At 45.5% G+C, this 55,355-nt stretch overlaps 2 protein-coding genes across 5 annotated transcripts; one reads left to right on the forward strand and one right to left on the reverse strand.

Moving 5' to 3' along the window:
• The first annotated feature begins 3,977 nt into the window (after window positions 1-3,977).
• GDAP1L1 (ganglioside induced differentiation associated protein 1 like 1) lies at window positions 3,978-25,798 on the forward strand. Of its 2 annotated transcripts, none has more exons than XM_032767432.2 (4): window positions 3,978-4,147; window positions 15,802-15,899; window positions 16,706-16,820; window positions 25,435-25,798. In XM_032767432.2, the coding sequence occupies exons 1-4, from the start codon at window positions 4,060-4,062 to the stop codon at window positions 25,776-25,778; spliced, it is 645 nt and encodes a 214-aa protein (XP_032623323.2). In that variant the 5' UTR covers window positions 3,978-4,059; the 3' UTR covers window positions 25,779-25,798. The 2 variants fall into 2 exon arrangements, with proteins under 2 accessions (XP_032623323.2, XP_074928386.1); XM_075072285.1 differs by having other exon boundaries at window positions 4,039-4,124.
• On the reverse strand, window positions 25,775-43,674 carry FITM2 (fat storage inducing transmembrane protein 2). 3 transcript variants are annotated; one of them, XR_004371886.2, is made up of 4 exons: window positions 43,382-43,639; window positions 41,595-41,732; window positions 26,161-26,269; window positions 25,775-25,844 (listed from the first exon to the last, which is right to left on the reverse strand). XR_004371886.2 is itself a non-coding variant. In XM_032767338.2 (3 exons), exons 1-3 carry the CDS (start codon window positions 43,552-43,554, stop codon window positions 26,233-26,235), a joined length of 348 nt encoding a protein of 115 aa, XP_032623229.1. In that variant the 5' UTR covers window positions 43,555-43,639; the 3' UTR covers window positions 25,951-26,232. The 3 variants fall into 3 exon arrangements, 2 of the variants coding, with proteins under 2 accessions (XP_032623229.1, XP_032623228.1); XM_032767338.2 differs by lacking the exon at window positions 25,775-25,844 and having other exon boundaries at window positions 25,951-26,269; XM_032767337.2 differs by lacking the exons at window positions 25,775-25,844; window positions 26,161-26,269 and having other exon boundaries at window positions 37,385-41,732; window positions 43,382-43,674.
• Window positions 43,675-55,355: the final 11,681 nt, after the last annotated feature.

Raw genomic sequence — 55,355 nt, forward strand, 5'->3', positions numbered from 1 at the left:
GATAACGAGGAGACAAGGGGGAAGAGCTTGTTTTCCCGTTGAGATAGGGAGACCCAGGGGTTCTGGGTCTTGGGGGTCCCCCAGGGAAAGGTTGGGGTGACTCGGGGTAACTAGGAACCCTAAATAGTCCTAGTTGGTGGCAGCGAGATAAAATCCAAGCTGGGTATAAGCTTGGGGGGAGGTTCAGGTAGACACTCAGATGTTGAGCTCTAAGTCCAGATTTGAGACAGACGTTTATCACAGATGTCACACGGTCTGACGTGAAGCTTTCATAGCCTGCCAAAAGCAGCTTGCTCTGGTGTCCTGGCCAGTGGCACTGGGCTTTGACGTTCCTCTCCCTGGAATGTGCCTGGGAAGGGCTTTCCTGGGGCTGAGCTGGTGAGTGACTGCAGTTGGAGGACAGGTTGGTATATTGCCAGTAGGGAGGAAATGAAAGGGGATGGAAGCTGTTAAGGAGGAGAGATGTTTATATTTGGTGTTACGTGAATGTAGTGCCAGTGAGCAGCACACTATTGCCAGCCCTGGGGAGTGAATCCCTTTATTTATCCAGAGCAAATGCAGCCTGGTTAGTGGCAGAGCGAGCTCCCCCACACTGCCCTGCCCTGGTGTTTCATCCCACGGGTTCACAGAGAGAGGGCCCAGCCCTGAGGCAATGACTCACCAGTGCTTTCCTGAGTTCCCTTCATTTGTCAGAGCAGAGCTGGCCAGTTTAGGGCTGTCAGACTGGGATGAGTAAGCTGGGAGACTTCAAAGGCTTAGGAGGGAGGTTTTAACTCTGTCATCATGACACTCATCCTAAAGCCTGTCACCTTAGGAATGGAGAGACTTTAAAAACCATCTTAAAATAGATTCCAAAAACAAGGGAGTCTTGGCAGATCAGTGGCTGTCCTCCTCTCCTCGGCTCCAGCAATCCCTTCTCACGCTGCTCAGAGAAAGCATTCAGCAAAAGCAGGAAGGTTCCCCACTCAATCAGAGGCCTTCTTTTAGGCGTAGTTGAACAGGCTGGTCTTGCTGAATACCCAAAGTTTCAACAAATACATCTTAAACAAAGCAAAGGACCACTTGTCACCAACCCTCCTAGCTTCCCAGAGGTTCCTGCTTATGGACCAGGCCAGGACCCAGATTTGGTTCAGTCTGAAAGACTCTTCTCAGGCACTTGGCTCAGTGGCCTATATTCTGTTTTATTAATGCAACCCCACTGATTTCTAATTCCCAGTGAGCTCACCCTTACAGATATGACTTTACCTTGTCTCCATTAGGGTTGCACACATCTAAGTGAGGGCAGAAGATGCACATGTGATAGCATCCTGTCACCAGCAGAAGGCATTGACCTAGCCAGCGACATGGAACAGCTCCTAGAGTGATAGATAATTACAGATCTGCCATGGTGCTGGGGCAGGGGGTGGGAAGGGGAAAAAGGTGCTCTGACCCTGGTTAGCAGTTCTATTAGCCATATTAACAAGCTCTGGAATCATGTCCAGCCTATTCTGGCTTTGCCTGCAATGCCAGTCTTTAGAGGCTGATGCTGGTGAGGCAAATCACTCACCCCATAAAAATGTTTCAGTCCTGGAAGGGCTCTTTATACTAAGGATAAATATCTGCAAGGCTTCATTTTGTCGCAGGCTCGAAGCAGAGCCTAGCTCTATTAGTTACCAGCCATACCCTGTGAGGTCACATATAACATGGCATCAGCAGCAATCGGGCCAATATGTGGAGTTAGTTCAGCAACCAACAGGCAGAACAGGTGCCATTCTGGTGAGCTAATGCCTCCAACACCAGCTGAAGGGAGTAGGTCCACAGCCAGAGCTGTTGCATTTCAGTGTGGTTACTGAGTAGCCTTGCTTGAAGGGCTGGCTATTCTGAATGCATTGGGTTCCAGCCCGGGAAACCTTGGCATGAACTGCTACGATGCTGGCTGGGAGCCACGTGGAAGCACGCGCTCTAGGGATTCTGTATTAGTGTTATTTCCTTCCATTGTGGTTGTTCTCAAATGAAAAATCCCCGTTTGTGGCTGGGATCCAGTCTCTTGTACTTGGTCCAAGGACAGCATGAAGGTGAACGGCAAACTAGCAGCCCCATGAGGGACTTCGGCTCAACTACATCATATTTAGAAGCTCTGAAAATCTCTCAGTCTGAAAAATTCACTGGGAAAGGGTTTAATGTGATAGAATCCCCAAACCTATCAATGGAGACGCCTTGCTTGGTCCCATCCAGTTCATCCCTGGGGGCCAGGAATGTTCCCTATCGTGCATTTACTAGTACTTTATAGAGTCTAGATTTATATTATCCTAGGGAATAGCCAGCTCACTTATCTCTCAGGACAAGCCCTTCCCATTGCTGCTGATAGCACTTACTTACCCACCTCAGAGGGAGGTGATGAGGTTTAATTAGGTTTTAAACAGGGCTTGAGATGCAGAGCACTATATACCAGCTAACAGGTCTGATATGCTTTTCAGTGTGAGGATGTACCATGGCTATTGCTATAACCCAAATCTTGGGGCTCATGCTCAAACACCCATAGAAGTCAGTGAGAGTTTGCCAGCGTTCAGGCCGAGTAAAACCGGAATGAGGACCTCCTGGTTTGACTCTGTGCTTGGTGCAAGGAAATGGAAATCATGGGACCTGTGGAACATTTCAACCAGTCACAGCTGAGAAGAAATCAGATGTTCTCCAGGAATTGTTTAAATCCTCAGTGATCTTTTGGGGCCACATTTTCACTGGGTTTCCAGGAAGCACCTGCAAGATCCCCTGACACATACAAAACCCTGTATTGGTGGTACAAAGCCATTCAGATACCACAACCAGCTTTTGGCTAGAAAAGGCAGGCACAGTCAGCTTTCAGACATCGTGAGCCTCTTTTCTTAGAAACCCCTCAGCCAAGGGATGTTGGCAAAGCTGCATGTGCCACAGTGTGCCTAATGTGTGTTCATAATTATGGAGACTGCTTGAAGTTGATCAGAAGGGTCTGTTTGCACGTGATTTGCATGTGCACTCACAGTAATTACATGCATATATTAGACATGCCATTGTAAACAACCCCAGCGGGCTGTGGCTTTGAAAATCAGGCCACTAATTCACACTTTTTAGCAAGGAGAGAAGGAGCTGAATGTTGTCAGTTAGGAAGAGAGAGCACACACACAAATGTGAATGTGTCAGTGAGTGTGGGCGGATGACACGCTGCATAACGTAGCCAGGGCTGACCTTACAGTAGTTAATATTAGAGCAGAACTATGAAGATGCAAAGTGCCATCTAAGTACTAAGTATTGCTGTTATTATTGAGTGTTATGATTGTGGGTGCTTGGCAGTGCCCGAGTCAGCACCCAGGAATTAGCATACAGCTAAAGCACATGTGGTGGGTCTGGTCTATAGGGAATTGCTGGGTCTGTATCTGTGCACTGATTGGCCAAGAGACTGCACTTTGGAATAAAGAGCATCACAAAATAGTTCTGTTGCCCTAGAACTCCATACACAGGGGATTTGGAAAATCCCATCAATTCCAGGTACAAGTTTGGTGCCAGTTTGCTTTCCTGGGAACAGAACTCAGCACCTGATGTTTAGAGACGCAGAGACTTTGCAACCACCAGTGAAGTCAATGAGAGCTGCAGATACTCACTAACTGTAAGACCCAGGCCCTGAACATTTACACTCATTGGGTGCAGGGGAGGGCCTACTGTACATGATCAACCTAATCAACCAGTGCATAAGAGGGACCAGTCCAAACAAATCCAGGAAGGCTTAGCTCCGGGGTTAATTTCACTTGAGCCCCAGGAAAGTGTTTCAATGAATGGTTTGATTCCATCTCTAATCAGAACTAGCACATGCTAAACACAAACCAGTGTCGCAAAACAGGAAGTAATGAGCCACTCTAAATCAATCTTTGATCATCCCAGTGGCCTAGGGACAATCAAGTCACATGGGAACAAGTCGGTGTATTGTAGCTGTAACCAATGCCAACTTTTTGTTCTGTTTCAGAAAATGTTACCCAGCTGATCCCCGATGCCGGGAGCATTCTTCACACAAGAGTGGTGCAGTACAGAGAGCTCCTGGACTCACTGCCCATGGACGCCTACACTCACGGCTGTATCCTCCATCCCGAGCTCACCACTGACTCCATGATTCCAAAGTACGCTACAGCTGAAATCCGCAGTAAGTTGCCTTTTTAGCAGGACTGCCTACTGCCAGTGAACAGTGGGATATTTATTTATTTCTATCTTGGCCCTATGCAAACTCCACCCCGACAGGTGCTGTTGAAAAACATTTAAAAACACAAGGGCGTAGGAGATGCAGAGTAAATCAACCAAAGCAGCAGCACTTCTTTCCCCTGTGCTACTGCGCATCATTTGGTCATGTGACTACATTTCACCTTCAGTGACTTCAGCCCTCCATCGAGGCCTGCTCAAACAGATGGGCTCAGCAGTGTGCCCAGGAGACAGAGCAGAACTCTTACTTGAAGAACAGGAGACAGTCTAGTGGCTTACTGACCCAAAACACTGGAAGCAAATGTCAGGTGTCACTCAGACTCCTGTATGCTCTTTACTTCAGCTGCCTTCTCCCGGAGCTTTACTCCAGATGTTTATTCCCTCTGGTTCAAAGCCATTCTGCATGAGTTCCAAGTCACTCACATTTTACACTGTGCCCCTCGCCAGGGTGGAAAATATATCTCGTGAAACAATGGAAATCCTGCCACTTTGAAAATCTCAGTCTCCTTTTCCCATGATGAATCAACCCTTGACCATTCCCCAGAGCTTACAGCTAGAGCTGGTAGAAACCTTTTGGACAGAATGTTTTTCCATTGGAAAATGCCATTTAGTTGAACCTGCTACTTTCCAGGGGATCATGTCAACATTTTGTTTCGATAATGTTGGAACATTCTATTTTGGCATTTTTGAAATGGAACATTGTGATTTTTCATTTCACGAAATGGAAATTCCGGTTCCCGCACAACTCTATTCACAATCAACTGCTGAGTAGTGAGGAGCATCTCTGATTCCCTGTGAGACAGTGAGAAAATGGAAGGTAGCCAGCACTTTCCAGGATGAGACCATTAGATCCTCCAGACATAGTATCACCCTTGCTTCCTTCTGGGCCCCCTTCTCAAGGACAATAATCTTCCTGCAGGGTGCTGCCTAGGGCACTGCTCACAGGATCCCGGATGGGGCTTATCATTCTCTCCAAGATGATGGTCTCTTTCCTGTAGGATATTTATACCCTGTGACCAGAGAGCAGATGGGGATTGTGAACCTACTGCAATAGGAGCTGCAGGACTGCTCTCATGACCAGGCACTGAGCATGCAACGGAGTGCACTGTCAGCATCAAGAAGAGCTGCTGTCAAAGCCCTGTCATCATAATAGACATAGACATAAAAACCCAAAGGGCCAGGGCCAGCCCTTGTGCAAGCAGGTGCTAGTCAGTTGGGCTTCAGGGGAGTTGCATTATTTTAAGCCAGAACTGAACCTGACCCAGGGTGGCTAACATCCAGGCACTACGTTCTGCCAGTTACCCATGACTAAGATGCTCAGCCAGTGAGTAGCCTCTTTACGGTTTTCAATGGCATTGAAATTCACTTGAGATAATTAGGGCTTGATGGTTCTGATTCCAAACAACCAAGGTAGCAGATTTTCTGGAAAGGAGACAGAGAAATCGACTGCAGCCTTTGGCACAGAGGGTAGGAGTCCATCTAGTTGCAGTTCAGAGGGATCAGCCTCCACGCATCCGGGACCAACATTACTGGGCCCTTTGCAGATGTTTTATTCATACATGCGGGTGGAGGACATGCTGTGCCCTTCATTATTTTATAAAGCATATTGCATTTGGATGCATTAGCTGTTATTGCTGAGGGGGCGGAGCTAGAAGAGATTGTTACCCCACAGTTTTCAGCCCAGAGACTGTGTTAAACAGGGCACGCGCTGCACATGCTTAGAGCCTGGGTTTCCGTGATTGTTGAGTGCATTCCAGTCTAACATGTGCTGTCCATTCATGAGGACTAAGAAAGCCAGTGGGGTAGTGCGTTTTGGCAAGTACAGACTTTGGAGTCCTGGCCCCCTTCACACCGTGGAGGGGGATCCACACCAGTACTAAACAGGCCAGCATGGGTGCAGAGCTGTGGGTGGAAGAGGCCTGTGGGGACCCAGTGGCCCACAAGGCCCGGGTAGGTGGAATAGAAGCCATGGGTATGTGAATGAGGGGTGAAGGGTGTATTAACCCTGTGGCCTGCCTGTGGGTTGGGGGATGGACTCTACCCCAAAGACTGCCTATTGCCTCCCATGAAGTCCAAGAACTTTTGCTTTGAGCAGGAGGGGGAATATCATAACGGACCACATCAAGTGTCCAAATCACAACCTCTCTTTCCTCCCTCTCCTTATCTCTTTTACTTTCTCCCTGCTGCGCTGCTTTTTCTCATGTGCGCGCTCTCCTGTGCTCCTTCTTCCTCTCCTTCCCCCCACCTCCAGTGGGCTATTTCATTATTATTTTCAATAATTTAAAGGTCATACGGGGAAGATTGCCAGGGATTTAATTACAGACACTGGAAGAAGTGACGTAAGACTGTGTACTTGACCTTCAAGCATTCATGAAACATTGACGATACTTAATATAACTCAGCTGCAAGGACTACTCTTAAAGCCTGGTCCTCCTCTGAAAGTGCCTTTTCAGAATGACACTGGAGGGCCCCACCATTATTGTCTCTCAAGGACTCTGGATCAGAATGGCTGATGGACCACAGTTTACAAATACAAAGATTTTTTACCTTTGACAAGCCCATCCTAGGATCTGGAATTAAGCTGGGCTCAGGTATCACAGACAATTAGACATCTGCTGTTGTTGACCATGTCCTTCTCTGCCAGATTTTCTTCAGGGTCTTTGCTGTTTGTGTCCCATCCCCATCTAGCTGGGATTCTCTCTCATATGGGCTCCCCATCTCCATCTTCTCATATGCGCCTTTGCATCTCCACCCTGCCTTTTTCTTGTGCCACAGGCACCTTGAAGTCTTCTCCCTTCTGCCCTCACTGAAGTTCTTTTGTGATCTGACCTAGACTCCCCTCCTACTCTCAGTCCCGAGGCTTCACACCCAAGATATGCCCTAAGCACATAAAGGGAGTATTAGAAAGTGCAATTTGCTCATGCAGATATCCCATTGGCACACGTAGGGCCAAATTGTACTCTCAGTGGAGCCAGTTTAAATCCAGAATAAGGTTAATCAAGTCTAAGATGAGAAACCAAGTTGATGAGAATTATACCAGGAAGAGTCAAGCACAGAACAAACTGGTGCTTACGATATACTGTTGAGAAACACAAGAACATTTCTTACCTTGTTAGTGAAGTGAAAGGTAAAGGAGGAATTCTAGAGGATATAAAGAACCAAAAAATATTAATGCAGTGAAACAGGTCTAACCACAGTGCTAAACACAGGGGGTCAACTCCTAGCCCCACTGAAGTCAATGGGAGAGATCATTTCCCCTACATTCTCAACAACACTGAACTCAGTTTTGGCTTTCCACCTTGATGGAACAATAATTCAGGCCCTCTGCACTAACAATTCCATCAGTGCAGAGAAGGTTGTATAGCAATCAACATGGGGAGACGAGGAGACAGGCCCCCTTCATTCTATTCTTGCCTTTGTCACAAACACCTTTTGTTACTCTGGGAAGGTTCCTTGACGCCTCAGTGTCGGTCTATCTGGGCTACTTATCAGGCCCCATCACTGTAGTGTCTGTGCGCCTCAGGTTAATCTCCACCTCCTTTTCTATCTCATTCCCTTCTCAAGTCTTCCTATTGGTCAGTGCCTATGGTGGGCTCTTCCTTGACATCGGTAGGTTTCTTATGTTGAGATGGTTGTACCCCATCACATGTATGTGTTTCTATGTGCACCCATACACTATTGCTTTCTAATGGGTGGAAGCAGATCTGCTCATGTGGATAGCAGTCCCTTCTACTGGTTAAATTAGTGCCACTACTGTAATTTAATGAGTACCACCTTGTGATTTTGGAGCATGGTGATGATTATCAGTATCTGTTTATATTGCGGTAGCCCCTAGGAGCTAGGCAGTGGACAAACACAGAATACAAAGACGGTCCTTGCCCCAAAGGGCGTACAATCTAAGCAAGCATAAGAGTGTGGGTTCTTTTCCCTGTGCTGTGTGTCTATGAAGACTTGATGACAATAGTGTTGGCTGCCCACAGCTCAGTGCACAGAAGATGAAGTAAAAGGCTTCCAGCTGTGTGCCTAAAAGAAGTTCTCTAGGGTTGGGATTATACCAGGCATTGGATCAGCGGTTTACAGAACCAGAAAGCCAGGATGCATTTTGGACAGAAGCTGCTGAGCAGTCACCTAATCAGTGGAAGAGAGACGCAGAACACAGAGAGAGAGAGAGAGACGTAGGATGAAAAGAACATACAATTAAAGCCATTTATTATTTATCATTATAATTCTAAACTCCTTAGCTCCTGGGATGGCACATTCATTAGAGGGAGAACTTCCCCTGGCAGGACTGACTGAGTACTCCTTGCTTTAGAGGTAGATGTTGGGATGCTTTCTCGGGGTGACCAGAACTCCAGGTGACCTTGTTACCCCTTTGCCTTAGCAAGAGAGAGATTTGTGGGTGTCACCCCAGGTTGCTAGCCAGCCAACCAAGTTCCCTAGGACTCTGCCAGCCCTCTTTTCCTTGCAGGTAACACTTGATACACCCTTGTCCCCAACGCCCCCTAGAAGTGCATTCCTCTGCAGTGTCCAGCCCCTGCCACTGGACACTCCCAGAGATTACCAAGTCTGCTGTCTCCAAAGAGACAGTATACACACCAGCCTGTTGGCTTGGCAGAGGTTTAGCACTTTATGTGAAAACATTGCACTGAGATGAAATAGTAAAATGAATAACAGGTTTATTAATAGTGGACAGAGATCTAAGTGATAATGAGCAAGGATAATAGGAACAAACTGATTACAAATAAAACAAAAGTATAATGAGCTTTTGAGTAACTAAACTTGGCAGGCTACAAACCTTGTCTTAAGGCAGTTTTCTCACCTACCACTACTTCTTAGCATCACCAACCCATATGGTGAGGGATCCAGAGTTCATGGATGCAAAGAGCGCTGACGTCTTTGTTCCCTCAGTGGTGGATCACCAAAATGCCTTTTGCTTCTCCCTATATTCCCCCCAAGTTTATCATCTTTGTCACCACTGTCAGGATGAACCCCTGGCATTCAGACTCCAGCCTCTTCCCATGCTGAGTTCACATTCTCATGTTAATTTGTTCCTCCTGTTTACCTCTGATACAAATGAACTGCCCGTTGTCTCTGGCATCACCTGCTCAATTTACATTAGCGACAGGGAGATAACTATCCTGCCTCTTGTCTGGAAGAAAACCTGTTTCTCCCTTTCTCTGGTCACAGACTTTAAAGCATAATATCGGTAGTTCCTAATATAGTGTTAATACATACACTTCAAAGTGATATAAATGGCCAGTGTGTCACTGGCTTTCGTTTGATATCTCACACAACATTCTCTGTAGATAAATATCATGACAGCAATGTGTTAGGTGTAGTGAGTTTGTCAGGCTTGATAGGAGTTGCTGTTACATGACAGTGGCATTGAGGGGCTCATAGGGGCACAGATGTACAGAATTTCAAGGGTAGACTTTGTAATTAATAAACCCATTTGTTCAGTTCTTATAAAGGTCCCAGCAATGTCTATTTTGTATGCACAAGGCAAAAGAGGGTGAAAAGAACACAACACAAACTGCTGATCTGATGGGGATAAAGCTGCAGGCACAAGGTATGCAGCAGCAAGTGTTCAGGAAAGCTTTAAAAAGTCCATATGCTGGTAGTCTAACAGGAATCCAGAAGAGAAAATGAAGAGCTGAAAATCATTTGAAGTCCACTGGGACTGGGATGAACCTGCTGGAGGATGACATGGCATTTAGCTTTTATTATTATATTGGGACTGTGCCACCACTATTGTTAAGGTTGAGGCCAGCTTACTGTTTACCAGCTGGTAAGTGCTTGAAACGTACAGCAGGTATGTTTCAGCAAGGGCTGCTCTTGGGCTGCAGGTAAGAGGCATGACTTGGTAAATGTGGCATTTTCTGCAGTGTGTTGTCCCCTACAGAACTGCATTCTCTCATTCTTTGGTATGCACCACAACGGTCCTGCACTGTGTTAGGAACAGTGTATTGCCTGGTGCAAGGATTGCTTGCAGCAGGTTGCTCTGTGATATGAGGAGAAGTACATCTGAATCCAGAGAAATCCTGGACTCCTTATTTCTGTGCTGACTCATGGGGTTGTTCAAGAGGAGCAAAATGGTATGTTCTTGCCATGGGGATTTGTACCAGTGTAAGAACATAAGAATGGCCATACTGGGTCAGACCAATGGAATCCTGTTGTCAGACAATGGCCAGTGCCAGATGCTTCAGAGAGAATGAACAGAACAGGGCAATTATCAAGTGATTCATCCCTTGTCGTCCAGTCCTAGCTTCTGGCAGTTGGAAATGTAGGGACACCTACAGCATGAAGTTGCATCCCTGACTATGTTGGCTTATACCCATTGATGGACCTATCCTCCATGAATTCCTCTAATTCTTTTTTGAACCAAGTTATACTTTTGACTTTCACAACATCCCTGGCAACAAGTTCCACAGGCTGATTGTGCATTGTGGGAAGAAGTACTTCCTTTTGTTTGTTTTAAACCTGCTGCCTATTGATTTCATGGGGTGATCCTAGTTCTTTTGTTGCGTGAAGGGGTAAATAACACTTCCTTATTTGCTTTCTCCACACCAGTCATGCAGTATTCAATGTCTGAGAGTACCAGGGATCTACATAGTGGCATTATGATATTTTCAGTTGTCTTATCTATCCCTTTCCTAATGGTTCCTAACATTCTGTTCACTTTTTTGATTGCCACTGCACTTTGAGCAGATGTTTTCAGAGAACTATCCACAATGACTCCAATATCTCTTTCTGGAGCTAATTTAGATCCCATCATTTTGTATGTATATTTGGGATAATTTTTGCATTTTGTCTGCCATTCTGTTGCCCCATCACCCAGTTTAGTGAGATCCTTTTGTAACTCTTTGCAATCAGCTGTGGACTTGACTATCTTGAGTAATTTGTATCATCTGCAAGTTTTGCCACCTCACTGTTCACCCTCTTTTCCAGATCATTTATGAACATGTTGAACAGCACTGGTCCCTGTACGGATTCTTGGGGGACGCTGTTATTTAGTTCTCTCAGTTGTGAAAACTGACCATTTATTCCTACCCTTGTCTTCCTGTCTTTTAACCAGTTACTGATTCATGAGAGGACCTTCCCTCTTATCCCACGTGTGGTGGGGTGATGACTCACCTGTGAGATGCCTCCTGCTGGTTGTCCAAGGAATTAGCTCTTTCCAGTCCAGAGCACCCTCTACAGGCTAGTGGCTCACCACTGGCTCCCACGTGCCTCCCTTCTACCAGGGGTTCTGCCCACTTCAGCAATCCCCAATCTGGGTCTCCCCACCCAGGGGTGCCCCCAAACCCCTATCCCCACCTTGCCTCAGTGGCTACTGCCAGTGCCCATCTAGTCCCCGCTCCCTGGGGCAGACTGAAGTCTGTAAACCACTCAGCATTGGCAAGGCGGGTTGGACCAGCTGCCTCTGCCTATCTCTGGGCTGCCCCTCTGCAGCCCTGGTACACTTTTGTGGGCCCTTAACTAGGCCTGCAGCCTGGGGCTTAGCTAGGTGGGAGCTCCCCAGCTCCCTCTGCCCTTCCCCAGCACTGCTCCACCCTAGGTACCCTTCTCAGCTTCCCAGGAAGCCAGATCCTTCTCTCTCTGAAAGCAAGAGACAAAGTGTGTCTCTTAGCCTCTGGCCCTCAGCCCTCTTGTAGGGCCAGCTGTGGCCTGATTGGGGCATGGTCCCACCTGTGGCTGCTTCTCCCAATCAGCCTGGCTTTTCCTGCTGCAGCCCTCTCCAGGGCTGCTTTAAGCCCTTCAGGGCAGGAGCAGGGTGACCACCCCGCCACACCATGACTGCTTAGTTTTCTTAAGAGCCTTGTCAGGGACCTTTTCAAAAACTTTTTGAAAGTTCAATACACTGTATCGACTGGGTCACCCTTGTCCACATGCTTGTTGACACCTTCAAAGAATTCTAACAGATTGGTGAGGCATGATTCCCTTTACAAAAGCAGGGTTGACTCTTCCCCAATCTTTCATGCTTATCTCTGTGTCTGATAATTTTGTTCTTTACTTACTATAGATTCAACCAATCTGCCTGGTACTGAAATTAAACTTACCAGCCTGTAATTGCCAGGATCGCCTCTGGAGCCTTTAAAAAAAAATCAATATTACATTAGCTACTCTCCAGTCATCTGGTACAGAGGCCAATTTAAGCAATAGGTTACATACCAATTAATAGTTCTGCAATTTCATATTTGAGTCCCTTCAGAACTCTTGGGTGAATAACATCTGGTCCTGGAGACTTCTTATTGTTTAACTTATCAATATGTTCCAAAATGTCCTCCACTGACACCTCCATCTAGGACATTTCCTCAGATTTGTCACCTAAAAAGAATGGCTTGGGTGTGGGGATCTCCCCCACATTCTCTGCAGTGAAGCCTGAGGCAAGGAATTTATTTAGCTTTTCCACAATGTCCTTGTCTTCCTTGAGTGCTCCTTTAGCATCTTGATTGTCCAGTGGTCCCACTGACTGTTTGCCATGTTTCTTGCGTCTAACGTACTCACAAAAATATTTGCTGTTAGTTTTTGTGTCTTTAATTAGTTGCTTTTTAGATTCTTCTGATAGCGAACATTAACAGTATGGGCAGGGGTAAGTGCAGGTGATGTTCTAGGGGGAATCCTTAGAGAAGTGTCAAAGGGTGGAAACAGCTGGCATCTCTGGGATGGTTTGTGCAGAGCAGGTAAAGTGGTTGGGTATAGACCAGGTAGAGACAGCTGGTGATGATTAAGCCTATCTTAAATGTGACTTTTGCCTTAGCAAGGACATGGACTGACAGTTTTTGTCTCATGCTCCATGTCATTCGCACAGTGCTCCATGTCATCCGGAAGGATAATGAGCTGTGATGTCTGCCAGGGGCATGTTATGACATCCCTTATAGAGAAAAGAGTTAAAATTCTGGGGTTGGGACTGGCATGCACCTTAACTCTGTATTTCCTGGTTTTCAGAGGTTTAAGTCTAGGTGCACTCAACGTTCTGGAAGGGCACGAATTCTTGATGGTCAACCTTGACTCTTGTTAAAGAAGTTTTGGATGCTGAATGAAGAACTCTCTTTCTCTGAGTTGTTTATGATCCACAGTAGGATGCATGTATAAATCACGCAGTAAAAGAGCTGAACTGAGCCAGGTATAGGGGAAATGTGGGGCAGATTCCACCCTATCTTCCCCAGTCCCCAGGGCTCCTGAGCTAGTGACAGAGGGAGAGAGAAGGAGGATGGTGGGCTTTACTGATCATCTCAATCCTGACCCACAGCATGCACTGCTATTCTGGGCCCTAGGCTCCCCATATACATAGGCTAACCAGATAGCAAGTGTGAAAAATCAGGAAAGGGGTGGGGGTGGGGGGAATAATAGGAGCCTATATAAGATAAAACCCCAAATATCGGAACTGTTCCCATAAAATCGGGACATCTGGTCATCCTACATACACAGCTCTGCCCATGGCCCAATGCTGCCTGCAACTCGCTCTGTATTCCACTTCTGAGTTCTTCTTTCACAGAAATTACGGACTCTATCAACTGGCATAACTATTCTTTAAAATCAGTCCGTGACCTGGATAAACAGCCAAGTCCAGCTTTCACTTGCAGCTGAGTGAGGGGGATGGATAAGGAAATATCTGTATCATACTCACAACCCTCTCCCCAATCCTAGACAGCTATGCCAGGTTTCAGAGTAACAGCTGTGTTAGTCTGTTATGCCAAAAGAATGGGAGTAATTATGGCACCTTAGAGACTAACAAATTTAGCTATGCCAGGAACACCTCACCCCTCTTGAGAAGATGAGCAGTTGGCTGGCTGTGATACTGTACAGGCATTAATCACTCTGGATGTGCTGGGGAATGAAAGGAAAGTCAGAGGCTGATTTATAGACTAGCCCTGCATCTTGCTGAACCACTGATGTTGTCATAATTACCAGTGATCATTTAAGGGAGGCATATAAAAGCGAGGGGGAAGAGAGTCATTACTGGGCTATCTTATTCACTGAGGAGCCTCCAGAGGTGTCTGTTTTCCATCTAGTAACCTGTTCACTGCTTCATCTGCTACCAAAAGCAAAGTGTCCTGGCTATGTGATTCTTAGAGGAAGGGTGAATGTGCATTGCATACCCTGCTGTACATCTATCTATACTTAAGGTTTTGTTATTATAGGCCAAGGATCGGCAGCCTTTGGCACGTGGCACCTCAGAGAACTCCGCTGGTGGGCCGGACCAGTTTGTTTACCTGCAGCATCCTCAGGTTTGGCCGATTGCAGCTCCCAGTGGCTGTGGTTTGCTGCTCCAGGCCAGTGGGGCTGCGGGAAGTGGCGGCCAGCACATCCCTCGGCCTGCCTGACGGGCCACATGCCAAAGGTTGCCGATCCTTGTTATAGGCCAGGTCCTGCATTCCTGCCTGTAACTCCACTGGGAGTTTGGGATCCCAAAGGCATACAGGGTCAGGCCTGGGCCATCAAAGTGGCCAGGGAGGCTATTAGTACTCCTTGCTGATGGAGTAGTATGTATCTTCCTGGTACAATGGAGCTAGCCATGCTTCTTGCTCAAAATGGAAAGTGTTCCCATCTCTAGCTTAAATCAATCTGTTGCTTATTAATTATCAGTGATCATCATTATTAATAAACCAGATTCAGTTCTCAGTTACACTTCTGTAAAATCCGGAGTAACTGCATTGAAGCCACCAGCGTGACTGAGAACAGAATTTTGCTTGACATGGCCCAGATTGAGAAAAGCCCCAGTTTCAATGGGATTTACGTATATGCTGACATACTTTCTGGTACTGTAAGTTCTTACATATTCACATAGCACTTTTTACTCAAATGAACTGCACCTCAAGGTGATTTATAGACTAACGGCCTTGTTTTCAAACTGTTCTCTAGATGATGCTTGCAAATCCCTATCAATTACACTCTCCAAGGGTAAACCCGCCAGAGCTGAACAAAATGGCTCAGCAAATATTTGCTGTGACAGTAAATGCGCCAGATCCTTACTTAGTGTACACTGATTTCAACAGAACTTCACCAATTTACCTGGGGATCTACCTTCATGTTTTTACCAGTATTTGCACAATCACAAGGTGCATGGGCAGCTGCAGTTTTTGGCTGCAAGAAGATCCGGATTCTGCCCTCCACCCAGGGTGGTACAAGTCTTGAAGTTAGACCTAAAGTTACACCTCTTTGCACCAAGGCTGAATGAGGCCACTATACAGACACGTGTGCAGTAGAAACCACTTTTCTTGGTGTAATGACTAGGGGGAGAATTACAGTTTCATAGCCAGAATGAGGCTGTATTCACACACTGCCAGGTCGGCATCACTGCTGCTGAAATTAGCCTTTCATCCACAGTGCAAGAGGATGCAACCGCCAGGGCCAGCTCCTGGGGTTTTGCCACCCCAAGCAGTGCAAAAAAAAAAGCTGAGATCGCAATCTGCGACAATTCAGCGGGAGGTCCTTCGCTCCAACCGGGAGTGAGGGACCCTCTGCCGAATTGCTGCCGAATACCTGGACCTGCTGCCCCTCTCCGGAGTGGCCACCTCAAGCACTTGCTTGCTAAGCTGGTGCCTGGAGCCGGCACTGGCAACAGCTCCCCCAAACTGTCCTTCTGTCTCCCTCCAGGACACTTAGCTAATGCAAGCACAGAGCTGATGAAGCTGGACTACGAAAGGGAGCCCCAGCTGACCGAGCCATACCTTTCCAAACAGAAGAAACTCATGGTGAGACGTCTACAGCAATGCATGGGACTTTATTTCTAGGAGGGAGAGGGAGGATGGACCACAAAGAACAGCCAAGGGTGCCCATTGCTGGGGCACTGATACTACTGAGAGACCGGGGAAGCATTTGGGTCCATTCTAAAGTGCTGAATATTTCCTCCCAAGTAACCCTGATGTTGTGTCTGTACCACCTGGGGACCAGACTCCTAAGTGAGTTGAAACCACTAATAGAGCCTCTCTTTCCCCTCACCCCTCTCTGGGGCTGGACTCACAGTGGGGCATCCTGAATTTTACAGCAATGGGGATGCCATCTGGGGCTTGTGTGTTCTCCAGGAAGCAGCACTGTTATGTGAGCCCAAAGGCTGCCTCTCTATGGCTGATCCAGTCGGAGCTATGCTGATCTGCTCTTACTGGGGAGTTGCTTCCCCTGGCCAAAGTGGCAAGAGCTCAGCTGTACTAGTCTCTCCTGGGAGGTCTCCACCCCTTGCTGAGCCGTGAGGAGCTGTGCTGCTGAGCTGGAAGCCATCTTAGCCAAAGCTAGTAGGAACTGCACTGAGCTGGGCTAAAATGGAAGTCGCCTCCCCATGGCTGAGTAGGTCTTAGCAGGGGGTCACTTTTACATAGATGAATCTTCTCTCCAGAGTGTTGTGAACTCCTCCTGCAGCTGTCGAATAACTGGAATGATGAAAGGGTTTAGAAGGGGCTGTGTATGTTCTGCATTGCACCCATTCTAGTGCCAAGAGCACCTGGACAAGGAACGTATGGTCTCAGGGCCACCCATTTAGTGTAAACCTTTGGCTTTTGTTTAGGCCAAGATCTTGGAACATGACAATGTGAGCTACTTGAAGAAAATTCTTGGCGAGCTGGGAATGGTGCTAGACCAGATTGAGGCTGAGCTGGAGAAGAGGAAACTCGAGTATCAAGGTAGGCAGCTTTGTGAGGTGTTTTGTAAGGCACTGCTGAAGCACTGGCCCCGTAGAGCAGTAGCTTTGTAGCACCAACAGTCACATCCTCTCATCCAGAGGTTACTGTGAGTTGTTCCCTTCTCTTTACCATAGTCACCCTTATCCCTGGGGTGGCATTGTTTCAATGCTTTGGGAGGCACCACCTGGGAAGTAACACCTGTGTGGTGCAGCACATAAAGGGTTAAGGCCTCCCTGCTGATCTCAGATGGTTCCACACATCCCTCTCTCCCTATTTTCACTTCCCTCTGCTGGCTGCCTGATGATACCTCATAATGAACTACCCAAGAAACCAGATGAAAGTTCAGAGGCAGAGGAGCAATTGCACTCAACTGCTATGATGAAATGTCAGTGGTGTGGCTTGTCATTCGCCATTCAGATCGACTGCTCCACCCACCTCCCATCGAACATGCCTACAAGGGAAGCGAGGTTGTGGTGAGAGCTGCTTTGACATTATACAGTGACCCTGGAAAATGACAGAGCTGGGGTGGGGCAGAGGAACTTCCTCTGCTCCAGTTGTGGCTGAGTCCATTGCAAAGTAACAATAGTTTGTTTGTGAGGCCCAAAGAAGCTTGTGAGGAACTACGATCAGTGAAGCAACTTCAGGGAGGCCAGGAGCGTATCTGAAAACACCTGGACCAGTCTCATTTCTCGTGCAATAGGAGGGGAACAAGGAATTCTGCTCAGACGCATTGAGTAGGGTTTGGAAATACACCCTTGCATTAGAAAGAGCTAAATAAACCAGTGCTCCTGGGTTACACAGCAGGGCACTCTCTGCAGAGATGGATTGAACAGCCTTCGCTGCTCAGGAAGTGGGGGATTAAAGATGGGCCTTTTCTGCGTAAACATGACATTTCTCATAAATGGCCTTGTCAGTGTATTTTAGCACTGGCCTGTGCAGGCTTTGGTGTATGGCTTTGTAAATCATCGGTGTTCGTTTAATTCAAGAAGCTTCTGTTTACACCCAGTGACTCGTTTGTGAAATGCCTTGAGACTGGTGGAATCACACAAGAGGTCCAAAGTGATAGCATATTGTAAGATAGTCAGGGCAAGTCAACACTACAAAATTAAGTCAACCTAAGTTACATCTACATCCAGCCACCACAGTAATTGAATCTCTTTTGCATGTCCATACTACACTTCTGTCAGCGGTGCATGTCCTCGTCAGGAGCTCTTGCATCAATTTGTCAGTGCGGGGCATTGTGGGATGGCTTCTGAAAGACAGCAACAGTTGATGTAAGCAGCGCAGTGTCTACACTGACACTCTGTCACTCTAACTACATCGACCTAAGCGCTACACCTCTCACAGAGGTGGAGTTATTACGTCAGTGTAGTGGGCGAGTTACACTGATGGGAGCTACATTTTAGTGTGGATGGTTACAGATCTAGAGTGACTTAAGCTGCCTTACACTGATCTAACTCTGTGGTGTAAACCAGGCCTCAGGGATTATGGATGCAAACGGCAAAAAAAAAACCAAGGGGGAGAACAATATTCCCACGAACTGTGGTTTGTAACCTATCACTTAAATTAGCCTCTGTACCAATGACTGGAGGGTAGCTAATATAATGCCAATTTTTAAAAAGGGCTCCAGAGGCGACCCTCACAGTTACAGGCCTGTAATCCTCACTTCAGTACTGAACAAAATGGTTGAACTATAGAACAAAATTATCAAACACATAGATAAACATGATATGCTGGGGAAGAGTCAACATAGCCTGTGTAAAGGGAAATCGTGCTTCACCAATCTATTAGAATTCTTTTGAGGGGGTCAACAAGCATGTGGAAAAGGGTGATCCAGTGGATATAACATGCTTGGAGGTTCAGAAAACCTTTGCAAGATCCCTCACCAAAGGCTCTGGAGCAAACTAAGCAGTCATGGGCTAAGAGGGAAAGTTCAACAACTGGTTGAAAGGAAACAAAAGGTAGGAATAAAAGGCCAGTTTTCACAACGGAGAGAGGTAAATAATGGGGTCCCTCAAGGATCTGTACTGGGACCAGTTCTGTTCAACATATTCATAAATGATCTGGAAAAGAGGGTGAACAGTGAGGTGGCCAAATTTGCAGCCGATACAAATTACTCAAGATAGTCAAGTCCAAAGCTGACCACAAAGAGTTACAAAGGGATCCCACTAAACTGGGTGACAGGGCAACAGAGTGGCAGATGAAATTCAGTAATGATAAGTGCAAAGTAATGCACATTGGAAAAACCCATCCCAAATGTACACACAAAATGATGGGATCTAAATCAGCTGTTACCACTCCAGAAAGAGATCTTGGCGTCATCATGGAAGTTCTCTGAAAACATCCACTCAATGTGCAGTGGCAGTGAAAAAAGTGAACAGAATGTTAGGAACCATTAGGAAAGGGATAGATAATAAAACAGAAAATATCATAATGCAACTATATAAATCCACTGCACATCCACACCTTGAATACTGCATGCAGTTCTGGTAGGCCTATCTCAAAAAGATATATTAAAATTGAAGGGGCAGAAAAGGGCAATGAGGATGACTATGGGTTGGAACAGCTTTCATACAAGAAGAGATTAAAAGTGGAACTGCTCATTTTAGAAAGAAGACAATGAAGGGGGAATATGAGAGAGGTACATAAAATCATGAAGGATATAAGAAGTGTTATTTACCCCTTCACATAACACAAGAATTAGGGGTCACCCGATGAAACTAATAGGCAACAGGTTTAAAACAAACAAAAGGAAGTATTTCTTCACACAATGCACAGTCAACCTGTGGAACTCATTGCCAAGAGATGTTTTGAAGGCCAAAAGTATGACTTAGTTCAAAAAAGAATTAGACAAGTTCATGGAGGATAGGTCTATCCATGGCTCTTAGTTCCAGGTGTTCCTAAACCTCTGGCTGCAAGAAGCCAGGACTGGGCAACAGGGGATGAATCACATAAAATTACCCTACTCTGTTCATTCCCTCTGAAGCACCTGGCACTGGCCACTGTCAGAAGACAGGATACTGGGTTAGATGGACCATTGGTTGACCCAGAGTGGAAGTTCTTATGTTCTTAATGCATATGCAATTGTACACCTAATATGCATGCAAAGTTTTTGTAAATGCACATTTATAACCTGGATTTTTGGGCGCACAATTGACCATTTATAAATCTGACTAATTATTTACATATACAAATAGGCAACTTTTGCATGCAGTCAAGGAGATTGATTATGCAAATTAGGCCTGCAATTGCTCACAGGTATTTCTGATCATCTATCACCGAATGTTTAGGGCCAGGGACAACAGGTTGATGGAGTGACATTTCCATTAAAAATAACAATAAATCTTTGTACTGCTATAGCACTTTCCACTTAAGGATCCTAATGTGCTTCACAAATACCAATTGACTAAGACTCATAGCATCCCTTCCCCTATGAGGTAGATCAGTATCGCTTTAGACAGGGACCCATGGAGAGATTAAGTGACTTTCCCAGAGTCACACAGCAAGTCAGTGTCAGAGCTGGGGCTAGAACCCAGACCTCCTGACTGCACATCCCATGTTCTGACCATCAGAAAGTACACATCCCAATTCATATACATCACTGGTCACACTGCAGTTCCTGTGCTTTCCTTCTCTTCCATTTTGTCATTCTTCTCCCCTTGTGTTCTGATGTTTATGTAGCAGCCCAGTCCCCGGTGTCTGGGTTTCCAGAGGAGGCCTGCTTCCTGAAAAGCAGGGTTATTCCCAAGGATTCAGCTGTCCCTCAGTAAATGCTTTGTAATGAGCACACAGCCTACAACAGGAACCACCAGCATCTGCCCAGCCACAGAGACTTTGGGAATGGGAGGATTACGGTCCCCCAGTTGTGCTGAAACTGATGGAGTTTGTGCTGCTCACAGAGGGCAGGCATTTTATGGGTCCTACACAAAATGCCTGCAGAAGCCTGAAAGATTCAATTAACTCCCAATTATAGAGAGTGAAAGCCTGATGAAAAGAAAGCTATCAATTACCAGACCAGAGCAAAGCAGCCCAACAGGGCTTCCCCCACCTCCCACAGGGACCCTGGCACGTGAGCAGAGAAAGATTCCATCTGAGACTGAGCTGCTGTACAACAGACAGGGAAACAGCTTGCCAGGAATATGGGAAGCCCCGGGGATTGCCGCTCTGAACAGAGTCATCCCAAAGGCCAATGCTGCCAATGAAACGACCAGATCCTCACAGATACTTAATAAAGGATTCATAGGAATTGCCCTTCTCTTAATAACCTTTAATCTTTTGTTTCCTGTCCTGCCCCCTTCATTCTGTTAGCCACCCACTTTCATTGTCATGAGTACAATGGAGGCTATAAGCTCTTTGGGGCAGGGACTGTGGACGAGAAGCTGGATATGAGTCAGCAGAGTGCCCTTGTTGCCAAGAAGGCTAACAGCATTTTGGGCTGTATATGTAGAGGCATTGCCAGCAGATCGAGAGACGTGATCATTCCCCTCTATTCGACATTGGTAAGGCCTCATCTGGAGTACTGTGTCCAGTTTTGGGCCCCACACTACAAGAAGGATGTGGAAAAATTGGAAAGAGTCCAGCGGAGGGCAAAAAAAAATGATTAGGGGGCTGGAGCATATGACTTATGAGGAGAGGCTGAGGGAACTGGAATTGTTTAGTCTGCAGAAGATAAGAATGAGGGGGATTTGATAGCTGCTTTCAACTACCTGAAGGGGGTTCCAAAGAGGATGGATCTAGATTGTTCTCAGTGGTACCTGATGACAGAACGAGGAGTAATGGTCTCAAGTTGCAGTGCGGGAGGTTTAGGTTGGGTATTAGGAAAAACTTTTTCACTCAGAGAGTGGTGAAGCACTGTAATGGGTTACCTAGAGAGATGGTGGACTCTCCTTCCTTAGAAGTTTTTAAGGTCAGGCTTGACAAAGTCTGGCTGGGATGATTTAGTTGGGAATTGGTCCTGCTTTGAGCAGGGGGTTGGACTAGATGACTTCCTGAGGTCCCTTCCAACCCTGATATTCTATGATTCTGTGAAGCACCCAGCAGGCTCTCGGGCACTATGCAATGAAAGTGGTTCTCAGCAGCGTGACAAGCAGGGCTGAGAGGGCTTGAAATTTGTGGGTTGCAGGTTTGGAACAGACCTTGGAACTGGTTAGTCTAGCAACAATTCCTGCAGCCACCTCACTCTACAGGGCAAGATAACTGGTTCTGGCCATGATGGGAGTTGGGTCATTCCCAGTCAAAAGCAACGTGGGGACTTAACAGCTATCAAGTTCAGTCCCAGCAAACCCCACAGGTGCAGGGATTATGGAAAGCCATGCAGTCACTGGAGTGCGTCTGTGCCTACCCTTGCTAATCATGTCAGATAATACTGTCATTAACAGACACACTCACGCTTAGTACTCATTATGGTGCCCTCTGATGGGAGATTTCTGGGGCATGAAGCCAAGAGCCGCCGCTAATGTCACTCAAAGGCATTTTGTTTCCTTCCCACTTAGACAGGGCTGGTCCCTATCTCCCGTTTCATAACAGGGGGCGCCCAAACTTTATCCCACTGGTGCCAACGATTTGACAACAGCCCACAAGCTGCATTGCAGCCACCTGTATCTTCAGCCCAGAGCTGCAGCCACTGAGGCGACAGGGCCCGAAGCGCAGTGCTCCAGCTACCCGGCTGCTTGGATCCAGATGGGGCTTCACGGGCTAGGACCTGACACCGTTTGGCCTAGAACAAACTGGGCGATGCTTGACTCACACACTGGGCTTCAGCCGCCCTGCTTTGTACTAGAGATGGACCCACATTGTGAAAAACCTCAATCTGAACTTCTGTGCTATCTGGACATTATAGACATGGGCCTGAGTCCTGGGGTGAGATTGTCTCCCCCGTGGTGGCCTACCAGTGCTGTAAAACCCCTTCTGCCAGTAGGCACCAGTGCTGTCACCTGCTCTGTGTGTGTCTGCCAGGCCAACAAAAACCAGGCCTTGCAATTAACATTAGCCCCATTGCTGCAGCCTCTCAAAGCAGGCAGGCACCGCTTGTTTGCAGCTCCCTGCCCAGGCAATACCATCAATTGTCTGTTTCCGCTCCACTCGCCTAATAATGAGCTTTCCAGAGCAGGGACTGTGTCTTCCCTACTCCCTGTAAAGTGCATGGACATTCACAAGGCTAGAGATTGGGTTAATAATGCAATGACTAACAGCAATATCAAACTACTAGTAAGGTTTGATTCAGTGCGTGCTTGTTTTTACACTACAGCAGAGGGGGCAGCATCTTCATCCCCAGATAGGGGAGCATACACCAGTGGAGGGGGAGCTCACAAATCTCCCTCTCTCTCTCTCACCTTACCCCTGCCCAATCAGGGTATTGGTTTTCCCTTTCGTGGTTGGAGGAAGGAGACAGATTTTCTCCAATGGCCCCGTTCAGGCTCAGGAAGGGTAAAGAGGGCAGAGATCAGGTTTCCTCTGAAGGGAAATACGAGGCTTCCCTTTGATCCACAGGAGCTCTCTCTCTGGCGTTAGCTCCAATGCTCTAATTTGTTTGGAAGGTGGAACTGGGCTGAGAGTCGCCCTCATTTAAATGTTTACCACAGAATCATGCCGGTGCAGGAATAATTCAGGACACGGTCCTAGCCTGGAGTGCGTGCAAGGCGGGGAAGAACAAGAACAAGATGGAGGGGGTGATGGTGTTCATGCCAAAGTAGGTTTGTTTTCTGACAAACAGAACGGTTAGTTAATGAGCAGATTGGACCTCACCCCATGCCACTGCAAGAACCCAGAGCTCTAGGAACACACCACTATCCCCCTGTAGGCCCCCAAATGCGGCCTGTTCGGGGTTGGGTCTGCTCTTCTACCTAGCCTTTCTCTTTCTCCTCATCAGTCCTCTGGTACCTCCTCAGATTAGTGAGGTGTCCTTCAGAGACGGGCACGTAGGGTTTGCGGCATTTCAGAGATGACTGAAGCAGGTTTTAGGATAACTTACTTATTGACCTAACAAGAAATAGCTTGCAAGTCAGCACAGCACAGATGCTGCTGTAATCTAGCCTGGCTTTATTCTCGTCACCCTCTTCCTAAAAGAATCATCCCTGCCTCTGGGTGAGAGTCTGTAGGAAGTGTGGCCTAGCATCGTATCCTGCAGAGTGTGGGACAACTTTTAACCTCAGCCTAAAGCTCAACCTTTTCCTGCAGAGGGTAGCTCCCCACATTACAGACTAGGCTCACTGGTTTGTCATCGCAGGTCTGTTCAGGAGCACTTGCACCCTGCAAATCCTGGTTTGTTATTGTAGGGTTGCTCTTAAGTGCTCTGCTACACACACTGGTGTATTATTGTAGAGAGGCTCCCTGGCTCTGTACTGCACCCAATGATTTTTTATTGGAAGGTTACTCATGCCCCAGCACTCAGAAGTACTAGAGATTTTGCCTGTTTATTGATTTTAGAAAAATGTATGAAGAGCATTTAACTTCCAATCATTTGCTCCTAAGGGTCAAACAATAAAGCTTCTCACAGCTCCAGAACATAGCAAGGGATTCAGGGAGTCTAAAATCCTAAAAGGAGAGACAGAAACCCTGCCCCTGCCCCATCCCCCTCCCCCCTCCTCTTAGCTCTAATCCTTACTCCTCTGTGAGTTTATGTAACCCCACCCTTAAGGAAATCAGCTGCTGTCACTAATAAGGCTCACCTGCTACTCTGCCACTGGCCCTGCCAGTGAGCATGGTACAGGGATGGAAGGATGTTTGGGAAAGTGTTTTAACCCCCTTCTAGCCAGTGCCAATGCAGGAGTTCCTCCATCCCATCACAGACTTTCATCGAGAGCATTTCTCCTGTGATAGTATTGCTGAGGGTAGCCAGTGACGGGGAGCCTTTAACTCTTTGGTATCTGTTCTCATAGCCCATGTCAGCATTAAATATTGCCTCCCCCTGAAATCTGATTCCCATCACAGAAGTGCTGATAAATCTGGTGTCTTGGAATAGAGTTTCCGCCAGAGGTCATGAGTTTAAAGAGGCAGGAGGTGCTTGCTAGTGGCAGCAGGAAAAGCTGGAGGTGCTGGATCAGCAGCTACACTAGTCCCACACTCTGTAGGAAATTTCTTGGATTCCCAAGTATTTCTAAGGTCCCTAATATAGAAAATGGGGAACAGGACTGGCCATGACCCTGGGGCCACCTTCATTTCTGAAACATCACACTATGTTCAACCAGCAGCCAAGGACAAAGGTAATTGCTGTTCCTGAGTGCATAGGACAGATTGTTCATTTGGAGCTGGGACACTTACTAGGTCCCACTGAAGCCAAAGGGTGTTTTGATGCTCACCTCACTGGAAGCAGGATAAGGAACCACCATCTAGAACCAGCCCACAGAGAAGGTTCATGAGTAGTTCTAAATTCAGCAAATTCTCACAGCCCTGCTTTTTAAGATTCCCCAGGGCCCAATTCAACTCCTTATAAACTCATTAGAGAAGATCAGCTTCTTAATGAACTCTAACTCTGCAGTGATACTTAGAGCCTAATCCAAAGCCTGCTGGAGTCAATGGAAAGGCTCCCCATTGCCTTCAGTGGGCTTTGGACCAGGCCTCAATTTTCCAAACAGCAGCTTGTTCTCATGTCTGTTTTTGTGGCTTAATTCTCCAGGGCAGAAGTGTGAACTCTGGCTCTGTGGATGCGTCTTTACCTTGGCCGACATCCTACTGGGGGCTACCCTGCACCGCCTGAAATTTCTAGGACTGTCTAAGAAATACTGGGAAGATGGCAGCAGACCCAACCTACAGTCCTTCTTTGACAGGATACAAAAACGCTTTGCCTTCAGGAAAGTTTTGGGAGACATACACACCACCCTTCTCTCGGCCGTGGTACCCAATGCCTTCAGGCTTGTCAAACGGAAACCCCCCTCCTTCTTTGGAGCCTCCTTCCTTATGGGATCTCTGGGGGGAATGGGATATTTTGCTTATTGGTATTTAAAGAAAAAATACATCTAATGCTGGCTGTTTGGTGTTTAGTTTGGTGTCTCTGTGCTGTGTGAAATCACAATGATTCCTCAGTAACTGTAATGAAATTTGAAACAAGGTATGAATAATTATATTGTTGATGTAACATTCCATAGTTAGAAGTAGAAAATTATACCACAAGGAAATAAGACACACAAATAAGTCAACTTATAAATGGCTTTTTTTAGGTTTAAGTATTAAACAGTAGCAACTGGTGACTGTCATACTCAGGCGCTTACTGAGCTTACACACCTGTCATGGAGTGAAACTGCCTCCAGAGCAGGCAAATTCCGGTGGAAGGGAGATGACAACCCTGGAAAAATTTTCAACCCCCCCAGGTTAAACTATGGGATTTGGATACTCTGTGCGGTACCTTTATGTTTTCAAAATGTACATTGGCCGCATCACACTTTTCCCAGGTGCAAGTAGAGGCGCCATTCTTCTCCTAGTAACTGTTACACTCTTGTGATCTGGGGTCTTTCCTGGAAGCAGAGAGGACACAGCCAGTTGTGGGGGAGGGGGGTACAGTAGCCAGTCAAGATCAAGGTGGAGTTGAATGATTTAATTATCCATTTTTAAAATTATTTCCATTAAATCAAATATTTTTAATGAGCTGCTCTTAGAATGTATCCACCTTCTACATCTGCTTTTTTTTTTTTTTATGTTTACATGTCTTTTATTAAGAACCACATTTATTTCTCAGTGATATCTTTTTGACTTCCAGGCTGAATTCTGTCCGACACATTTTTTTTTTAGCCTCGCAGCTCTTTGCCTTGAATTTCCTTTCTGGATTTGCAAAGCACGTTTCACCGACTGAGCTTCTTGGGACTCTGAAAAACGCAAGCTTTCTCAGAACTTTTCTGCACTTGCCTGAAGACACTTTTGTTTTCTCTTCTGTTGGGGGCTCTTCTCAGTAACTTTCTCCCTCTGTATTTTCTTAGAGACACTTTGCACAGAATCACGTTTATCACTTTCTTGTGCCTTTTGCATGTTGGAAAGAATAATGGGTGTCACTGCTACTCATGCTTAGAAAACTACGAGATCCAGAATAAACCAGATGAGAGGCATAACTGCTTTACATTTCTAAATGTGCTTAACATCAGTTGACTCTTATTTCAAAGTGGGGCAGTATTTGGAGGGACTGTCAGGTGGTTTGTGCTGTTTCCTTGCACAGTAAGGATTGATCTAAAGCCCAAATGAAGCACTATACCCTCCTTTTCAAGCAAATCTTTCTAGCGAGATCTAAGCCTGTTAGAATTTCCTCTACCTAGTTTTCAGAGCTCCAAGTGATCACTGGCAAATAGCACTGCATCTCTAGATTTGGTAGCTAACAATGAGCACTGCATGAGTGCTAGGAATCACATTGTGCCTCACCTCTGGTACAAAGTGGCAAAAGTAGTTTCTTTATGCATTTGCGAGACATAGGATTTCACAGCAACGTCAGTGGTCCCCCACCCTGTGAGTCATGCAATCATGAAAAATTCACCAGAAACAACACGAGGGACCAATGTGTACATTTGTGGACAAATGTGCAGGCAAAAATGCACAAACATCCTCCATATTTTCACGATCAGTTACACGTACAGTTGAGCATGCACTCAGTTTGAGTGTGCAATCATTTGCACACAGATGAGGCACCTAATTCATGCACATATTTTTTCTAGACATTAAACCCATATTTTTCAAAATGTGTGTGCATGCATGCATTGCTTCACTGGTGCATGCAAAACCCTCAAACCAGCATTTGTACATGCAACTTCGGCAATTGTACGTAAGTGTCTATTTACACGACCAAATAGGTGCAATGTTTTATGGGTAAACTTGTTCCTACAAATATTGCTGGTGTATTTGTGGAAACTTGGTGGTAATTTGGCCCAAAGTATCCAATATAGGAGACACTGAATTTGGTACATTTTAAGGAGGGCAGGAGATGGAAGAGTCTCTCAATTTCCTCCCCTTGTTTAAAAGCTTGAAAGGAAAAGGCTAACGTAGGAACACGTGGTTGCCACCCTACAGCAGGCCAATGGTCGATGTAAAGCAGTGATTCTCAACCTTTCCAGAGTACTGTACCCCTTTCAGGAGTCGGATTTGTCTTGCCTACCCACAAGTTCCACCTCACTTAAAAACTACTTGCTTTCAAAATCAGACATAAAAATACCAAAGTGTCACAGCACACCATCACTGAAATATTGCTGACTTTCTCATTTTACCATATAATTATAAACTAAATCAACTGGAATACAAATATTGTACTTACATTTCATTGTATAGAATACAAAGCAGTATACACAAGTCATTTCTGCCTGAAATTTTATCTTGTACTGCCTTCGCTAGTGCTTTTTATGTACTGAATGCACTGCTGGAGGCACCTAGGTACTACGGTGATCACAGTGAAAGAATCTCTCTGGACTAGAATAGGAACATACCTGACTGCGAGCACTGACTGGTAATGCTTACCAAACGGGTCCTTTTCTGAGATTTTTATGTAGATTAAATAAACAATTCAGAAAAGGCAAACAACCCCAGCATGTTCCCAGTGTCAGTGAGTCTGGTTTCCCTGGTAGTTCACTCAGCAGTGAAATCAGCTGGAGACTCTGGCTAAAGCAAGCACTCCAGGGAAAGACAGTGAGAGTAAAAACTGACAATCAGAGGGACTGTTGGGGAGACTCCGTGGATAGCAAAGGCACTGCTGAAAAGAACCACTGGATGAGCATTACCATTCCAACCAACCTATATTAATGCACATACTTCATTACGGTGCAGTCCTGCTATGGTTAGAGGCAGTTATGATCAAATGTAATTGCAGATCCACATGAGTTGGCCTTTAGCTGCAAGCCTCTTCTATTCATTCAGGTGATGAATGGTTCTCTCCCTATCACTGTAACCTTAACGTGGAACCAGGCAACAGCTGCAACAGAACCCTCCTAGACAAGAGTTTCCCCACCTGAGGTGTTCTCGATAGGCAGAACTAGTGACCCACTGCAGATGTGGCACCCCAGCCTAGGGCTATATGGGGACTTCAGGCACAGCCCTGAACAACAAGGGGTGGCGCATAAGTTGCAATATCATGAGTTCTGCTGGGCAACATGCCTGAGTCTCAGTAAATGGCCACTTTGCTTCTGGGTGTAATAATTGACAGCTGTGCTACCCAGCAGTAGGTGCTGCCCTCCCCCCCAATATACTGGCTTAGCTACAGGCCGGTAAGCAGGGGATGAGGGTTCATGCCAAGGATCTGCCCATTCCCTTCCCCGGCCCATTTACAGGCTCCTGGGAGGGAGTAAGCAGGCAAGTAGCTCCACTTACTCCTTTGAACTAAGGCCTCCATAAAGGTATAAGGAGAATTCTTCTTCCATTATATGGGGGTGTAGTCTGAGCCACAATCTAGCCCTATGTGTTTTAACTTTCATTTTAAAAGGGCCTCAACCTGGCTTTCAATTTTGCTCCTCCTGCAGTTTTCCCCCAGATATATTGTCAGCTTTTAAAAGTCTAACTCCCAGATTTGTGGATGCGATCAAGTTTTTAGACATCTAAGTGCCTTTAAATTTTTATTTGCGCTCCAACCCTGAATCTGCAATTATTTGGGGACAGAAAATCAGAAGCCACTTTCAAAACTTTTGGTCGTTTAGTATTTATCAGAGATCTGTGTTTTCTGTGGCAATGAGTGAGTTGTGGATACATTGTGTCCTTTGGGTAATCAAGACTCTCACTTTCAGCTAGAGATTCCAAACAATTTGATCTCTACTCCCGGCTATTGGTCCAGTTTAAATAGCTCCCAAAACAAAGGTTTTTAATTTTTTTTTCTGTGGGTTTTGTTTGAAAGCTTCAATAATGAAAAATGTAAGTGTACATCATTTTATCTGGCAATTGATCTTGTCCTGTCCACACCTTACTAGTCTCCTTTATTTTTCAAGGCAGAGCAGAAACTTCCCCCTGCCCAGAAATGGTGTATTCAAAAATAAAACTGATCAGATGATGAGGGGAGTGAGAACATGATATCAAGCCTTTCCTTTCTAGGTTGCCAATAAGAGCCAAGCCTAGGTTCGCAGTGTTCAAAGAACATCTGGTGACTGTTTTGTGACTCATGTGAAATTAGTGGCAGGATCATAGTCTGTTTTTGAACAGACAAGTGTCCACATGACACAATTGTTGGCAGCCTGAACAACTCGGGTACGGAGTGCAGGGCCATGGAGCTAGAAATATCCTCTCAGATTGCTCATCTAAGGGCAGGATTTGTCAAGGTCCATAGAAGGGGCAGAGTGGGGGAAGCCTGCACAGGCACTGCACGTGTTGTGCCTGTTTGAGACTAGATACGTGACTTCACATCCAGGACATCGATCAACAGGAAAAAAATATCATAGCAAATGTTAGTGCTTGTGAAAGTACTTAACATTAGGTCATGTTTTAAACTTATGCCAAAATAAACTTTACAGCATTGGTCAACACCATCGAGAGTTAAGCCAAACCAATCCGAGTTACTCCAAAATCCTGGTTTAGGACACTACAATAATGGACCAAATTTATCAGCTATTACTAATGGCCTTTAGGTATTGATAAGTCACTGAATGAATAATCCAAGGATAAGGAAACTGCTCTTTCAAAAATTAAATAACCCAGTTTTGCATCTGCAGGTATTCATAGAATAGTGGAGAATAAAGTTCTGACCCATCAATGACAAAGCTTTCATTGACTCAATGGCGCGGAATCAAGCCCCATGGCCCCAATTCAGCAGACTGGTACTTTTGTTATCCAACAAAGAATTAATCACATGCTTAAATTCAATCACATGCTTAACTCTCATTGGCTTTAATGGGGTGTAAACATATGCATAAGCACTTGTGTGAACAGGGTGAGACCTCACCATGTGCTGAAGGGTGTATCTGAGTTGGGGCCTAAATGACCAAGAACTAGGGAATCCAGACCAATCCATTTCCAGTACTGGATATAACCAATGCCAGCTTTTTAGCTGGTTGAGGCCAAAAAATGATGGATCTTTTGTTCAGTCTGAAAGAAATGCATTAAAGCCATGAGTGCATTTCACATCCTTTGTTCTTGGATTAGTTTTCTAGCATGTCTAAGTGACTTTACTTTTTGCTATTATATTGTCCTTTACTGTACAGGGACATTTACAAGAGTTTCCCATTCTTCACTATGAGAAATTGCACATTATGAACACAGTCTGTTGGGTTTTTTAAAATGACTTGTATATTGGAAATATTATAATCTTGTTTTAAAAAAATAAAATAGATGGTATCATAAGCCTTCCCAAATCTGGACCTTAGCGTCCAGAAATCTGGGTGCCTGCATGAACCCCTCTAAGCTGAATTACCAGCTTAGATCTGATCTCGCTGCCACCAGCCAAGAATTTCCAGTGTCTTGGCTCACTCTGGTCTCCCCAAAACTTTCCCTGGGGGACCCCAAGACTCAGAAGCCCTGATCTTACCACAAAGGAAAACACACCCTCTGCCCCTTCTGTTCCTCTTATCCTTCATCCCCAGCTCCCCCTCCCCATGGTTATCAACTGGGCGACACCTACTGTAACTTAAAACTCTTTGAACTGCTAAAAAGAGAGGGCAATTGTAACCTTCCCCGCCTTCTTCCACCTCAGACGTTCCTCTCTGGCTAACTGAGAGTTGATGATGCAACCTCTTTACATCAACGAAGACTAGAGGAAATAAGTCCCTCTCCTTCCACACAAGCGAGACAAACCCTAAAGAACAAGGAAACAGAAAAGATTCTCTCGATCTCTCACCCCCTAGCTTCTTCCCGCCCTGGACAGCAGAGAGTACAAACAGAGAGAGCACTCTTTCACCCCTCCACCCCGTCTTATACCTTTCTCTCCAAACCAACTCCTGGTGGTCAACAGAAAAGAAATCAACAGGTCTAAAAAGCAACAAAACTTTAATACACAGAAAAGAAAGAAAGAACAGAAGAACAATTCCTGTAACCTAATGTTAAGGAATACAGGGCTCCTAGTAGCAAATAGATAAACAATAGAAAAGGACTAAACAGCCTTATCCAAAACAATAAATTAAAGTACTTATAGCCAAATACACATAAAGACTCCACCAGCCAGATACACAGATGCAAATACAGCAAAACAATTTAAAAGACTATACTTTTGCTACCTTGTACTTACAACTGGGAAACAGAAGATAAGAAAGATTGGAAATAGATCCTCTCATAGCTGAGAGAGCACAGAACAGACAAAGACCCAAGATTAGAAGGACTGGAAATAGATCCTCTCATAGCTGAGAGAGCACAGAACAGACAAAGACCCAAGACCAACAAGACCCACAAAATCCCTCCCTTAAGCTTTGAAAAATCCGGTTTCCTGATTGGTCCTCTTGTCAGGTGTTTGGTTCTCTTTGTTAACCCTTTGCAGGTGAAAGAAACATTAACCCTTAGCTATCTGTTTATGACAGATGGGTAATTGGTTCATCACAGATCTATTGGTGTAGAGTTCTTTACCACTTACCAGGGAACTCAATCTGTAGCAACCAGGAAAGTGGAAGTGAATGGAAGCCACCGCCTGGAACTTGTCTGTATACTGAGGTCTAGCATTTTAGGTACACATAGCTTTGGTTGTAGCTCTCAAACACTCTAAAACGGATTGCTTTGCCTTCCGGTTCACCTTAACACTGACCAGTTCTTGTTTCCTAGACAGCAGCTTCAGTATAAACAGTAAACTAGTCTCTGAACTACTTCTCTGTTCATGTTTTGGCTGAGAATGAAATGCTCCTGCATTTGTCAGAATAGCAAAAAGTCATGGTTTAGTGTATGAGGAGGGAAAGTGGGTTCTGTTTCTGGCCCTGGGAGACCTTTGGCAAGTCATTTTACTCCTTCATGCCTCAGGTTACTCATCTGTAGCTTTGGGAGAAGAAAACTCAGCTACCTCACAGGGGTGTAGGGACTTTAATTTATGGGGTGGGAAGTGCCACATAGTTTCAAGAAAAACTTGTTCCTTTGGCCCAGTGCCACACCAAGGGTCAAATCCTCCCTTGAGGTGACCACTGAAATCAATTATAGTAACATAAGGGATACAATTGTCCCAAAGATTCAGCTCTGTCTTGATAACCCAGGGCAATACACTCGTGTGATCATCCATCTTGGATAAAGTCACGTGAATAAGGGAAGATGACGTAGCTTGACGAATAAAGAGTTAGATCACTTTCAGGATTTCAACATAGAGAAAAGCGCTAGGCTTACAGGTGAGACTAAGAAAGCTTCCTGCAAATGAGAGATGGGATCATCCTGAACGCCCTAAAAAGACCCATCATGCTTCCCAGGACATAAGATCAAAGCTCAGGAGTATTATTTACCCAGGCGACATAACGGGAAGTCAGTATGTGAGTGAAGACATGCTAAAGCTATTTCACAAGCAGATACAGCCCACTGACTGTAGCAGCAGCTATAGCCTTGCATGATCCCTTTCATGGGGCTTTTGCCAGTGGATTCATGCACAATAGTTCGTAGATCCACTGGCTACATGCCCACTCCTCCCCTGGCCTGCTCTCACACGCCAGTTCCTTGGCATTATTCTGCACCTCTTCTTATCTGTCATGGGCAGATACACTTGGTCCTACCTCACCACAGGGGACTTGACCAAATGATCCTTTATGGTCCCTTTCAGCCCTGCATGTCTATGATTCCGTGCCAGACTCAAAAAGGCCTGATGCCCAAAATATATTTAGTTTAAAAGGTGAGTCTGTCATGAACTGCTAGTGCCACTTGGCATCACAGACACTAGAGAGAAAAGTCCCTTCACTGCCCAGCCATCTAATCTATATCCGCTGCCCCACTCCTTTAACTAGCGCAGGACTATCCCTTGCAGTTTATTCTCCAGTCCTTCACACACCATAGGGGACAGTCAGCTGTGGTCTTCTTCTGCCCTGCTCTTTATTAAAGATGTTCCTAACAGTTGTATGAGAACATACTGGGACCCATGTCAGGATCGACACAGAGCTTCACAGCATTGTGTCTCTCCTACGACAAGTGATTTCAAACACTGCTTTGAGAAACCAGGGAGCAGGGACTAGCTCACTCCAGAAACAGGTAACATTTTGGAGGCATCATCCCAACTTTATGTATATAAATCCCCACCTCTAGGAGAACACACCCCTTAGCCTGTATCACTGGTAGAGCGAAAACACTCGGGCTTGAATAAGAGGTGATTCTAGAGGTGATCCACTGTCTGCAGAGTTGTTCCCTGGCTGCTACCGCTTTGCTAGTTCTTCCCCTTTCCTCACTGGATAGTAAAGAACCACCAAGACAATAACAGGCAGATTTTACCTGAGTGACAATCGGTATATTTAAACAAATGATTTCATAGGCATGCTACGGCGCTCACCAGCTCGTCTTTAGTGGATTTATCTTCACAATACCCCTCTGATGCGGGGAAATATTGTCATCCCCAGTTTGATGGGTGACAAACACAAAGAGTAATATTCTGGCTCTAGTGAATAAAGCCAAGGGGAATTTTGCCATTGCTTGCAATAGGGCCAGAATTTCAACCTAACTGACTTGCCTAAAATCAGTTGGTAAATCTGGGACAGAGCCAGGAACTGAAGCCAGTGCTCCTGAGGCTCAGGCCAGTGCTTTAAATTTAAGGCCAGCCTTCTTGTCTGTTGCAATAAAAAGAAACTTTCACACACAACTTGTGCTAATATTTCAAACTCTTTGAATCTGTTTACAATAACCAGATAACTTGATATATTGCAAATTATTATTAGCCTTTACAAAAGTACCAGCAGGGAGGATCCTTGCTCCTAAAACACTCTCCCCGCAACTCCCATTTGAATTACCCATAATCTTAAAAAATGAAATCACTTTGATTAGATTAAAAAAAAAAAATAGCGTTCCACACTGCTCCACAAACCAGACCAGAAAGAACAGGCTTTGACCATAGGCTGCAGGGACCATGGAGCCTGGAATGCAGGAGTCTTTGAAGAGCCACTGTCCATAAATACAAACCACAACTAAACTACTAAACATGAAGAAACAACAAGTGCTTGTTTCTGTGATCTATAAATAGAGACCATCCCAAGATGTGGAGGCTGCACTTTGAGTATCACTCCAAAGTAACAGCACATGATACTATTGCAGGGGAAACAGACCCCAAATTTGGGGTCAGAGCATGGGGTCCAAGGGACTGATTTGAAAACAAGGCTGGAGAAACAAAAAGATAGCAGGTTTCAGGGATTTAGTCTCACCCCTTTCTAAGATGAATCTGGTGCAGAGCTCAGTTGAGCCCCAGACCAGGAAGACAAGTTTCAAAGCACCATCCTTTCTCTAGTTCCATGATTTCCCTCTTTAAGGATGCAGCTAACCCCAGACACATCCCACACATTCCAAGCCATGGTCTGCTGAGCCCGTCACAGGCACCCTTACATCACCTGCAAGTCTCTCTTTAAAGGCACGAATACTTCAGGGGAAGGCTGTACAGACACGTAGCAGCATGAGGTTCAAGTAGGTTTGACTTCAAGTCAGGTTTGACTAACATTATGGAATAGGGATTAAATCCATAGCTGGTATAAACAGTCATTGCTCCATTGAATTCCACATAACAATGACAGTTTACCCCAGCTAAGAATCTCCCCTCTGATCTCTACAATTCATTATATTCTAGGACATGATTTGAAACACCACCCTCCTACACATGCAGAGATACACCTAGATTGGACATCAACAGAGGGCCTTAGAAATATGATAGATCAATTAGACTGTTATTCATATTTACCATCTCTTGTTTAACAGTTCAAGGCTCTTTCCAGACATGAGAGATATACAGTACAAGTGGTCTCTCGCTCATATTATGGCTCAGTTTACATAGGGTTGCAGTGAGCCCTAATGTTACATGTTTTTCTGTATATTTTTTATCCTGGATATTCAATTCTCTCTGTTCCCCAACTTTTATCCCATTGTATCCTTGTTGTGTGTTCAGTTTTAGCTCCAAAACATCCTTTCTGCGTCTAAGCAGCAACTAAATTTCCTGCTGAGCCTACTACCAATGGCCCCTCGTTATGCCAGCTACTACAGTGTACAATGGCCATTGTCCAAGATAACCAGAGCATCAGTCTCATCCAGTCCACCGAGAGTCACTACGTTTACCAGTGAGTACAGGGATCAGCCTAACAGAATATACAGCTGTGCAGGTGCACCGGAACAATCTGTATAGTAGGGGTGCTGAGAGCCATTGAACCAAACTGTAAACCCTGTACATGACTGAAACCACTCTAAGCTAGGGGTGTGGTAGCACCACCAGCACCTGTAGTTCCTGGACCCATGCAGCTGTGTGACCACGATGCTGGGCCAGCTGCAAGTGACATTCACCCTTTCTGCCAGGAATCCAGTGCATCTGTGATACAGCTCTGCACAGGGCATAACAGACCTATGGAATATCAGTACATTTCCATCCCATGCTAGCCCTGGGGTATTTTAGTTTAACTTTACAATTACTGCCTCAGCTGTTCATAAGGAGTATTGTTATCATAGTTCAGAGCTGCAAATGCTAACAATTTTCCACCTGATAGGCTGACAATATGCTTTAAAAATATGCTGAACAGAAAAAAAACCCTTTTATTAATAAATGGAGCTCTAAGCACTCAGGAGAAGCTATAAAAAGAGGAAGAGGAGTGTGAGTGAACAGAGACCGACTAGGCAGCTGATGGCAAAGAATTGAAAAAAAATAATGATCTCAGACAAGGTGCAGGAATACCATCACCTTCTGCTGCACAATCACTGAAAATGCTCACTCCCAACAGGAATGGCCTAGATTTTTCTGAAAAGTTGGGTGGACCACCACAGCACCTAGTTTGCCCATAAAAATGCACCCGGGGTCACAATCTGGCATCACCCAGAATTGTAATGCAGATGAATTACACCAGAGGTACGATTCTGTTATCACAAGCTCACTCCAGAAATAGAGGCTGACTCAAACCTGTTGGGTCGTCTGGGAAGGGAGGTGTCCGAACTGCACTACTCATACACAGACATCACTAAAAGGTTTTACGGTTACGGTATCAATAAATGGTCAGATCAAAAGTCTGGTCTAAACCCCAGTGTTTGAGGCTAGAGAGAAAAGTTTAATTTAGGGAGAAAAAAAAAAAAAGAAACTTAGGGGAGAAAAGAGAAAGCATCGAAACCCAGGTAGTTCTAGTTTTGTTTAAACCCTGACCTCTTGCCCAATTCTTATTGAAGACCTAAACTCTCCTCTGCCCCATGCTGGGATTCTGTTCTTCTCCATTATGATGTAAATAGATAAAACATGTTATTGGAAATGGTAATATGAAGTTAAATTAATCCCAAATCTTTTAAAACTTCCTATTTTGCTATTCCTCTTGTCCTTCCGTTCCTTAACAGGCCCTTGGCTAGGTGAAAGCTCTGAGATCTGGAATGCCTAAAAATCCAAAGTTATTTCTTTTAATGGCGTCATTACATAGCACCCCAAAAATATGCCACATCCTTAAAATATACAGAGTGAGGAATAAGCAAAAAGCTACTTTTAAAAATGTATTTTGTTTACTTTATTTGCGTATTGTAGTGGGATGATGACAAACAAAATTCCCTAAATAATTCCAAAGACACAGGAAACACAATACTGAATATAGGCAAGAGACTTTAATTCAGGAAGTCAAAACAAGGCTGTTATGAGTTACAATTTCATGATTACAATTGCTTCATATCATCATCCACTACAAGATTTGAATATTGTCCTCTCAAATACTTTTTCCAGGTTTTAGTTTTTAAAACTCAGGCAAATTCCAAATGTATTTCCAGCAAGTTCAAAGAAAAGATCTGTCCACTTGGCAGCAATCCACATCAAATCCAGCTGTTTAGAGTGGAGTTTTCTTCTCTGCTGCAAATTTACCCCAGATGTGGAGGGACTGGATTTTCATTCCAGTGGTAAATGTAAACTACACCCCCCCAAAAAGAGAAAAAAAATACGTGCACAGAAGATGATTTCCTGCCATTGAATTCCACAGACAGCTATTAAATTAACACTGAAAACGAAAAGGACGGGATCATCTGCCTGTGGTACAATCAAAAGGCACAAAAGAAAAGTTCCAAAGTCTGAACATAGCAAGTGAACTCTCTTAGTCAATGGTAAACGTGTGGCCTCTGTACTGAGACTGGACACCTAGCCACGAGATTGCCAAACATATTAGGAACGAATCCAGGCCCCACAGTGGGAGTTTTCCCATTGACTTCAATGGGGCCAAGTTTTCACTCTAGGTGCGCAAAGTGCAGGTGTATTACTAAGATAGTTTGCTCAAATGGGTATTTATGTGTAGACAATTACACAATCAGTCTGTACAGTGGACACATGTTAATGCTCATTTTGCTCATACCTCATATTTTTGAAAATTTGGGACCTACTCACATGTCTAAATACCACTGGAATTCTCAATGACAAACTGAAAAGTCTTATCCTGCAACACTTACTCACCAGATTAAGTGCTTACTCATGCAAGTAGTCCCATTAACTACATGGGCACAAGTAGCAGCAGTGGGCCCTTAATTTATCTTTAGAGGCTCTAGAAACTGAACCTCAACCACACAACGCCTTGTAAGTCCTCCAGGTGAATTTGATCAGTTACATTTGTCTAACATACTAGCACTGAGGTTACAGAAAAGTTTCAAGCATTTCCATATCCTATGCTATTCATTTTAATAATAAATAATAATAATAATAAACAGTTACTATGACACACTGGTTAGGTGAATGGAAGTGTTTGTAAACAGAGATTGCACAAAAATAGTATTTTCCAGAGGGGAAACTAATTTTAATTTAAGCTTTAACAGCCTGTCAGTTTAACTGCATAGTTTTTAATAATATTGGGGTTCTACTCGGGCCTTATCTACATGGGAACGTTACACCGGCATAATTTAAACAGATACAGTAAAACTGATATAACCCGTTTGTGGCCTCTCATATCAGTAGAAAGGCGTATAAAAATCAATAGACATCAGTTCAGGAAAGAACTGGACCTTGCGGTGCGTCTGCCCAGGAGTCTGGACTTTTAGCAGTTTTGTTTAAATCTATTGGGAAAAGGTTTAAGCTAAACCAAAATAAGAGTGTCCACACAGGGTTTCACATTAGTTTAACTATATCAGTTTAAATACTGATTTAAGTTAAAAGGATGCAACTCTGTCATGTAGACAAGGCGTCTGATAAAGCAGCTTAAAGGTGGTTTGACACAATGGATATGTCTACAATCTGAACTGGAGGTGTAATTTCCAGCTTGAAGAGATATACCTGCATTATCTCTGACTGATCTAGCACACTAAGAATAGTAGTGTAGCCACGGCAGCATGTTGAGCTAGCCTCCTGAGTATGTATGAGTCTTGGACAGAATCGTACTCGGGGTTGCTGCCACCTCCCGCCACCGGGCCTACACTTCTTTTTTTAGTGTGACAGCCTGAACGGAGCTAGTGCAGGTATGTCTCCTGGAGCTGGACATTACACCTCTGGCTCCAAGCGTAGACATACCCAAAGAACAACCCAAAACACACAGCTGAATCTCCTGAGACAGCCTGATCCTGAGATCTGCTTTGTGCCTTATGGGAGCTCCCGAGTACCCTCAACCATCATTTGATTCAAAGGAGACAGAGGGAAGTCAGCATTTCAAAGGATCAGGCCCCAAATGAGACATTAACCTGTTTGTATGTGCAGGATTGTCTCCCTCTCTGGCTAAGAAAGAAGTGTTAAGGTGGCAACATGAACATATTACGATCAGGGTATGGAACCCCTTGTCCTAAAGGCAGCAAAACACTTAACTCAGAATTAAGTGATGCAGAAAATTAGGTCCATTACTGTGCTACTAGAACTAGCTACAGTTTAGCAGACATACAGATGAGCTACCAAAAGCTTTTGATAGCCTGCTGGACGATTACTGCTGTAAAACTGATTTAGGTTTGTCTATCCCTGACATGAATAAGCCTTTTGTAAAACAAGATAATAAACTTTTTTAAACTAAAAATTATGCTAAATGTCCATCTCACATGAAGGACAGAACAGAGCCGTCCCAATTTGGACATCATAATAGGGTTTTGCTGGTTACCACTTTTTGCCACAACTTAGTATGCAATTAAAATAGCTTATTTGATGCCAACAAAAAGGTAAGAATAAATATTTCTTTAAGCATATTGCTATAGTACCCTTGGCAAACAGTATATTACATACAATCCCCAACAAACAGAATGATTCAAAATATAGTGGGTCCAGTCAGTGCACTTGTTACATGAGGCCAGAAATCCACGGGGCGTCTGAAAGGAACACATCAAAAACGTTTTTTTTTAAATTGCAAATACAAAATTTGCAACTTATAACAGCTGGGAAAAAAATCTTTTAAATCATTAACATTTTAGTATGAGCCAATTAACAGAGAATTGGGAGGAGTCGTCTTATTATCACATTTAACAAAACGTATCATCTTGCTATTTTTACAATTAGTGTCAAGAATAAAGGGGAAAATGGATTTTTTTTAAAATCAACTGAAGCAATAAAACTTATTTTTTAGGAATTCATTTTCAAAGACTGAGAGCAGCAGTCAATTTAAAGCTATGACCTAACAGACTTTGGGTCTCAAAAAAACAAAATCTCTCTTCTCGCTGCTGAATATACAGATGGCCAATTAAGATTCATGGGACGTGAAAGTATTTAACAATCTGGGAATGTGAGGCTTCACAACCCAGTTACATTCTGCTTTAATAAGTGCATTCTGATTGCCAATTAAAAGTCTGTTGCAATAGTTAGCACCATTACACTGCCCCAGGCACATTTGTAAAGTTTACAACTAGAGTATTCAAAAAGTCAGACTTAAAACCTAGCACAAGTTGTGGACCATGTGATATATTTTGTCTTAAAAAAAGATGGGGGTGGGGAAGAGAATGAAGAATTTCAGATCAGTGAAAGGTGTTGGCTTGACAGCCCTAAAGACCTCTGTCAGTGCTGGTTCCTCTGTTTATCGACAGAACACAGGTAGAGAGAGCATAGGTAGCAGTGCAGGCTTTCCTTACCAATAGGCCTCAAGCTTGCCCCAGCAGGACCCACAGGAAGGGAGAAGAGAATTCAGTCTCCAGGCGGGATCCAATCCTTGGCCTCTCTGCTCAGATATCAGTTAGGTGGCCAATTATACTCAATCATGGTTGGCAGTTCTGTGATATCAACATTTGCTCACTAGGAACCATATCATAGCCACAAGTCAGGCATCAGACTATTGGCTTTTCTTCCCATCCCCTTAAATATGCTATTTACTATTTAAATTTAAAAAAAAAGTAGCATTGGACAAATATTTCTGTATTTAAAACAAAATCTGAAACACAGAAACTTATCTGCTACAATTAGGCTTCTTTGAACTCAAGCTAGCGTTTTGGGGAGGAAGTCCAGGAGAAAAGGGTTTCAAGTACCAGAACCTGTATGTTCCATACCAGGCTGATAGACCCACTAGGGTGCCAAACAATTTTTGGGAGAAGTCATGGAAATATAGAGCAGTGCAAAAAAACATCCAGACCCAGATCAGGGTCAGAAAGCTCAAGGCAACAAACAGGGCATTGACCACTGCATGTAATCGTGGGCTCCGTTCAGTGTTCAGGACATGCAGCACAGCCATCTCCTCCACAATCATCAGAGCACAGTATGTTAGGAGGAAGGAGTGCCCTGAGATGTCAAAGCCATGCCAGAAGCCACCACCCTGGCGGCACTGCCACTTGCTGAGGTGCTCCTGGAACAGCACATCAAGTGCTGGTGATTTGTAGCAGCTGCCAGTGAAATCCTCTATGTGCAAGAAGAGACTAGTGCAGACATACCAGACCATGGTGCCCACCAGCAGGGTACTGATACGCCGCAGCATCTCCAGGACATTTCGGCTGAGACAGTAGTTGGTGATGGCAATGAAGGGTAACAGCAGCCAGAACGTCCAGGCCCAGGCCAATTTGACAAAATACCTGCCAGGGAGAAGCCAAAAGAGAAGTATAAATATATTAACCTTCAAATCAGCAAAGAAGGGGTAGGGATTAGGGGTGTACATGAAAGAGGTTTCTAAATTACATCATTAACAGCTATTTACCTTATTTACACAGCACCCAACACCACAGCATCTAATCTAGAAACCTAGAGAACAGAAGTTCTTAAGCTTCCAAGTGACAGCCAAATAGACTGTCTTGTGGACATATCCCTCCCTCTTTTTGACTGTCTGGACGAGCTCCCCTGCCCTCCAATCCACAATAGATTTACATCCCCATGACAACTACAATTGCTAATGTGAAAAAGCAGTATCAATAACCTGGGTGTTGGGGGGGGGGGGGGGGGATATGTGATACAGCATGGCCAGAGGGCAGCATAAGAGTGTTAGCAGGGGGGGGGGGGGGCGTTGCACACTTTGCTGCTCCTGTAGGCTCCACTCATTTGTATACACCAGGGGCCCTTTGCATCCTTCCATTTTCCCCTACAAGTTCCCTATGGGCCGCTCTCCCAACTCCAGGGATTCTCTGCAACCCCCCCACGCTCACTTTGGGGATTCTGTGTGATCCCCCATTCCTCCCAAACCGAGAGCTCTGTTTACTCTCTCTTCCCCTCATCCCAGGGGCTGCCTATTATCATTATTTCATTTCTTTCTGTCTGGAGAAAAGTCATTCGGGGTGTCAACACATTAAACTATTAATGAACAGAGATGAGACAAGAATATTGTTATGCTAGAAGGTATTAATTGTTGCCATCAACCAGTTCTTTGATCTACTGACAATTACAGAGAGACTTAAAAATATGGCAGGGGCTTCAAGTGTCCTCCATTTTTTCAACATTCACAAGTTATTGCATTATAGAACCAAACAGACAAATGCCATCAAACTGAACGTAAGACCTTCCAAGCTTGGCCAAATATTTAATGTGTTTTAGGAGCTACAAGAAAGGAGGAGAGTCAGCACCATCTGATCTAATCGCTCTCAGATTCTGTCCCCAAGTCTCCATGCCAATTTCTGGGGCTCTACAACTATGTTTTTTCTATTTAAAAAATATGTCTCCCTGTTTCTGAGTGGAAGATCCAAACAGACAAAACTGATCTGCAATACCAGGGAAAGACTAACAGAGTGACAATGACTGCACACAAAAGGCTGCCAGATGTACAATGTAAAAGGCAGAGCTATTTTCTCTTTCGTCTCTGTCTTTCACAGGACCCTCAGGGATGACGGTAACACCAATAGGTACAGCATGACTATTAGGCTCACGGGCCCCTTTAATGCTGTTGCTCACAGACGGACGGTGCTGGCTGGCCAGCTGCATAGGGCTCCCCTGCCCCCGTGTCCTACGAACAACCAGGCCCCACAGGAGGAGCGTGTTATGCGTGTCCTGACTCTAGGATCCTTCTGCAGCCCTGCATGGAGGGAGTCACATATGCACTGCTGGTGTGCCACCTTGTCCTCCACCACTACAGGGCCGCCTGGGGCTGGGGCCACTTGGATCAGGGCTCAACCAGCCCCCCCCCGAGCCATACACCACCCAGCAGGGTCACTCATACCCCCAGCCCTGTCCTCCTAGGCCACCCGCCCCACCCCAGCAGGCTCAGGCCCCGCCCCCTCCCGTAGCCCCGCCCCCTCACATGTTGAGCAGGTTGCGCTTGCTGCTCATGTAGGAGTCGGGCAGCAGCGCTAGCGCCTTCAGGAGGGAGCCGCCCAGCATGAGGCCCAGCAGGCCCCAGGGCAGCCACCGCCGCATCGAGCTCCGCACCAGGGAGGTGCGCAGGGGCCGGGCGCAGCGATCCAGCAGCTCCATCGCGACGACGCTCGCTCCCACCGTCACTCCCGCCGCAGCGGCAGCCGCACGAAACCACCGCGCTGCTCCGGCGGCGCCTGCCTGCCCCTACCGCCCGCCGCACTGCGTCACCGCGTGTGCGTACATGCGTCACGACGCCCTGCTCTTACTGGAGTCCAGGGTCCAAGGGCGCCGGCGCCATCTAGCGGCTATAGAGGGCCAACGCCAGCCCGCCCGAGGGAGCTCAAGGCGCTTCTTACCGAGCTGCTTGTTTGTGACAGGCGGCGTCGCGTATTTATCTCGGGAGACTGGGCAGCTTTGCCAGGTGGTGCCGATCGGGTCTGGTCAGTACCCGCCGCTGCCCGGCTGTGCCCGCCTCGTGCAAGAGCAGGAGGGGCCGCGCCCGGGCGAGTCCACACCCCGCCACCCGGTGACCGGCTCCCGTCAGTAGGCTTCAGAGTGAACAGGCCGGGCTCTGGGGGGCGGCTGGCGGGCCGCGTGTCCCGTCCCTCAGGCCCAGGGAGCCGTCATTATCTTCATCACAAGGCAGATTGGGATGCAGGAGGCGGCTACCAGAGCCAAGCAGTGGCTGGGCCCCACCCGGCACGGACACTCTGCAGCTCCAGCCAGGGCACTCCCACCCTCCAGGGGAGCCCGGCCACCAGGCACCTGGTAGAGGCTCCAGCACAAACACAGCCTCCTCTCCAGGTGGGGGCGAGTAAGTCACTGCAATGCCAGGGAGCAAAGGCTCTGGGCAGCACCACGGGCAGGGCAGAGCAGTAGCACTTTCCTCAGGTGTTCAAAGCTGTTCAAAGCCAGCCTGATCCCTGTTCCACCTTTGCTGCCACTGGCCCCTTTGCTGATACAATTCAATAAACTCGGAGTTTTTTCACAGTTTTCCACTAAGTGGCACCACAGGCCTGTGGAAAGGAAGGAACTGGGCTACTCCAGCCAGCCACAGGATAGCACCAGATCCTGGGGAGCCGGGTAGGGTGTGTGTGCGGGGGGGATTGCATCAGTTTACCTGCTTCATTTCTGCTTATCCCGCTGTAAAGCTCTGGGTGGCCTCAAGTGACTAGGCACCTCGGCCCACATCTCCAAAAGGATTTAGACACCACTGCCCTGCTCTGCTCTGGTGCCATCTAACTCCCCAGGCCAGAGCCTAAACTCACTTGTCACCTATTGTGCTGTAAAAGTTCCTTACCCACCTAAGTTTTTGCTTTTTGCTATTCCCACTGCTGCCTCACTCCAGATACTGGAGTCAGCAACCTATGGCTGATTTACTGTGGCATGCTGCTGCCAGCCTGTGATCCTGGCCGCCGGCCCCGCTCAGCCCACTGCCAGCCTGGATGGACGGAACTCCAGGATGACAGTGGACTGAGCAGGGCTGGCGGCTGAGACCCCAATTGGCAGGGGCTGGCGAACAAAACCCCAGACTAGCAGCGAGATGAGCAGCTCAGCCCGCTGCTGGCCTGGGGTCCCAGGCGCTGGCCCCGCTCAGCCCGCTGCTGGCCTGGATGGATGGAAGCCTGGGCAGGCAGTGGGCTGAGCGGGGCCAGCAGACGGGACCCTGTCTGGCTGGGGCCAGCGGACGGAACCCCAGTCTGACAGGAACCTGCTGCCAGCCTGATGTCCCAGCCGCCGGTCTGCTCAACCTGTGGCCAGTCTGGGGTTCCATCTGCCAGCCCCTGTAAATGTAAAATGTAATACTGGCACATGAAACCTTAAATACTGCAAATAAATGAAGACTTGAGCACACCATTTCTGAAAGGTTGCCAACCCCTTCTCTAGTCCCTCTGCACTCCCAGATGGGTTGCCTAACCACCATGCTATGGAGTCTTTCTCACTTTTTCTCACTGGCCCAATGACTAATTATTTTATCCAAAAATAGCATCAACAGGAGAGATTCAGGGCCACCTACTCAGAACATCCCATAGCCCAATGGGGAGGGCACTCTCAGGAGAAAGGGAGAAATAGGAGTCTGTTCAAATCCTATCAGGTGGAGGGGGGAGTTGAATCTGGGTTTGCAGCATCCCAGGTCAGTGTGCCAACCTCTGGGCTAAGTTACAGGGGTGGTAGTACCACATCACCACCTTCTCCTCTTCTAGCCATTTTGTTTCAAACTAGGCAGGTGCCTAACTCATTCCCAAGAACCAGCTTAAGCACCTAAGGTGCCCCACTCCAGGAGAGGCATTCCTGGCTGTGGATCACAAACAGAAAAAGGCACCTGCCTTCAGTCTGTAGTTAGGTGCCTCAGGTTGGCATCTCCTATTGGCTAACTGAGGCAGCTCTCCATCTAGCATGCAGGCTTTTGTGGATCCCATTTTTAGGTGCCTCTCTCTCCTGCACTGTGTAGGGAGCATAAGTGCCTATTGTTATTGTAGGACTGAGGACACCATCGTGCTAAGTGCTGTACAAACAGAGCAAAAAAGCAGTCCCTGTCCCAAAGATCTTATAGCCTATGTACATGCCTATGAATCCCAAGCTCTCAGGAGGGTATTTTGGGCTGAGAATGGCTTGATAGGTCCCTTTCAGGGTCCATCAATGCTACTGTTCTTTAGGACACACAAATACGGTAGAGCGACAAGGCACCATGTTCCCCCATGCTAGTGGCTAAATAGAATTTTTTTTTTTAATGCTGCCAGACACCAGTGGCTCCTGGCACAGGAGACCTGATTTGGGTACCAATGCTGGGTCTATCACAGTGGTTTGGAGCATGTGGCTTGCTACAAGGTTACCACACCAAAAAAATATCTCTTCTCCCTTCCTTTGTCCAAGTAATTTATAACGCTTAATTACAGACCCCATACAGAGGTTTGTCCTGCTGAGAACTGTATAGCAGAACCTCATTTGATAAACACATCAGCTGCTACAGCTGAGTAAATCTCTGCCCCCCTGCAGCCACACATTAAATTTAAGGAATTGCTCTGCTGAGTACAATCATATTATGTGGCTGTCAGAGGCCCCACTCTGAGGAGACTATTTCCAGTGGCAGCTGAGAACCATTTGTCAAGGGGTTGAACAATTCCTTTGTCTCCTTGGAAACAGCCTTAGATAGGCAAAAGGTTAATTGGAAAATGAAAAAACAGCCCACCCAACCCAAACATCTGTGTGTTTATCTCTGTCTGCCTTTCCATCCAATATTAAAGTGATTGATTGTTTTACACTGAGGAACACACAGCTTTTATGTGAGCTGACCAGATGTAGGGGAGTTCAGGACTGACTCTCATTCAAACAATTAGGGAGAGTCCACAGTCTGAGAATCAGAGAATTCAGGTACCCTGCAGGAATTTGTATCATATTGTTGTCCTGTGTTGATCAGGAGACCCACCCCAACCCTGTTAAAGCAGATGAAGGACTCCTATGGAGACAGTTCTGTAAGCTGCCACAGAAACCTCTCCCCTGCTATATTAAGACAGGTAAATAGGATATGGTAGAAATGGCTGCGATAGCTACTCACACAATAGAAAAAGATACTTCAGCTGGTGAAGTCTATGGTTGCAAACTGGAGATTTACAAAAAAAATAAAAAGCGAATTATATCTTGCTGGGCTATATAATGACTAGGGGGACATGATAAGAATCCACAAATATCTGAAAGGTATGTGTAAACCGCAAGGCTGTAGAAGAACTGTAGAAAGTGGTAAAAGAGGCAGCTGGTCTGATTGTTTGAGCAGGCCTTTTCCATTTCTAATTTATCTGATTTAGTGAAGGCCCAGAGATGAAGCAAGCTGGGTGCAACTGAGGAAATATGAGTCATTCCCAGATCTTTCAACATCATCCAAACGAATATGAACATTTTTGATATTCCTACCCTGGAAAAAGTCACAAATAAGAATATGCATCACTGTCCAGCTGTTTGGAAAAATCCTCCATTGTGCATTCGAATGCCAAGAAATGGAGCAGAATGGTATTGCACACCCAAGAATTCCAGCTTTGAATCCAGCCTCATTTAGGGAAATGAATTGCTCCATAGATTGTTACTATCTCACTAGTCAGCAAACCCATGTGAGGCTTTAATAATGAACCAGAAACTGGGCACAAAATTCACCTGCTTCGGGGGTCTATTACAGACCCAAAGCTCATCAGACTTTTACTAAGCTTCACGAATCTTTCAGTGTACCTGGGTCAAGTTTCAAGCAAGAACATCTGAATCAAGTTTTGAATGAGCCGCAGGAACTTTTGTGGTTTTGAATGGAAACCAGATAAAACTTGATGGTTTTGACTGAGGTTTGAGGTTTTGGGTTCAAATTCAGAACTCTGAGAGAAGGGTGGTGAACTTAAGATAGGCCAGAAACTTTAAAAAGTTTTTATTGCCCCCTGTCATCATGCCTCCCACCTCCAGACCACTTCCTTGAGTCTAGGTGTGGGGGGTCAGGGCTTTTTTCAGCCTGATGCCCTCCCATCGTCATTCTGGTGTCACAACATCTATCTTTATAGATAGCCTAGCCCTCCATCCAGGTCACTGTCCAGTCTGTTCCTCTTCCAAGTTAACAGACAAGTTCCAGATAGAAAATCCCAAAGTCTGAAGGCTTCTGAGCTCAGTCCTCAACCTGCATCTGGGGCCCACAATACATGACCCCTTTCTGATGCCCTTACCATCCCCAAGAGGGAAGGTAAGGGAACCCAGGCCCACTCTCTTCTTTGGTTTCCAGCCCCAGAACCTTGTTTAGGTAGCCAAGGACTGTTCCTTCAACCCCTCTGCCATTTTTCCTGGGCTGCTCCTATCTTTTACTTATCTTGTCAACATCTTTCCCCACATCTCTGGATTCTAATATCCTTACTTGGGATCTCTGGTTCCTTACTACTGCTTCTCTGGCTCTACAGCTTTACCCCCTCAAGTTTACTCACAACAGCTGGGAAATGACAAATAACTCCTAGCTCTTTGGCTTAGATGAGCCAGTCCTACCCTCCTCTGAGCAGAAGGTCCCTGTCAGCCTTCTGTCTGGAGCTAGGGTTCTCTCCCAGGCCTCTTTGCCTTAGGTTAATCACTCCTACCCTCCTTTAAGCGGGGATTACCTCCCCAGCCCTTTTCCTGGAGCTGGGATTGTGACTTAAAATCCCAGTTCCCTTTAGCTGAACACCCTTACCAATTAGCCTTCCACTCTGGAGTGTTCAGCAGGGTAGCCTTCTATCAGGGTCTGCCTGCTCTGAAGGCAGAGGCAGCTCCCCAAGTCCCAATTCCTTCCCACTTGGTTGAGTGAGAGAGCTACAGTGTCCAGATACTTTCCTCAAGTACAATTAATTCCATGGAGCCTTAGGTCTCATATATCTGTTGGACCCTCTGAAGCTTTAAAGGGCCATACCAGGTGATACGGTGGGCTGACCACTCAATGTTATCACCCTCTATAGCAGACTACCTTGGCACACTCCCCACAAACAGAAACTGGTGTATCACAAAGCTATGTCATGGAGCCCCTGAGATATATTAAGGTAGCAGAATATAGTAGGTGATAGTGTCTGACAAATAAGTTTCCTTTGTCTTGACCTGGAAAGGAACTTCTTGAGAACCTCAGAGGCCAGATAGACCAGGCCTGCAATGATGGACATGTCTGGCTGAGTCTAACCACAGAGCTGAGCTCTTGTCTGAACAGCAGGGCCAAAGAGGAAGAACCAGAACACCCCATTTGCTAGCCGTGATGCAGCTAAGTGAATTGGCAATTAATTCTGGTGAAATACCATGTGTCCTAGGGCTAGGAAAAGCTGTCCAGCTGCAGAGACAAGGAGCCTGAATACTAGACCTGTGCAGAGTTTGAAAAGGCAAAGACTTTAATAAAAATAAACATTGTTGTCCTAAGATCCTTACGTAGGCCTCTGTCCGTCATAATCTCCGAAGTTTGAGATTTCCTTGTCTTGTTCACCTCTCTATGTAGTACTCTACACTTCGGAATATCAGCAGCAGCTAGCAGGAGCTAAGACCTGTCCACACATCTTCTGATGATCATAGAGTCTCTGGTCAGCTTTAGGTCAATAGTTCATGTCCTGGGAAGATGGCAGGTATAATGCTGTTTGTACAAAGTTTTTGTTTGCTTTCAGAGGGGATCACATGCTGGGATACTCCACTGAAACATTGTGGGCTCCTTGATGTACAAAGAATAAAGTGCATTGTACATCAAAAAGCTCTTGTTTACCTCAGCTTCACAATCTAACCTGTTAAAGTGATAAAGATGACTCTTTCACTTTTCTAACCAGTCAGAGAGGTCCCTGTACAATGTCAAATAGGTCACTAGTCACCTCCAAAACAAAAACAAAAACCAAGAAAGATTAGGGGATACATTATGCAACCATTAGCATGTATTCCAACTTACCTGTGTCCCTCCTAATATATGTGCATGCGTTTAGAATCAGAGAATATTAGGGCTGGAAGGGACCTCAAGAGGTCATCTAGTCCAACCCCCTGCTCAAAGCAGGACCAGTCCCTAGATTTTTACCCCAGTTCCCCAAATGGCCCCTCAAGGATTAAACTCACAACCCTGGGTTTAGCAGGCCAATGCTCAAAATACTGAGCTATCCTTCCCCTCACCTAGTCAGTGAACTTTTGGAACTCAAAAGTTTGTCCATCTTATGATTACACACACACACAAGACCAAATGACTTGCTGTGGAACTACACTGAAAGCAATAAGAGTTCCATCAATAATGAATTTGGCCCCCTGTGATTTTATCAGTTTTTTATGAGTGATTTTATCAGTTTTATGAGTGATTTAATTTGTCAAACAGCTGTTGTGAAAGTAATTTTAAATCAATGTTTTTAAAAATTAAAAAGCAGCATGGAGCAGAGGTATTGGTTTGGACCAAAGATCTTGTTTTCATACAAATGTACTTAGTATTAAAAACAAGGGTTGGTGGGAGGAGACTCTGTATGAGACAGATGGAGAAAGCGTTTCTCAAAGCATTTTTCAAAGTCATCATCGCCAGATCTGTGACAATGTGCAGTCTGAAAGAAGAGAAGGATACATTGGAGTAAGCTTACATTGCATAGAAATTCTTCATTTGGTACTGAGAATTTCAGCTAAGAAGGCAATTCAGGATAATGGCATTTGACAATTTATTTTATGTTGTTTGTGACAATACTGCCATGCCCATGTCTAGTGTTACTAGTCACAGCATCATATCCCTGAATTAAAAGAGACAGCTGCATTCGCACAAATGATTGAGGATAATTGGCGCTGAGAATGGGTTTGACAGAGTAAAGTATTGTCTGCTTAAACCCCTTACGCTAGGGCACAGCCGTCTTTGAAACTTTTCCTTCTTTGCTTCCCAGATTTGTAGTGCTGACGTAGGTGCCAACTCTGTGGGTGCTCCAGAGCTAGAGCACCCATGGGGAAAAAAATGGTGGGTGCAGAACACCCACCAGCAGCCCCCCCATCAGAACCTCCCCTCTGCCCCAGTGCCTCCTGCCTGCCAGCTGGCCCTGCTGATCAACACCTTCTCCGTCTTGCCCTGTGCCTCCCGCAATCAGCTGTTTCACGGCATGCAGGAGGCTGGGGAGGGGGGAGCGAGGATGTGTCGGGAGAGGGGTGGAACAGGGCAGGAAGAGGTGGGTGGGGGTGTGGCCTGGGGCAGAGCCAGAAGTCAAGCGCAACCCCCCCCCACACACACACACATTGGAAAATCAGCACCTGTGAGCGCTGATCTTCAGATTGTTTTTCAAAGAGGTGCACTGTAAGCTGAAGTTCACTGGTTGCCTGATTGGTTGCTAACAGAACATATTGTGGCATCTGCAGTAGAATTCATAAACTGGGCACCAGTTTTAGATGAGTAGAGCTGATGTCATGGGCTCGAGATCCCTTCACTCCAAATTGAAACGTGAGAATCATCTCTGAGGTCATGAGTTCTAGAATGTGCAGTGAGAAAAATCTGATGGTTTCCAGGTGTTGTGCAGATTTGGAATAATTCACCCTCTATTTAGAATCCTTTTATAGATGGGGTATTCCACATCCCATCTGTTTCTGTTGCCGGGGCCACCAGCTGATACCAATACTCCCTTAGGAGAACCAGTCACTGTTCCTTTATAGGGACTCAGAGGAGGATTCAGTTTAGTTAAACGTGATGAAATCTGGTTTTGCATTGTTTCCTCTGTGGGGATTGCATATGGAAGATTTGTAAGGGAACAGTTCCTCCAGAGCTGGTGGGACTGTGACAGACAAAATCCATATTTATGTGAACTGATTTTGGGGGGAAAGCAGATATAGCCTACCGCTCCCGCTTCTTTTGTATTTTTTAACATGCATCCTCCTTGTTTTGCAGAGGGGAGTCACATTTTACACTGTAAGTCTGTAAAGAATTTGGCCCATGGGCTGTAAAATAAAAACCTGGGAAGCATCTTGACTCTGTGGAAAATAAATTGTATTGTTTTGTAATGAGGAAAATTAATATGTTAAAGAATGTGCTTGTTACACTGTATTTGGCCTATTAATCACTTTGGGGTTCTACTGGAGTCTCAGTAAGCTTCAGTATCTCTGCTGCTGCTCCTATATGTGCACATGGTGCAGGTATACTCTAAGGTGGCCAAGGTTATGCAGAAAGTTCTCCAAAGCCTCTTTGCCTTCTGTGCCTCTTTGACTCTGAACTAGAAGTCAGAAAACATATGAAGTCAGGATTGGCAACCTGGTTCAGATAAAATAGGGTCCCCATCATACAAATGGTCATCTATTAGAACCAGTGTTGGTTCTTGTTTGATTTGAGTTTTGGGGTAAGGTACAGGCTGATTCTTATTGTCTCCAAACACGTTGGTCTATCCATAGTTTTCACACTATGTACAGAGGCTTGGAAGGATTAGATTTTTAATCACTAAAAGTTGGTAAATGTCAGCTTCACCATACATACAGACTATACATACAGAAACTGATAAAAAAAATTTCCATCTGTAATAATGAAATTTTTCAAAGGCAAAGAAAGAAAAGTGCTGCTTGAGAACTTTGATTTAGGGATATTTACTTTGTATATTTTGACAACGTGTTTTAATGGTTACAGATCTTTAAAATTTTGAATCTCAACATCCACTGTCCTTAAATAATTGTTTGATTCTCCCATAATTTCTCACAATTGTGAAAATTTAATAGAAAATACTTAGAACCCATAATTTTGAACAACTGAAAATGTACATGGATAAAAATTTAAAACAGCTTAAGAATAACTATCAATATTATTCATCAATTTTAAAAGTAGATTTGCCCAGTCTACATCTATCTCATCCTTGTTTAGACTTCTGTTCGAGTCACCTGTGAAATGGTCTCTTTTTCTCTCTCCAGTTTACTGATCTTTCCCAGAAGGACACCTGCAACCCAAATGGATCTGCTTATCACTCATTATCTGCCAGCTCCTTCCCCAGTTGCTTTTCTCTTCATCCCCCCCCCCCCCACAGTGTTTTTAAAATGATAATCATTTGGACATCATGTGCTTTTAGTGGCTGAGCTGCTTGTACTGGGAATTCATTCTTGCAGGAGCTTGGCCAAGTCCTTCTTGCTCTTTGTTTTCCTTGGTTCATGCTGCTTACATCTCAGTGATTGATTCTGTTTGATTTTGATTGTTAAGTGTGCTGGGGATGTTTGCATAAAAGGTGCTACATAAGCATAATTTGCACAGTATTTTCTTTGCTTAATGGGAGCTTATGCCTGAAGTTCTGGGGTCCTGGACTTTCCCTGGGACACTGCCTTTGATTTCCAGTGCCTCAAGCAATGTAGCATGCCCTGCTCACCGTAAGCTTGGCAGAGTGTGGCTAGCTGGACAGTTGTGATCACTTTTGAGTCTCTTGGGAATTCAAACGTCTGTGTGGGAAGGGATGTGACAGTCTTTCCATGACACAGAACCAGGTATTTTGCTGTCCCTTGTTACAACGGATACTTTTAGATCCTGATTTGACTCTATACCATGCGGACCTACGGATCTCTCTCACTTCTGTGAGTGGACAGTACATTATGTACAGCAGAAATACTGAATCAAGTAACTGAGGTGACAGAAAATGCTATTTCACAACCAGTGTGGCTGTTCAAACAAGTGGTAGGCTTTCTCCATTCCATAAACCCCAAGAATTTTGGAAGCAAGTATGGAAACTTACCCCAGATAATTTGTACATACTGAACTATCTCTGTCCTCAGCATCAAACCCTCTGCAGGTCATACATTTCCCTTGCAGACTGTTCAAATGAATAAAAAGGATATGATTCTGGCTACAGGGAATTTTCAGCAAATTTGGTGGTTATATCCAAAGATCAAAATAATGTGGGATATGGGGCAGCTACATATTCAAAGAGTAATAAAGAGACCGATTTATTTTTCAGTGACAACAAATAGCAAATTAATACCTAAGGCTACAAAACAGTTAGACTTCTTGCTCTGTAAAGCCAGACTTTAGCAGTGTAGCCCAATGGCAGATTTTAGGTTAAAAAGGAGACTGGTATTGTGGTTAGGTCACGGGACTGGGATTCAGAGGATCTAGGTTCAATTTGTGGCTCTGCCACAGAGTTCCATTGTGAGCTTGAGAAGTGTCACAGATCGGGTTGGTTTCCCGTTGCCCTCCTGTCACTCCTCAGACTGAATCTCCCATGTGCTGTAAGCTTCCCTGGGTCTCAGCAGGCGCTAGCACTGCTGCTTCCCTTGGCTTCTCCTGAACATTGCTTGGGCACCAGCTCTATCTGACATCCCTTCATAGTAATGGAGCCCTGCAGCCCACCTGCCCTTAGGCACCCAGGACAAGCACATACCACCTTGCTTAAACACTCCAGAACTCCAGCTAAAAATGTGCATCTTCTGCTCTACCTCTTCAAGGATCACATGATAAGGTATAACACAAAAAAGATGCACACACTTTGCACAGGAACCTACAGCACTACTGCTCTTTACTTAATTGCCTGAGAAATTTAGACTGTGTAGAAAGACATCAAACATCCTCAGAGTAATAATACCCCTCACTCTAGCTCACCCTTCACCGTGGGGGACTATCTGAACTCAGGTAGTCAGAGTTTGCCCTGCCTCATCAGGCTCCTGCAGCAGCTTCCTCCATTGTGAGCAGCAGGTGAAAATGGCCAAAGACACTGAATGGATCAGCTCCTCTTATAACCTTCCTGCCCCTCTATCAGATGACTTCCAGGTCAGCCTCTTCAGGTAATCTTAGATCCTTATCAGGCAAACTCTACAGTTCTCTTGGGTGGGAGCTGACCTAGTGGTTTTTAGAACAATTCCATTTCTGTGAGAGCTGTTAAATCAATGGCTCTCTATTGTCAACCCCTTACCACCAGCCTTCGGCACTGCAGTCTGACATAGAGATAACAGGATAACAAAGAAGGTAAAGAACCTCCCATCCACAATGGAGTTGGCAGTCTAATAAAGATACAGCGAGTTCATAATCTCACACAAAATTCATAAATTGTCCAGACAGATTCATCCAATGATCACAGCAAGTCACTTAATCTCTCAGTTACCTCAATAGCCTATCTATACAATGGGGATAGCAATACTTCTCTATCTCATAGCAGTCTTTCAAGGGTAAATTCATTATTGTTCATGAGGTGCTCAGAGAGCATGGTGACACAGTCCAGAAAAGCCTAAACATAAAAGTATTTGGCTTTGTCTACACTTACAGTTTTGCAGCGCTGGCAGTTACAGCCGTGGTAGTACAGCTGTGTACGGCCAGCGCTGCAGTGTGTCCACACTTGCACCAGTTGCAGCGCTGTTGTGAGTGGTGCATTGTGGGCAGCTATCCCACAGAGCACCTCATCCCATTTTGTCGCTGTGGGTTGTGGGAAGGGGACGGAAGGGTGCGGGTCATTCCGCTTCCTGTTCCAACGACCCGTGATGCCTGGGAATCGGACCCCATGCCTAAG

The sequence above is a fragment of the Chelonoidis abingdonii genome, chromosome 14 (genome assembly GCF_003597395.2).
Source record: "Chelonoidis abingdonii isolate Lonesome George chromosome 14, CheloAbing_2.0, whole genome shotgun sequence".
Classification (NCBI taxonomy): domain Eukaryota; kingdom Metazoa; phylum Chordata; order Testudines; family Testudinidae; genus Chelonoidis; species Chelonoidis abingdonii.

Bases quoted from the DNA above. Each gene is read 5' to 3' on its own strand.
- GDAP1L1 (XM_032767432.2), top strand. From the start codon at position 4,060: ATGGACGCCTACACTCACGGCTGTATCCTCCATCCCGAGCTCACCACT. The intron at 4,148-15,801 runs GTAAGTTGCCTT...GTCTCCCTCCAG, and splicing joins CGCTACAGCTGAAATCCGCA to GACACTTAGCTAATGCAAGC. The intron at 16,821-25,434 runs GTAGGCAGCTTT...TTAATTCTCCAG, and splicing joins GAGGAAACTCGAGTATCAAG to GGCAGAAGTGTGAACTCTGG.
- FITM2 (XM_032767337.2), bottom strand. From the start codon at position 43,554: ATGGAGCTGCTGGATCGCTGCGCCCGGCCCCTGCGCACCTCCCTGGTG. The intron at 41,733-43,381 runs GTGAGGGGGCGG...TCTCCCTGGCAG, and splicing joins AAGCGCAACCTGCTCAACAT to GTATTTTGTCAAATTGGCCT.